At 36.4% G+C, this 72,089-nt stretch overlaps 4 protein-coding genes across 4 annotated transcripts; all 4 read right to left on the reverse strand.

Annotated features, from left to right (window-relative positions):
* Positions 1-6,199: 6,199 nt before the first annotated feature.
* LOC104907197 (hypothetical protein) lies at positions 6,200-11,015 on the reverse strand. Its single transcript, XM_010696091.4, has 4 exons — positions 10,177-11,015; positions 9,009-9,164; positions 8,201-8,872; positions 6,200-7,756 (listed from the first exon to the last, which is right to left on the reverse strand). Exons 1-4 carry the CDS (start codon positions 10,552-10,554, stop codon positions 6,494-6,496), a joined length of 2,469 nt encoding a protein of 822 aa, XP_010694393.1. The 5' UTR covers positions 10,555-11,015; the 3' UTR covers positions 6,200-6,493.
* A 6,808-nt stretch (positions 11,016-17,823) lies between these two features.
* LOC125496380 (uncharacterized) lies at positions 17,824-19,855 on the reverse strand. The gene is made up of 2 exons (XM_048641844.2): positions 18,916-19,855; positions 17,824-18,433 (listed from the first exon to the last, which is right to left on the reverse strand). The coding sequence occupies exons 1-2, from the start codon at positions 18,994-18,996 to the stop codon at positions 18,011-18,013; spliced, it is 504 nt and encodes a 167-aa protein (XP_048497801.1). The 5' UTR covers positions 18,997-19,855; the 3' UTR covers positions 17,824-18,010.
* Positions 19,856-40,689: 20,834 nt separating this feature from the next.
* Positions 40,690-50,689, reverse strand: LOC104907196 (mitochondrial acidic protein MAM33). Its single transcript, XM_010696090.3, has 3 exons — positions 50,335-50,689; positions 49,847-50,184; positions 40,690-41,307 (listed from the first exon to the last, which is right to left on the reverse strand). The coding sequence occupies exons 1-3, from the start codon at positions 50,497-50,499 to the stop codon at positions 41,079-41,081; spliced, it is 732 nt and encodes a 243-aa protein (XP_010694392.1). The 5' UTR covers positions 50,500-50,689; the 3' UTR covers positions 40,690-41,078.
* Positions 50,690-55,576: 4,887 nt separating this feature from the next.
* LOC104900856 (nifU-like protein 2, chloroplastic) lies at positions 55,577-56,991 on the reverse strand. The gene is made up of 3 exons (XM_048642103.1): positions 56,963-56,991; positions 56,560-56,863; positions 55,577-55,609 (listed from the first exon to the last, which is right to left on the reverse strand). The coding sequence occupies exons 1-3, from the start codon at positions 56,989-56,991 to the stop codon at positions 55,577-55,579; spliced, it is 366 nt and encodes a 121-aa protein (XP_048498060.1).
* Between the last annotated feature and the right edge of the window lie 15,098 nt (positions 56,992-72,089).

Below are 72,089 nucleotides of genomic sequence, written 5' to 3' on the forward strand. Positions count from 1 at the left end.
TCAGTTCCTCTTGCATGGCGTTTATCCAGTCAGACTCCAGTAGGGCATCATTGTGATCTCGTGGTTCTGTCATAGACAAAAAGGCATGGAAAGCACAGAAATTTTTAGTTGGGATCTCGTTTGAGTTCCCTTTTCAATATCACTTACTATTAAATCCAATGGATGGGATTTTAAGTGTTTCCAAGGTCTTGGTTCAAATCTTCTTGTCTCTGCTCCTCCAGATTGAGGAGCTTCATTTGTCTCTCTACGGATGAATTTCTGGTGCCTGTTCCTCCTGTATAACAGGATCAGGAACATTATCTCTTCTTCAGAAATATGCTTTTTGTCGTTCCTGCAGGTGTTAGTTCCTCATCAATGTTTACTGACTCCTCAATACGAGTCAGTCCTATTTCAAAGTCATTTTCATGACTTGGTTCCTGCAGAGAGTTAGTTTCATCGAAAATAACATGGATACTTTCCTCAACACACATTGTTCGTTTGTTGTAAACTCTATATGCCTTACTACTTAAAGCATATCCAATAAAAACAGCCTCATCGCTTCTAGCATCAAACTTTCCTAAATTGTCTTTACCATTGTTATGTACAAAGCATTTACAACCAAAGATTCTAAAGTATGAGATATTGGGTTTTCTTCCTTTAGTAGCTCATAAGGGGTCTTCAAGACAATAGGTCTTAGCATGACTCTATTGATTATGTAGCATGTCGTATTCACTGCTTCAGCCCAGAAGTTTTTCGGAAGATTACTTGTTATCATCATCGTTCTTGCCATGTCCTCCAAAGTGCGATTCTTCCGTTCTACACGCCATTTTGTTGTGGGTTCTAGGAGCTGAGAAGTTGTGATCAAGACCTTCATGCCTGCAAAACTCATCAAATTTTGAGTTTTCAAACTCCTTACCATGATCAGAACGCAAGTGCTTAATCTTAAAACCACTTATTCTTTGAGTTCTTTTAGCAAAGTTAACAAATTCATCAAATGTCTCATCTTTGCTATGGAGAAAAATAACCCAAGTGTATCTTGAAAAATCATCAACTATTACAAGACATATCTCTTACCAGATCGACTTTGGATTCGAACAGGGCCACACAAGTCCATATGAATCAATTCAAGGGGACTTTGTGTGCTTACCATTTTCTTTGATTTGAACGAGGATCTAACTTGTTTACCTTTTGCACAGGGTCCACAAACTTCATGGTTTGAGACTTTGATAGTTGGTAATCCAACTCCAAGTCCTTACCACTTAGCTTCTGGAGTAATGTCATACTTGCGTGACCACATCTTATGCCAAAGAAGTGGTTCATTATCACGGACTTAAACACGTTAGATTGTTCCTAGGAACAAGGTTGAGATCAACACATAGGTGTTCCCTTTCCTTGTTCCTTCTAGAATTTTGGTACCTGTTCCTGCATTACTTACTATAAATGTTCATCAGTAAAATTTACATGTTCCCTTTGTCGCAAAATTGAGAAATACTAAGCAGATTATGTTTTAAACCCTCGACCAAAAATACATTGTCTATGGAATGTGACTTAGACTTTCCTACCTTCCCAAGCAACTATGTTACCGGTAAGATTGTCTCCGAAGGTCACAGTTCCTCCATCATAGGCTGAAAGCGAGAGAAATTTTTCTTTATCTCCTGTCATGTGTTTAGAACAACCCTATCGAGGTACCACAGGTTGTTCCCCCTCACTTTAGCCTGCATCAAAGCAATTAGTCAGTGGTAGGAACCCAGTTTGACTTGGGTTCCTCTGTGGGGCTTGTATTTCTCTTGACTTTCCAAACTTGTTTAATTAAGTGGGTGTTCATTTCAATATGTTCTTCTCTGGAGGAACAGTCAGACACTAAGTGTCCACTGTTCCCACAGTAAGACATATTCGGCTGCTTGGAAGATCAACATATTTTTTCATTTTGTTTTTCTTCTTGTGATTGAAACCTAGCCCACTTCTTCCTTCATTTTTATATTTTTGTATCCAGCTTACTGGATCAGGAAGAGTCGTTCTTGAAGATTCCATTTTCTCTTTAAGTACCAGATATTTACTCAAAACTTTTTCATGTTCGAATTTTAACTTTTCGAACTCGGATCTGGTATTTATAGAGGAACTGGTTCCTTCAGGAACGAATAGTTTCAATTCAGCCATTTCCATATTCAAGAAGTAGTTTTCATTTTTAGCATTTTCAAAAGCTTCTCGAATACGTCGGTTTTCATCAAAGACTTCAAAGAATCTTTCCTCAATGTTTGCATTCACTGTTTTAAACCAATTTGAATGACCTTTGGTGACTTCTAAGGCTTTTTCTAAATTTTCTTCTCTAAAGCAAATGCCTTGTAGTCATCTAAGGTTTCCAAAAGTAGTTTTATTAATTGATTCTTTGAAAGTTCTTTTAACTCTTCTTCAATAACATTTATGCGTACCTTGTTGTTTGGCAAGTCTTCTTCTTCGTCTGTTTTTGCCATGAGACATAAGTGAGATGTCTCCTCTTCTGGTTGTTCCTGCTCCTCGTCTGAATCGGATTCTCCCCATGCAGCTACCATGGCCCTTCTCATATCAACTTTTGAGAAAGGTTTTTGTTGTTCCTTTCCCTTCTCCTTGTACTTTCCTTTGCTCTTTTCATTTTCCCAGAGAGGGCATTCCTTTATGAAGTGATCCGGACTTCCACACTTGTGACAGCTTAGCTTTCCTGCTTTTTCATATTCTTCCCTTTGTAGTTCTTGTTGAAGAACTTTTTGAATCTTTTCACGATCAGTGCTGCCTCTTCATCATCAGTTTTGAATCCTCCAGATCATCGGACTTGAGAGCCAAGGCCTTAGGTCTACTAGAGTCAACTTCATGAGTTCCTAGATGGATTTCATGAGTTACAAGGAACCGGAAAGTTGCTCGATATTGAATGTGGTGAAATCTTTAGTTTCGAGCAAGGAGACCTTTGCCATCCATTTTTCATCCTGAGGAAGACTTCGTAGAACTTTACGTACTTGTTCCTCGGGAGTGATGATCTTTCCTAGAGATTCAAGTTCATTTATGATGTTGGAGAATCTTGTGAGCATCTCTTGAACAGACTCCTTAGGCTTCATTTGAAATAGCTCATATTTGTGCATGAGCATGTCAATCTTTGATCGCTTGACTTCGTTTGTTCCTTCGTGAGTAACTTGAAGAAGTTCCCACATTTGCTTGGCTGACTTGCATCCCATGATTCGATTGTGTTCATGGGGACCAAGACCACAGTGAAGAATTTTCTTGGCCAAGTTGTTCATCTCCATCTTGTCGAAGTCATCTTTATCAAATTTGAGAAAGGCTTGGGATGTCTTCACCTTTTTCATTTTTTCTGTGACTTCGAAGTCACCAATCTCTATTACTCTCCAAACTTGATAATTTTCAGCCTTAATAAAATTTCCATACGATTCTTCCAGTATGGATAATACTTGCCATTAAACATGGGTGGACGCTGAGTTGAGTAACCTTCTTCCAATCTTTCTCCTGATGTGTTCATCGTTTCCAGGAACTAGCTCCTCAGTGTTAACTGATTTTGGAGGAACTAGGCTCTGATACCAATTGTTAGTCTTGGACGAACACTTAAGCAACTACAAGAGGGGGGGTGAATTGTAGTTGGAGAGATTTTCAAACTTTTTGCGGAAATAAAAAATGATTAAGTAAGAAAGAAATAATTGCATGAATTAAGAAAGAACTAGGAACACCAATAGGAAGAAAAACCTTGACCACGAGGGATTTTGACTCAATTCTCTTTAATAACTTTTAGGCCAAAAGACTCTCTTTTGTACAACCTAAACTCGGACCAACTCTGTTCCTCTAGGAACTGGTTCCCTGTCAGCCTGTTCCCCTGAACAGTTGACTTCTCCTTGACTTCACTCAAAGTCTTTTCTCTTTCTCTTCTCTTTCTCTTTCTCTTTTTCTCTCAAATGATTACAGACTTGATTCACTCAACCCAATCTATAATACATCAATTTCTAAGAAGAAGAAAACCGAATGTACTTTCTCTAAGAATATTACATAAAATTCTGAAAGTATTACTAAAAGATCCGTTACAAATGCTATTTGTAGAGACCTATTTCTCAAGCACTTCTCCACGATTTTCTCCAAAACTTCTCCATGATCACACGTAGCTTCAGCTACTTCTCCATAATCTTCCGTTGCATTTTACCGTTGGCAGTTTGTTCGTTGGCTTCCACGATCTCAGCCACTTCTCCAGTTCACACGCCTCACAAATAGTTAGGTTGTTGCGGTTCCTAAATTATAGGAACTACCTCAACGTTCTTTTTGTAAGCGCCTCCTTAGGTTAGTGTTTTGCGGCTCCTAGATTGTAGGTAACAATAGATGATGCTGCACATACACTAACTAAAAACAATATTATGGAATCTATGTATGATATAGTATATCTATTTTTGATATAGTGTATCTATTTTTGATATAGTATATGTTTCTGTAATGCGTTTAAGTAAATATTTTCTATATCTGCTATTGTGTTTCTATAGGATATAGTGTACCTATGTATGATATAGTGTACCTATGTGTGATATAGTATATCTATTTTTGATATAGTGTATCTATTTTTGATATAGTGTATGTTTCTGTAATGCGTTTAAGTAAATATTTTATATATCTGTTATTGTGCTCCTATAGGATATAGTGTACCTATTTATGATATAGTGTACCTGTGTATGATATAGTGTATTTATTTTTAATATAGTGTATCTATTTATGATATAGTATATGTATATGATAGCGTAACTATTTACCTGGAATGACAGCTGAATTAGATTCATCAATTGAGAGTAAAGCATATTGCTCGCCAAATTGATTTTCTAGCTCATCATGAAACAAAACCACATTATCTACATAAAACTATAGTGTTTGTCTTTTGCTTAATGAAACAAATGAAATTATTGACTTCGATGTTGTTACCTTCAAAACTTGGTGTATTATTGAGATCTATTATGAGTGAATCTTGATGCTCATTTTGGATTGAATTGTGATGTTGTTCGTCGTCGAGTGCTTCAATGCACGGATTTAGGTTGTTTATATTATATGCTACAATACTCTGATTCATATCTATTTGATCAATTAAACTCGAATTTTCCATGAATTTTTCGTAGTTGTATGTTCAATTGAATAGGAAATTGTCGAAGAATCATTTTAGTTTGCAGAAATAATTTGAATGGAGAGAAACAATAATTTGCAGAAATTTTATAGCGATAGAATCTTTGATTTTTGGAAATATTGAAGACAGGATAAATCGCGGATTTTGGAAGTATTGAAGAGAGAGAAAATCGCGCATTTTTGGTAATTAAAAGTGAGTACTTATTACCGGGTCACGTGCCTGGGCCTGGTCCAAATAATTTTAATGTGAACCGGGTCCATGCAAGACGGATTGATTAAAAAATTAATTCTGCTGAGTTGGACTCCACTTATTATTAATGTCTATCTCTAATGGGTAGATTACCCAGTGGGTAGATAAAGTTTTTCTTGTTTTCCTAGTTAGCTACCACTTCGCCAAAGTCACTGAACAGTAAACACCTCGTCAAAAGTGCCACTTTTTTAGGTACAGTTATAAAGATGTTCAACAACTACTTCCTCCGTTTCTTTTTAAGTGACACATTTGCATAGTGTTTACTATTCACAGTTTAAACTTTAATTAGCTTTGGTGATTACATTTTAGGAAAAACATAGTCATGTAGGATCTTGTTAGATTCATCTGAATGTGAATTTTTTCAATATCAACTTTTTATAATTTTTACTATTAATAATTGAAGATATTAATGGTTAAAATAATGCATTGGCAAACGTGAAAACAAAAAATGTGTCACTTAAAAAGAAACGGAGGAAGTATTTATGAGGATTAGAACTTAGGAGAGACTAGAGAGATCCCACTATATCAATATATACATAAAAGGAAGGATTTTTTTTGTCAAAAGCAGCACTTTTTCTTAATAGACAACGGTTTGTTAATGAAATTTTAAAAAACAAGGTAACACAATTTACTTCTGTTTGCGGGAAACACAATTTACTTTAGTCACCATCCAGATTCTTAAAAAAAATTCTCCATCTTAAATGTTACAAAACACAAGGTCATATAGCAGTTACCTTTAATTTATTTATTTTGAGTTCCAACATTTGAAGAAAAACCCTATTCAAACAAGATAAAAGGTCATTAAAAGTGATACTAAAACAAGAAAATAGAATTAAAAGTAAATTAAGACAAAAACATATACACCTTATTATCATGTTATAAGTTGGCATAACATTTCAACTCTGTACTTCTAAGTGAAAAAAATCGCCCTTGCTCTTCAGAGGGCGAAGACACTTAGAACTCAGACACAGGAGAGGGGCTTTCATTTATGCCTCCTCAACTTGGTAAGAATAATTACACTCTGGAATCATTTACTAGAAGTCTGTCCAGAAAAAAAAAAAGAGAATAAACCCCCAAAAAAAATTAAGAAGAAATAGTTAGAATGAACATGTATAAGCCCTTCCACAAAGTTTTATTCTATGCAACAGCAACTGTCATCATTGACACTGGTACATCAGCCGACCTTGGAGCCAATTTATCAGCTACCATTATTGGTTCGGCTGGTTTATCAACTGCCATTGATACCTCTACATCAGCCGCTCTTGTAGCCAGTTTATCGGCCACCATTATTGCTTCTGCTGGTACATCAACTGCCATTGATGCCTGTACATCAGCCGCTGTGAATCCCAGTATATCATCCACCTTTTCTGGAGCTATATACTCGGCAGGTACTTGGGAAAACTGTTTAGTCAAGTTAAACTCTATTTGTAGCCGGTGGTGAAGTGGGGTTGAAGACATCAATCCCTTCTTCAGGTCAATCTGCAATTCCCTTATTGGAATGGCAGCCAAGAAACTCTTTATGTACTCCTTACAAGATTCTTTACCTCTGCAGACCATCACTTCTTCCTCGTTTTTTTCTAATTCTTGTACATTGGATTCTAATTCTTCATCAGCTGAAGCTAGCTGTTGTTTTGATGAGGAAGACTCCAGTTTTGTAGATTTGCAGTCTCTGGTGGTTTTTCCATCCTTTGATGGAGTTTTCTTACAAGGTATCCTTTCAATGGTTGTGTCACAGTTAAATTTTAGAGCATAAGCTTGGTTGCATCCCTCATAAAGCCTTTCGCCCAAAGTGTCGATGATGTAATAAGCATCCCAATCAACCCTGAGGATGAAAAAATGGTCATTCCAGCTGACAGCATACACCAGAGGTTCACTGTTGCTGTTCTGTTCTGATGCCACCCGGGAAATCTCATCCCATATATTATCAAATGACATGGCACCCTGAAGGAAGCCAAAACACTCCTCTTCCAATCCATCAGGATGAAAGAAACCAATAAAAGATCTCTCTGGGATGACAGAGAGGGGACGGATTTTGGCCTGAACGATAGTCTCGAGATCAAAGTGCTTGTCAGGGAATTTCTCCCGGTAGTCCTCATTCTCACAGAGATTTCTCCATTGAAGGGAACCTTCTCGAATGAGGCCATCAAATTCACATTTTATAGGCATTTCCCCTTTGTTGGAGTGGAGCCAATCAGCAATAACAGCAACCAAAGCAGTGCAGGCACTCTCACCAGCTGCCCTTTCGCTTCTTTGGTCTATTGAAGCAAAAAAAGTTTGAGTTTGAAGCTTCATGCTCCCATCACGGCTCAGTATTTCCTTTTGCTCCCAACTACCGACAGCGAAGTTGTCATCCCCAAATTCGGAGATGAATGATCCACTTCCCAATGAACCTCCAAATTGCTGCAAGACATTGAAATTAATCAGGGTTCTTAGACCAATTCTAGTTTATGCATGGCATCAATAACTTGGAACGATGACATGGGAGGAAAGCCTTCTTTCAGGAATCACCTTCCGTATCCGCACTTAACAGTTTCTAAAGAATAAAGCGGAAAAAAAAAGCATTTGTTCACTTCTTCTTCAAAAATCAGTTCTAATTAGCAACCATCAGTTTTAATCAGCATACATCAGTTTCAGTCAGTAAAATTCAGTAAACTACATAAGAGGAATAAACTACATATCAGCATAATTCACTTTTATTCAGCAAAAATCAATAAAAAACAGTTTTGATCAGTTTTAATGAGTAAAAAATAATTTTAATTCAGTAAAATGAGGTGAAGTGAACAGAGCCTAACACAGAAAGGTAGAATATAAAAACCATATGACAAGTTTAAGTTGAATGGATACCGTTGAAGATTCATTAGAAGAGAGCTGTCGGCGATAAAAGTCTATATCATCTCCACCTTCTTCACCGTTATCTTTCTTTAGCAATGGCTCCCCTTTAACCCTGCGAGATTTGAAGCTCAGCTTTCCTTTCGTCCATGAAAACCCAAACTTAGGACTCTGCATCGGCACTTGCTCAGAGACCGATGTGCCAAAATCTTGAGTAGGTGAACTGTCTACATGTTCTTTATGTCTACTGTAATAAACCAAATCATCGACCTCTGAATTGACTTTGAGGTCAAGTGCTCCTCCAGCTAAGTTGGCATGGACTAAAGTACCATAACTGCAAGAGTTTTGAACTTCAACATCCTCTTTAGTTTCCTCTGATTCACCCTCATCAGTATCGTCTAATGAGTCTGTGTCAAATGGGTAATTATATTCTGAACCGTCGCTTCCAGAAGAGAACTTACTGTCAGTACTACCTTCTCCACTGGATGCCTTCTTCAATTTTCTAGATGAAACAAAATCTGTCAAGCTTTTGACTTTTCTCAGACTTGATTTTAAAGCAGAAGCTTCATCTTTCTTTATAAGAGGAGAAGCACCAAAACAAGGCGATAATGGAGCAAACATTATTGGTCTCTGCACTTCAACTGAAAGTTCTTGAGTAGTTTTCAGCTCCCTCAAGCTAAGAGAAACCTACACAATACATAAATATTGTGAGGAATGATGCACAAGTATACCACGAACACCCAACTGCAATCATATGACCGTAAAACCATATAGAGACCGATGAAGCGTAAAGTAAAGGGGAGAACTGAGCAGGGGAGCTTACACAAAGAGAAGGACTGCACTTGAAACCACAATGGAGGATCGACAGAGGAACTTTGATGTCAAGCTCCTTCACGTCTTCCAGAGAAACAAACTCAGCAAGGTTCAATACTGCAGGTACTGTCAAAGGAGCCATCTTCTTTGTTCGCTTCTCCAAACCCTAAATAATAAGAAACAGATCAGTCTAACTTCAGATCAACCAAGTATCTGCAAACCCAGACCCTTCCCAAAACTGAAAGAGCAATGAGGTAACAGCATTTATAGTGAAGAGACAAAAGAAAATATCAGCATTTCAAGCAACAAAACTAACTCTGTACTACAACGGCATAAAGCCAAGAAAATCAATTAATCAATGACCATTGAGCCAAAATATCAAATGAAAATCGCCATGCTAAAATCTTATAAAGCTTTGATATGGTATAAGCACCCTTAGTTCAAATGTATCAATAAGCAAATATACCTTAGATTCACTCAAATCATAGCATAAAACAATATTGTGCATCTTTCCCCAAATCGTCCAATTCAAGGATAAAGTCATAAATCAATAACAAGAAGGTTCACTATAAGCGAACTTCATCCAATTTTAAAGATAAGGCATGTTAATCACTTTTACGCATATTAAGAATTTTGTCAGCTCTACATAAATTTGCATTCATCAGCCGAAATCCGAAATCTAACGCAATAAAAACATGAAGAGTCCTTAGTACTTAAGGTTACAATGAAAATACAATCCAGTGATCATCTCCTCAAGGTCAAAACCTGATTAAAAACAAATCCAATAACAAGAAAAAGGACATGATCATGTATTCATGTACCCAAAACAAAAACAAAAACAAAAACAAAAAACGCATGCAACAATAGCTGTCACTCAAACAGAATCAAAGCATTTATGAAACCCAGGTGTCACATAATTGATCGAAAAGTCAACTCTAATTCAAGATCAACTCAAAGCACTTATCTTTACTATCCATAACTTCAAATAATTAATTAATTATATATATATATATATATATATATATATATATATATATATATATTATATATATATATATATATATATATAATATATATATATAATATAAATATATATATCAACAAATACCTAATACCTTCCAAAAAAACAAAAACCCAATTAAAAAATATATAAATAATTTAGAAAAAAAAACACTCACATAGAAGATGAGAAATTCGACTTCCCATGGAAGAAAAACGCCCTCCATCTTATTATCTTTCGACCCACGAAATTCACAAACTCTCATAAATTCTTCATCCCATCGAACGACACCGTTTTGACCCAACGCCAGTTTACTTGTACTATTTTTCCTCACACTCTTCTTCTTCAATGATCTAAACCCATTTGTTTTACAACCTTTCCACTTAAAATCCACCTTCAATTTACTCAATCCATCAAAAACAACACCTTTAATTTTTTCATCATCATCTTCAACATCTACTTGTAAACCATTTATAGAACGAATTACAATTTTAACCTCAAATTTCTTCAACTCAAGAGGAGGCCATGGCCTCCACTTAATCATGTTCACAACCATTACAAAAAATTTCCCACCAAAAGAAAAAGAAACTGTTTTTAGAGAAGAAAAAAACTCAAAATTTCTCAATTGTGCTTGATTTTCTTACATGGGTAATTACAAATTATATGATCATATGAAAATTGGAAATTTGGGTTATCTTTTTGGAGTAGAGTGGGGTTTTTTTGGTGGGTTATGGAGAAGAATATATAAAGGGGGTGGGAGTTGACTTAAAGGGGATTAAGATTGAAGAGTGGGTAAATTGTAAAATAAAATAAAAGGTGTTGGATTTTGTGTTCCAGCGAAGAGAGAGAAAGAGACAGGGGAAGAAAGTGAGGGGAGGGTGATGTATGCAGGGGATGGGAAGCAGGAATGTTTCGTTGTTGTATTCATATACAAATTCCACCAAGAATAGGAATTAATTTAGATAGGAGAGAGAACAGAGAAGAACAAGAACAAGGACGAGGAGTCGAGGACGGCAGTATTTTACTTTGAGTTATAACGTCTCTTTCTTTTATAAATAAAGATAAAGTGTAAACTTTTAAGAAAGACGGTCTAACGCGATGTCATGACTATTCGCCTATTCGTCAGGGTTGAGGACCTTCATGTGGTTAATTATACGAGTGAAAAGTAATAAAAATAGGAGTTTTTATTTTAGAGGAATATATCAGGGTATTAGAGCATTTTATGGGGATATATTTTACTAATTTTTTTTGTGGAAATATATCAACCTAAACTTAAGTTTTTTTAAAAGATACCAAAATCACTATTTATGACGAAAAGGTCAAATTTTCGGTCTTTGACTTGCTCAATTACTCTTTGGATAGTGCGTGATATTCGATTGCTTCTATTACATTCATTTTCCTCCAACTTCATCATTGTCAATTTGTGGCTCACTCGCGAGTTACTACCAAGTCAAAGGCTAGAAATTTGTCTTTCTCGCCAGAAATTTTGGTACCATTTAACAAAACATATATTTAGGTTAGTATATCCTCACAAAAAAATGTAGCGAGGTATATCCCCAAAAAAACCCTATTACCCTAGTATATCCCCATAAAAAACTCTAAAAATAGCACAAATTCTTAAAAAAGACGGTATCACGTTAGACCTGATCATCCCAAGAAATATATTTTTAGAAAACAGACAGCGTCTTACAAATTCTCACGATAATATTTTGGCGAATTAGTTAACTATTTGAGCACAATAGTTTAGAGCTGGTAATCTTTATGTAGACTTACATTGTTGTTTGGTTAACATATTCAATATATTAATTAGTGTTGTTCTATAATTAGTTAAGATTAATTGAGCATTATTTAGTTTCTAATATAAACGAAGAAACAACTTTTTTACAAATCTAAAATGTCAAAACAAAAGACAACCTGAAAAAATAACTTAAAACAACCTAGCATTTCGAGTAATTATTGTACCAATTTTTAGTTTGGTTCTTGAAATTTGTTTTTTTTTTAGTTTTCTCAAAATGACTTTTCTTTCTTGCACTTCCTCTCTTTGTTTTTGAACCATCTGGGTATAAAATAACTAATGTAGTTGTGCTTGATGGGCATTGTTCTTCTACGATTGATTTTGTAGTTACGACTTTAATTTGTTTATAATGGTATAAGTATTTTCGTAAACTTCTTGGAGTGCCTTTCTTGCATCTTCATTATCTTGACTTTTGAAAATGAGATTGTAGAATTAATTTTCTTGCTGTTTCGTATCATCATGGGGTTACATTGGTTTATCTATTCATTTCTCTTTTCCACACTTCGGTCTTTACATATCTAATCCATCTTTTGCACATGTACCTATGTAGTATTTTTTGTGATTAATTGAACGCATGTGCATGATTATCAAGCCATGAAAATACAACAATCCTAGCAGCATAAAAAAAAATTTTGTTTCGGTTTTATTAAATTTGTTTGGAATGTGATATTCTAGTGGAGGTTTGTTTGTTTATGTATTTACAGAAATATTTGTAAGTATACTACGATCTATATATATTTAGATTCTCTATATATATCTATATATATTCTATATAAAATCCGACTTGCGTGGATTCGATTCACATTAAAAATAATATGCACCAAGCTCAGGCACGTGACCCGCTACAAACTACTCACTCCCACTTTCCAAAAACCTGCAATTTTCTCTTTCAATAATACAAAAATAATTGTTCAAAACATACATTATATCATGCCAAAACACACTATATCATGTCCATATACACTATATCATGCAACACTATCATGCCAAAAAAACACAACAAAATACTATATCATTTCAAAATATATTATATCATGTCAAAACACATTATATCATGTCCACATACATTATATCATGCAACACTATCATGCCAAAAAAACAGCAAAACACTATCATGTCAAAACACACTATATCATTTCAAAATACACTATATCATGTCGATATACACTATATCATGCAAAACACACGCCAAAAAACTCAGCAAAACACTATCATGTCAAAGTACACTATATCATTTCAAAATACACTATAGTATTTCAAAATACACTAAATTATTTCAAAATTAAATAGAAATGAATGAAAAAGCTGAAAGATATAGTACGAACTTGAACAGAGAGAAAATAAAAAAGTTACGAGAGAGAAAATGAAGAACTTAATTTATGAGAGAGAAAATGCAGAAGTTATAAGAGAACGAAGTTGGAAGAAGCTATCAGAGGAAAGAGAAGTTATTAGAGGCGAGAGAAGTTATCAGAGGAGAGAAGTTATCAGAGGAGAGAGAAGAAAGAGTGGAAGACTGAATGCGGTAAAAACTGAGAGTTGTAGTCATAACAACTAATGTGAGATGGGTCGGGTGCAGGTTCATATTAGTTTTTTTTTTATTTTGTATATACTAAATTGATTCTTTTTGAAGCACAGGGCATCAGCCAGCCCGAGCATTGACAACGCCAACGACACTGCACAACAAGAACAACGACAGAGGAGAGAGAAAATGCAAGGTAACAGCAACTTATAACCCAAAATAAAGAGACATTTGAGGCTCCCATTGTGGAGTTCCCAAAAGCTTTGAAAGATATTAATCAATGGAGTTTTAGGTGAGCAAAGATTTAATCTTTGATGAGGGATTCTTGATTTTATAAGAGAGAAAACATAAGAATCATTATTTGCCAAAAAAAAAAAAGGAAAATGAGGGGAACACGGGGATGAAGACGAGTGGGAGAGGAAGCTTGGTAATTCTTCATAATGATGGTCAATGTCATTAATCTTCTTATATGATGAAGCATGAATTCTTGACAAATGAAGCCACAACAGAGAAATACAGATAATGAATAAGTTTTGTAAATTCATTTTATTTCAATAAAGTATATTATGATTATGTTCATCATCAGATGTAATTGTCTTTATGTTTTTAAACAAGTTCTACAATAATAGTTTTTTATTATTTCGATTTTATTATATATGATTGGCATATGATATTCTAAGAGAGGTTTGTTTCTTTATAAATATTTGTAAATATAGTACAATCTATATATATCTAAATTCTATTTATATATCTATCTATATTTTATATATATACTAATAAACCTTGATAATTTAACCTATGTGTCATTCATCCGTATGCTTTCGCCATTTAGCAAACTAAAAATCGTCCTAAGTATTACCAATGTCGCATGTCGAATTTTTTATCATATCATAATTGCCACCAAGATTTCTATTTAATTGACCCCCCTTCAATCAGACATGTGGATGCTTAATCATGAATAAGGTGATCAACAAATTAATCTAAATCATTCCCAATTTTAAAAATATGATTTAAGGAATAAAAATCAATTGCATTTGAATATGGATTATTTTCCTAAAGAAAAAAATCGATTGAACATTTTTTAAACCCTAATTCTATCACTATAGATACTCTAATCATACTTATATTGCATTGCTACATCAGACTAACAACAAGACAAATTCGGCAAACTCGAAGTTCTTTCTAATGCTTCGGGGTCTGAAGATCATGCCCAAATGGAAACACTTTCTCTGGAAGATATGACATAATAGACTTTATATCACTCCTAGGGGTGTTAATGAGCCATGGTGGCTCGCAAACTATTTGAGCTCGACTAGGTCAAAGCTCAATTTGAGTCTGAGATCGGATCGAGACCCTAACGAGCCGAGCCTGAGTTACGTTAAGTCCAGCTTCAAAGCTCCCAAACAAGCTCGATAAGATTTATATTACTAAAAATATTTCATTAATGTTAATAATAAATAATAAATATAGGGAAAAAAAGTGGTAGTCATAGGTTGTAAGGCCCGAGTACATTTTTGATAAATTAGAGAAACACTTAAAAAAAAGAAGGAAAACAAACCGTCAAAACAAAGACAATACTAGAAAATACGATGAGAGAGATTACTCACTAGTAGAATAAATGTTTATTGTTGCGGTGATATTGCTGCGGTTTTACTCATATGCAGCAACATATCACGTAAAAAGAAAATATAAAATAACCATATTGCTGCGGTTTCGGCCAAAAACCACGGCAATATGGTTTTGACGAAATTTTTTTTGAAAAAATTTCGACTATTTGAGCAAACATATTGCCGCGGTTCTCGAAAAAACGCAGCAATATATTAAAATGATATAAAAAGATATTATTTTAGAATATTGCTGCGGTTCTTATAAAAACCGCAGCAATAGGGCTATTTTAAGTATAAATAAAAGATGCAGCCTAACTAGGGTTTTGTTCCCCCTCTCTCCCTCATTAGCTCAGCCGTTTTCTTCACTCTCCTTTCTCTCCCCACTATCCTCTCTCCTCTCTCTCTCCCCTCACTAGGGTTTTCGCTCTCTCTCTCATTAACCGTCGGTCGTGGCTCCTCTCTCCTCTTCGGCTGTGATTTCACCCTCTCTCTCCTCTTCGGCGCTGCAATTTTTCCCTTTCTCTCTAGTCTTAGGCGTTGTGATTTCGCCCTCTCTCTCATTAATCGTCGCTCGTGGCTCGCCTTTTCTCATGACTCGCAATCTCTCGTCGCTCGCCGTCCTTCGTGGCTCGTGACTCGCCATTCTTCGTCGCTCGTGAATCTCACCACCACCATGGATGGTGGCGTCTCACTTACACTAGGGTTTTGTTCCCCCTCTCTCCCTCATTAGCTCAGTCGTTTTCTTCACTCTCCTTTCTCTCCCCACTATCCTTTCTCCTCTCTCTTCTCTCTCTCCTCACTAGGGTTTTCGCTCTCTCTCTCATTAACCATCGGTCGTGGCTCCTCTCTCCTCTTCGGCTGGGATTTTGCCCTCTCTCTCTCCTCTTCGGCTGTGATTTCGCCCTCTCTCTCCTCTTCGGCGCTACAATTTCGCCCTTTCTCTCTCCTCTTAGGCGTTGTGATTTCGCCCTCTCTCTCATTAACCGTCGCTTGTGGCTCGCCTTTTCTCATTACTCGCGATCTCTCATCGCTCGCCGTCCTTCATGGCTCGTGACTCGCCATTCTTCGTCGCTCGTGAATCTCACCACCACCATGGATGGTGACGTCTCACTTACACTGCATAAAGAAGTGGCATGTGCAGAAAAACTCTTGCCTTGTCTGTAAAGCGGAAGCATCTTCTCTCTAGGATCTCAAGTGGGTTGTGTTATGTGATTATGGATGGTGGCGTCTCGATTAGAATTTTTTCATCGCTGTTTTTGTTTTTATTGTTTTAAGTTTTTTAATTGTTTTAAGTTTTTTTTTGTTTCAGTGTAGTAATTCTCATTTTTTTTGGAATCTCATTTATCATTTAAGTTATTTTTATTCAGTTTTCTTATTGTTTTTTTTTTTTTGTTTGTCCAGTTTTCTTATTGTTTTTTTTTTTGTTAGTTTCATTTCATTTTATGGTGGAAGTTTTTTGATTTTTTGCTATTTTTCTGATTTATTTTTATGTTACGAATTTAATGGCAAAATGCAAAAAAAAAAAAAATTTTTTTGCTTAGACTTGTACCTATTGCTGCGGTTTTTTATATGCCTATTTTTTAATATTAAATATAGCATATTGCTGCCGTTTTCCCTAAAAGCCGCGGCAATATACTTTACGAATCTGATATAAAATACATATATTGCTGCGATTTTACCCAGAAATCGGAGCAATATGTTCAAATATTGTTGCGATTTAAAACCGCAACAATATATTAATTACCTATTATTGCCCCCTTAATTGTTGCGCGGCCAAAACCGCCGCAATAGGCCATTTAATGACCGCATCAATAAGCATTTATTCTACTAGTGACTTGAACTGAACAAACATAAACAACATTTAATATGAAGCATGTCATTGTCGGTAGATTTCAGTATCAAACATTGTGAGTCCTTAAAAGCACAATAACAAGTTGTACCTATTCCACATCGGTGATTTAACAAGAGTGTGTGTCAAATGCTTCTATGAAACAAGTAAGCTTGGAATTGAACGGTCCCAACAGCTTGCCTATCAGTTCTTTGGGCTATGCAAGTAACAATAGTTTGTATACTGGCCTTCAAATAAACAACTAAATCTTTGGGCCTTATGAGATATGACCTTGGAGTACTTACTTTCGTTGAACTTGACTTTAAGCTATTTGAGCCTAACAATCTCGAGTCGATCTGCATCACAGAGGTATATCTCCTACAAATCAATGTCCTATTCTATATATATATATATATATATATATATATATATATATAATATATATATATATATATATATATATATATATATATATATATTGTATTATCAATGTAGAAGACACTCAACATCTTTTCCGCGACTGCGCTCTCGTGGCATGCGCATAGCGCACCAACCAATTAGGAATTCTTTCTAATATTAACGTGCAAGTTCCGCTAAAAATTGGTTAATAGCTTGGCTCAATTACTTCTGCATGGATGACAGAAAAGATGGCACCCGACTACCAATATTTATAGGCACACTATGAAACATCTAGGCTCCGTTTGGTAGAGCGTAAAACACTTTCAACTGAAAATGAGTATACAAGGAAAACCTTTTACATAGGAAAACTCAATTTCATAAGCATTTTCCTTTGTTTGGTTGCATGGTAAATGGTCTTCCCCTATAAGCATTTTCCATTATTTGGTTCAATGGAAAATCAGTTTCAACTATTAATCTAGTTATTACCTCTTGAGTGTTAGTTATTGTTCTTTTATTACTATTGTTTTTAAAACTCTTATATAAATATATATCTATTGGCTTCCTTAAATTACTATGGGGAGATGATTATAACATTTTTGCAGAAAAATTATTATTGGCTTCCTTTAAAATTTTGAGCAAACTAATTTAACATTTTTGCTAGAAAAAAAGTCATTCTTATAACATTCCCAAAGTTTCTAACATGTCATAGCACAATACTATTGAGACTATTAGGCATAACAATAGTCCGCATCAAAACCTTCAAAATAGTAGATAGTTCACAACACAAAATTAGCCACTAAAAAAATTAGAGTAGAGTCTTGACATATTTTTGGAGCCAAAGCTTGCGAAGAGATTCACTTTTAGTCAAGAAAGCTTTAGCAAGCATCTCACCCTCAACCATGTGGTCAAAAGCAGCAACGCGGATAGCTCTTCAAAGTCATCCAGCTTCATGATTTCCTTGTAAAGTTTCCCCACATCAAGTTGGTTGTCCGAAATTTTTTTCAGAGCACTAACAACTTCACCTAGTTGAGTAGAGATGTGTTGCAAATCACCCCCTTCGTCTTCAAGTCGAGGCATCTTCCTATAAGATCTAGGCTCAGAAGAAGTTCCACTGTCTGACTTGGTAGACTCAATTTCGGTAGTACTAGGCTGCCCACTTGAAGTATTTTGAATGTCGCCGAATGTCTTTGAGAAATTACCTCGTGCCATGTCTTTACTCGCTACTATTGCTACCTCCTCAAACATATCAATTTTCTTGTTCAAATATTTGTCATGAGATGGATATTGCTATTAAATAATGAAGAAAATTAACAAATTTCAGATTGTTGTTTGGCAGGATCTTAAAGTAGTCATTTAAGCTCTAAAACTACAATTGTTATTTCCATTTCACTTACCATAAGAAGGTTATATTTGGAAGTATAAAATAATCCTAATCCTTAGTATATACTTAATGTCCCTATTCTATCAATGAACTCAACATTTCTCTGTAGTCCTCAAAATCAGAAAGTTCATTCATTTAGCAAATATTCAAACCTTGAATATACCAATCCACCATAAGTATCAGCCATCATGTAATTTGTGTCACATAAAGCATAAAGATGTCCTGTAAAATAACTAAGATAACCATTCCCCATAAACAACCATGTCAGTGTTTCACTACCACAGTCGTAAACTCCCAAATATAGCATTCCTTAATTTCAACAGAAGTTTGATTCCTATTGATTGAACATAAGACAAGATTGTAAGAGAGAGAGAAAACAAAAACATACCTGAACATAAGCAAGATATGTTTTAGGAGGGTTGTTGGTATACTCTTTCAAATGATAACGCACTCGCCTATATGGAGGCATAAATCCTTTACGATCACCATACCCTCCGTCGGCAAGATAATACTTCCCTACATTGATATCACCAATTTTCCAATCAATTTAAGTACACTACACCATAATTAGCAACAAAAGAAAAAGGTTAAAAAATTGCTTTCGGGAACCTTAAACCCCCTTTTAAGTGCATCACTTAAAACCCTTGAATCATGGGCAGAACCCTCCAAACCAGCAAGTACAAAAGTGAATTTCAGGTCATAATCAGCTACTGCTAGTACATTCTGTGTAGTCTTAACCTTTCTTCCCCGAAATCGATCTTGGATCTCAATAGGAACAGATGCACGTACATGGGTACCATCTATAGCTCCTATAAAATCTTCAAACTAAGGAAAAACCTTGAATTGTTATGAATTTCAGGTTGCACAAAAGTTTCTAGTGGTTCTATAACATATGGGTACAAGTGAAGGATTGCTTGGAGCACAATATGGAAGTAGTAATGTATAGTCCAAGTAGATCGAAAGAATCTTCCCCCGGCTGCCCGAAATCTTACATTACGATGAATTAAACACCGCATCATGATCATTTCTCAAAGAAGAACCCAAATCCTTTTAAAATACTACAACCCAACTAATAATATAATTTGAACTTATATTTATGTTAGGTTAATGATATGGATGCAAAGGCACTTGTTAACCATGAGCCTATTGACTTGACCATGGAAACTTTAGGGTTTCAAATCAAGAACAAGAACCAAGTCTTAGCTTGTGTGCTAACATGGGACCTAGAGGATGGCGTGGAAAGGAGTGAAGAGGAGTCCTAGTCCTATTAGGATTACTCCTAGCTTACTACATAGAATCCTAGTTCTGTTAGGATTGCTATGTTTATCTTTATGTTTTTATGTTTTATGTTTTAAAGCTCTTAAAGAGATAAACATGTGACTTGTACATGTTATCTTTAGGAGTCTAATTAGGAGTCTAAAGTAAAGTAGGAGTAGGATAAGTTTATGTTTTCCTAGTTAGAGTAGAATAAGTTGTACCCTATATAAAGGGACCGATTTCTTTCAATAAAACTTAGAGTGATTTTAGTTATTTTCTTTCTTCTTGATTGTGTGCTTATTTGCTTACAATTGAAACCATTAATTATTCTTCAGGAGTGTTGAATACTTAGTGTTAAACATCTTAATTCCAGGAGTGGTTTAAGAGTGTTTAAGAGTTTTTATTCAAGGTTCAGGAGTGTTCTTGAATAAATCCATATCCCTTGTTCGAGTGTTTACATGTTAAGTTCGAAGTTCTTGGAGTTCATACCTTCAAGATTCATATTCATCTTTGATTATTAGACTTCTTGGTTTAGTAATCATATCAAGTGGTATCAAGAGCATAGGTAACATCCATTGAAGGGGGTCCGAAATTTTTTGCTAGTAGGGGGAGTATTAGATCTTCAAGAAAGTCTTAAAGATCCAATCTTTTTTTCAAGATTCTTGATTTTTCATAAAGTTTCATCAAAGTACTACAATATTATTATTGATTGGTGAAAGAAAAACATCCAAGATCCATAAAAACATCCAAGATTGCATCAAGATCCAATCTTTAGGATCAAGAAAGGTGTAGGAGGTACTTGGAGACAACGAAAACATGATGTCCGAGATGGACAAGTTGTCGATGGCTATGAGTGAATTATCAAGGGCTCAAGCTGAGTTAGCCTAAACACAAACTGAGGCAAGCAACCATTCCAAGAGGATAGATGCACGCCTAGATGCTATGGCCGACATACTCAACAAGAGACTCAATCCAAATAGTGCGTCCTATGTAGGTATACATTCGGAGGATGAAGGGGATGAAGGTGACTCAAGACCACCCAAGAACACCTATCCAGATGATAAAGGATTGAAGCTTGAGGATTACACTGGTGAAGGCAAGCCTGAGGACTTGTTGGAGTGGATTCGACAACTAGAGAAAGTAAGTGAGTATAGGGGCTTTGATGATCGAAAAAAGTTCAAAGTTGCTGCCATAAGACTCATGAAATATGCTGGGATTTGGCTTGAAGGATTGCAGCACAAAGAGCCAAGAAAAACAAACCAAGCTATGTAGTTGGGAGAAGTTGAAGGGGAAGCTTAAAGATAAGTTTTTGCCGGATGATTATGAACAAAGGCAATTCATAAGGCTTACATCAATAAGCCAAGGTAGCCTAAGTGTACATGAATACACTATGGAGTTTGAGAAGCTAGGCCTCATCTGTGATATAGAGGAGAAAGAGAAGCACAAAACAGCAAGGTACATTAAAGGGTTGAATAGAAACATAGCTAAGAGAGTTGAATTCTTCTTACCATACTTTCGGGGATGTGACTAAGCTAGCTATGAAGTTTGAAGAGCATGACAAGGAAGAGAAACCTAAGGGAACATACACACCTAGGTATGACCCTAATTTAAAAGGAAAAGCTACTACTTCCTACACAAGTGGTCCGAAAACCCTAAACCTAGCTTTACACCTAAGGAAGACACTACTATGGAAAAACTAAGTGGCCGTACCTAAGGAGAAGTTTGAGGAATTGAGAAAATGCTTCAAGTGTCAAGGAAGAGGACACATAGCAAGCAATTGTCCTACCAAGAAAGCCCTTACCATGAGGCAATACTTAGCCTTGCAAGAAGAAGAAGGAGGTATGAATTCATCCCTGAAGAGAGCAAAGCATGGGGAGAATGATGAAGAAGAGGATGCTTTTGCAGAAGATGATTCAAGGCTTATTGGAGTGTTAGGCGCACCTTACATGTGGATCACACACCTAACATGGCACAAAGGAGATCTTTTCCATACTAGATGCAAGGTAGGTGAGTATACTTGTAATGTAATAATAGATAGTGGTTCTTGCACTAATGTTATTGCAGTTGAAGTGGTGTCTAAACTCAATCTCATCACAAGGGCACACCCTAAACCCTACAAGTTGAGTTGGTTAGATGATAGCACTGGCATGAGAGTGAAGAAACAAGCACTTATTTCATTCTCTATTGGAAGCTACAAAGATGAGCTATGGTGTGATATCTTACCTATGAGTGCATGCCATCTTCTACTTGGAAGACCATGGCAATTTGATAGGAAGGTTATTCATGAGGGGGACACCAATGTCTATTCTGTATTGGTTGGTTCAAAAAGGGTTAGATTACATCCTCTAAACCCTACTCAAGTGGCGCCTAAACAACAACCTAAGACACCAAGTTACTTTCTAAATGCAAAAGAGTTCGAGCATGAAGTAGAGAAAGGAGGTTGTGCTTATGCTTTGGTTGTGAAGCAAGTGAATACAAGTATCAAGGTACATAACAATGATCAACTAGAAACTTTGATGCATGAATTCAAAGATGTTTTTCCAGAGGAGTTACCACAAGGCCTTCCACCTTTAAGAGGATATGAACATGCTACTGATCTTGTTCCTGGCGCACCATTACCTAACAAACCCGCTTATAGATGTGATCCAGTGGCTTCTAAGGAGTTGCAACGCCAAATTGAAGAGCTAATTGAAAGAGGTTATGTAAGGGAAAGTATGAGTCCATGTGCAGCGCCAGCTTTATTAGTTCCTAAGAAAGATGGAACATGGAGGATGTGCATAGATAGTAGAGCAGTAAACAACATAACAGTGAAATATAGGTTTCCTATGCCTAGATTGGAGGATATGTTGGATGAATTACATGGTGCTTCAATCTTTTCTAAGATTGATCTTCGAAGTGGTTATCATCAAATGAGGATTAGGGAAGGAGATGAGTGGAAAACAACCTTCAAGACTAAGCAAGGGTTGTATGAGTGGATGGTCATGCCCTTTGGCTTATGCAATGCGCCTAGTTCCTTTATGAGGCTAATGAATGAGGTACTTCGTCCTTTCCTTAATAAATTTGTGGTTGTTTATTTGGATGATATACTAATCTATAGCAAGAGTTTGGAGAACATTTGGCTCACTTGCGCCAACTATTCATAAAATAAGGGAACAAAAACTTTATGGAAACTAGAGAAGTGTGAGTTCTTGTAAACAAGGTGGCTTTTTAGGGTACATTGTGTCACAAGAAGGAGTACATGTTGATCCTGATAAAGTGAAAGCAATTTCAACTTGGATAGCACCTAAGAATGTATCTGAATGTCGAAGCTTTCATGGTTTGGCATCCTTTTATAGAAGGTTCATTAGAAACTTTTCTTCTATCATGGTACCTATCACAGAATTGATGAAGAAAGGAGAGTTTACTTGGACTTCCTTAGCACAACAAGCATTTGAAGATATAAAAGGTAAACTATGTTGTGCACTTGTTTTAGCTTTACCTAATTTCCATAAACTATTTGAGGTGGAATGTGATGCAAGTGGAGTAGGGATTGGAGTTGTTCTATTGCAAGAGAAGAGGCCAATTTCATACTTTAGTGAGAAATTGAGTGGAGCTAAACTCAATTATTCTAACTATGATAGAGAATTTTATGCCATTGTTCGGCATTAGATCATTGGTCACATTATCTTAGACCAAAACCTTTCATACTTCATTCTGATCATGAAGCATTAAAGTACATTCATGGACAAAAAAACTCAATCATAGACATGCTAAGTGGGTGGAGTTTCTCAATCATTCACATTTTCTTCAAAGTATAAAGAAGGTAAGACAAACATAGTAGCAGATGCATTGTCTAGGCGTTCCTATTTGTTAACTATTGTGGACGCACAAGTCTTAGGGTTCGAGCATTTAAAGGAGTTATACACTGAAGATGTGGATTTCAAGGACAAAATGGTTCGACAAGATGGTTCTTATGTGTTACATGAAGGTTTTCTTTTCAAAGGAAACAAGTTATGTGTGCCTAAGTGTGGTGTGAGAAGACTTCTAGTAAGGGAGGTTCATAGTGGAGGAGTTGCTGGACATTTTGGAGTGAAAAAGACTCTTGATACATTACAAGAAAACTTCTATTGGCCACACATGGTAAAAGATGTTCACGTTATCAATGCTACTTGCCAAAAGTCTAAGAGTACTTTCCATAAAGGACTCTATACACCTTTGCCAGTTCCTCATCAACCATGGGATAGTGTGAGCATGGATTTTATAGTAGGGTTGCCTCTAACTCAAAGAGGGAAAGATGCTATTATGGTGGTAGTGGATCGTTTCTCTAAGATGGCTCACTATGCATAAAACTGATGATGCATCACATGTAGCTGATTTATACTTTAGAGAGATCATTAAACTACATGGAATACCAAGGAGCATTGTATCTGATAGGGATTCTAAATTCCTAAGTCATTTTTGGAGGTGTTTGTGGCGCATGCTAGGTACTAAGTTACTCTTTAGTACAAGTCATCATCCTCAAACAGATGGCCAAACTGAGGTCACAAATCGCACCTTGGGAACTTTGCTAAGGGGATTGGTGAGTAAGACTCAAAAGGATTGGGATATCAAGCTTGCTCATGCAGAATTTGCTTATAATAGAGCACATTCTTCTACTACATCTCATTCACCATTTGAGGTAGTGTATGGTATTAATCCTTTATTCCTATTGATTTTGTTGCAATCCTAAACATGAGATACACATGGATGCAAAGAAAAGGTTAGAAGCATTCAACAAAACTTGTGAACAAGTGAGGGCAAGGATTGAAAAGATGAACATCCAATACAAGACAAGGGCTAACAAGGGGCACAAACAACCTAGGTTCAAAGTTGGTGATCTTGTATGGATACATTTGAGGAAAGAGAGGTTTCCTAGCAAAAGGAAGAACAAGCTTATGCCTCGAGCTGATGGACCATTTGAGGTTGTTGGAGTCATTGGAGATAGTGCTTACAAAATTGATTTACCAGATGAGTATGGGAATGTAAGTGCTACTTTCAATGTGGGTGATCTATCTCCTTACTATGATGATGAGAATTTGAGGGCAAATTCTATTGTGGAGGGGGAGAATGATATGGATGCAAAGGCACTTGTTAACCATGAGCCTATTGACTTGACCATGGAAACTTTAGGGTTTCAAATCAAGAACAAGAACCAAGTCTTAGCTTTAGCACATGGGACTTAGAGGATGGTGTGGAAAGGAGTGAAGAGGAGTCCTAGTCCTATTAGGATTACTCCTAGCTTACTACATAGAATCCTAGTTCTGTTAGGATTGCTATGTTTATCTTTATGTTTTATGTTTTATGTTTTAAAGTTCTTAAAGAGATAAACATGTGACTTGTACATGTTATCTTTAGGAGTCTAATTAGGAGTCTAAAGTAAAGTAGGAGTAGGATAAGTTTATGTTTTCCTAGTTAGAGTAGAATAAGTTGTACCCTATATAAAGGGACCGATTTTCTTTCAATAAAACTTAGAGTGATTTTAGTTATTTTCTTTCTTCTTGATTGTGTGCTTATTGCTTAAAATTGAAACCATTAATTATTCTTCAGGAGTGTTGAATACTTAGTGTTAAACATCTTAATTCCAGGAGTGGTTTAAGAGTGTTTAAGAGTTTTTATTCAAGGTTCAGGAGTGTTCTTGAATAAATCCATATCCCTTGTTCGAGTATTTACTTGTTAAGTTCGAAGTTCTTGGAGTTCATACCTTCAAGATTCATATTCTCTTTGATTATTAGACTTCTTGGTTTAGAAATCATATCAGTTAATGATTCAAACTTTATATTGTTATCTTTAATGATCCCCAAAATCCTTGATCTTTTTATCATGATAGATCATAGGTCAGTATGCAATATGTCATTTGCAACTGTCCTCTTTCCCTTTCCTCAAATATACTCCATATAACTTCAACAAGTTGATGGAATGGAAACAAGTATGTAGTATAATATAACTGTTTTACAAATTTTATGTCCATCTAATAATCAATTTACACAGCTGGTTCAACAGGCTTCCGACGATATCCTACCAAGTTTATCACATAACTCAGAGTAACACCCAAGTAAATTTATGCTTGTTCAATTTCCATTTCCAAAACCACCATTAGAGAAGTATTCATAGACATAATTTTATCAAGAGATTATAAAGTGTTGATTTTCAATTTAAAATATATGTATAGCTCTCAAATAACTAATTTTTATTGAGACAATAAATCAAACACCTTGTGTGCATGACATCAAATATTATTATTCAAACTAAAAAAACAAAAAAAAAAAAAACTCTAAAATAACAAAACATAAGCTTCTAATTCACAAAAATATGCACAAAATGAATCTGTAAATTCGAATGAAAAAAAAAACAAGTTGCTAATCAAGCAAATATAGAGTTAGACAATAATCGAATATCAAATGAAACCCTAAATTTAAGACAATAAAATCGATCGAAATTGCAGCAAAACAACCCTAAAATCATTCGAAATTCCAGCAAAAAAAATTTAAAATCATTCGAATTTGCACAATAACAAATTAACAATGAAAATAATATAGATTAGAATAACGAGGTTTACCGGATTTCCGTGAGATTGCGAAGATCAGTTGAGAGAAGATTGACTAGAGTGAAGATGAGTTTTGTTGTAGCGTGAAACATAGGTTTGAGAGAGAGAAAGGAAAACGTGGTTTCCTTTCAGATTTTAGGGAAAATGTTTTCAATTGGGTTGAAAACAACTTTTCAGCCCAAGTTTTCCATTTTATTGTCGGCCCATACCAAACAATGTAAAATAGGAAAATTGTTTTCCTGGAAAACATTTTCAGGCCTACCAAACAAGGCCCTAGTCCACAAAGTCAAGGAAAAGTATTCGGTTTTTTTATGCAACTTGAAATTGCCAGGAAATGAGAACCATGCAAAGCAACCACATTATGAAGAGCATACATAGGCAGTCAGGCAGATCATATCTTGCATCAGATGTAAGATGTTACATATGGCTAGCGAATTTTGCATTATTATTGAATTATTATCAATAATCTTATTTTTTTAATTTAGAATGCTCATTGTTGTACTATAAAATATTCTTCTTTTTTCAATAATGGGATTAATATATAAAGATTTATGAGAGATGTAAAAAAATATACATTATATGTACAAATCATTGTGCTAATCATGTTTTTTTGTGTTTCGCATGATTTTTTTTTTTGCTATTGTCATGATATACAAAAGGAAGAGGAGATAATCAATACAAAAGTTGTCGATAATGTTGTATAAGCTTGATTGATTACTTTCCGCGATAGAAATTTCTATCTATATTCTATATTATCATTCTATTATATAAAGCTAGATAAATTTGCTTATGTATTATGTAGGGAAGTTAAGCCCATGACATCCTATGTTTCAATTAACCAGGCATAATAAAATCCCATGAAATCCTATGTGTCAATTAACCATGCATAACAAAACCCATGAAATCCTATGTGTCAATTAACCATGGAAGCTAAGCCCATAAAATCCCATGATAGGAGACCCTATTGCAACGTGCTATGAGTTTAGCTCTTTATTCTTTGTTAACACTGTTTAATTTAAGATTTATAAATAAACGGTGTTTGTATATGCTTGCATACTTAAGCTCATAAATAGGAACCACTGAGTTTTTGGTGTTTATATAATAGAATGATTAACATTTTTTGCTACCCATTCAAAATTAAAATCATGAATATACATGCCTAGACAATTTTCTCTCTCTCTCTCTCTCTCTCTCTCTCTCTCTCTCTCTCTCTCTCTCTCTCTCTCTCTCTCTCTCTCACACACACACACACACACACACACACATTGAATTATAGTCATTGTTTTATGTCCAGAAATTATGTGTGTTAAGGTTCGCTGATTAGGTATCACTCCAGATATCGTTGTCCTGAGTAAATTGTCTGTACACCGGAATCCTGCAAAAAGCAAGGTTAGATTGCACCGGGGGTTGTTCCAGAATCGCCTCTCTAACGCTCAAGTTAGTTGATTATCAAGGTAGAGAGAGAAATTATAAAGAGAGACACTCTAGTTTGTTAGGTAAGAATTCAATACCTACTCATTTACGAGACAACTGGTATTTATAGTGCTTTGAAACATCCAACTAGAAACCACTCATGTGGATGGGCTTCCTGAGACCAGGTGACTAGATCACTTTTTTGGGCTTCCCACCTTATGATTGGGCCCCCCTTGATGATAGGACCCACCATTGATGCTTGAGCAAGACATTGGGTAGAGGATCCTCCTTACCTTAATTGGGCTATGGCGAAATTGAGCCCAAACAATTAACCCCACCCACGCCAAGGGTGGGGGATCATGGAGGTCAGGTTAAATGTCGCCCACCCGTGGCGGAACACCAATCAACTTAAATCCTTTAAACTCAAAAGATGAAGGGCTAGGTGACCTAAGGGTGGCCGACCCAGTCCTTCCCTGGGCCTCAAGAGGTGTCGACCAAGTCGCTTAGGCGGGTTCAGGAGGTGCTGACCGAGTTGCTCAGGAGTGCCGACCCGGTCGTTAGAGATAAGGAGTGTCGACCCGGTCACTGGAGGTAAGGAGTGCTGACTCAGTCACGGAGGTCAGGAGTGCCGACCGGGTCACTCTTATCGTTGGAAGAAGGGGTGACCGACCGACTGACTTGAGGGACCGACTCAGTCTTACGAGGTAATGGGTATAGGTGCCGACCGGGTCACTCTTCTCGTTGGGAGGAGAAGTGAACGACCTGGGTGGCATGCGAGGCTGACCCGGGTGGCATGCGAGGCTGACCCGGTCCTCCGAGGTGAGAGGCAGAGGTGACGACCGGGTCATTCTACTTGTTAGGAGGAGAGGTGACCGACCCGGGTGACATTAGGGACCGACCCGGTCCTCCAAGGTGATGGGTGGAGGTACTGACCTGGTCACCCTTCTCGTTGCCGGAGCAGGACGCCACTCGGATGAGGGGCTCATGAGCCTCAAGCTGCCCGAGTGGGTGCCTTGGGTAATTAGTTATTTCTTGACTAAGAAAGCGGCTCGGCAATGGAGAGCAAGGTCTCCCGTGACCGAGTGGGTAGGACACCACTCGGATGAGGGGCTAATGATCCCCAAGATGTCCGAGTGGGTGCCTTAGTTACTTAGCCATTTCCTGACTAAGAAAGCGGCTCGGCAAAGGAGAGGAAGGTCTCCCTTGGCCGAGTGGGTAGGACGCCACTCGGATGAGGGGATAATGAGCCCTAAGCTGTTCGAGTGGGTGTCTCAGTTACTTAGCCATTTTTTGACTAAGAAAGTGGCTCGACAATGGATATGAGGATCTCCCTGGGCCGAGTGGGTAAGACGCCACTCGGATGAGGGGCTAATGATCCCCAAGCTGTCCGAGTGGGTACCTTAGTTACTTAGCCATTTCCTGACCAAGAAAGTGGATCGGCAAAGGAGAGGAAGGTCTCCCTTGGCCGAGTGGGTAGGACGCCACTCAGATGAGAGGCTAATGAACCTCAAGCTGTCCGAGTGGGTGCCTCAGTTACTTAGCCATTTTCTGACTAAGAAAGCGGCTCGCCAAATGAGAGGAAGGTATCCCTTGGCCGAGTGGATAGAATGCCCCTCGGATGAGGGGCTAATGATCCCCAAGCTGTCCGAGTGGGTGCCTTTGATGCCAGTCTTGAGTTGATGAGCTGGGTAGGCTTTTGTACTTCCATAGGTGTCACTTGGCAGATGTGAATTCTATGATATGGGGCCCCTTTGGGACGTTTCAACTTCTGGGACGTTTCGACTTCTTTGAACCTTGGCCTTTGGGCCAACAAGCCTATTTGGGCCGCTTAGGGAAGGCCCATTAAGGGACGTGCCCAGGTCCATTAAAGGATGCATCCAAGTCCATTATCGAACACGGGGGAGGTTTGTTTTTGCACATTTCCTGAGGCCACCTATAAATATGAGGGGAGGAGAGGATTTTGAGATCATTTCCTTCAGAGCTTCTCTCTCTAAAATCTCTAAAATCTTCTCTTTCTCTCTCTACTCTCAAGCCTCCTTCTCTCTCTAGTTCTGATTCCAATCTTCGTCCGACCAGGTATGCCCTTCTTTTGATTTTTGTTTAATTTCTTTTCTTTCCTTTTAATAAGTTCGGCCGACCCCCTCTGTTTATAATTAATGGGGTGCTCGTCCAAGTCAATGACTCCCCCAGCTTCGCCTCCTTACAATTTGTTCGAGGAGGTAAAGGGGATGGGAATGGTGCTGGTGTCAACTTTAATAAGTTGCCCAGATCCCTCGGTCGTGCCCGATGCGGTCTCTCTCCCGAGTTCTCCTTTGCAGGTAGAAGAGGAGGCCGAGGGCATCATTCCCTTTCCTTAGGAGGTGTCCCTAACCTATCCATCTTCGAGGAGTACTTAGACCGATATCTGTCTGATGGTGTAGTTAGGATAATTATGCTGGGAGATGAAGGTGAAGCGTCCACATCTGACTGATTAGAGTACCCTAACTTGGATCCGAAGGGGGGTTCGGGCTCCAAATTTCCCCTCCCTTCCTTAATAAAAGCACTTCTAGAGGACCCTCGAGGCCAAGCTGCGAGGTTTCAAATAAAGGATCCCTATCTCTTGGTCCGACCCGAGGCGTTCCACATAATTTTATCTCCTCCTCCGGGTTGTGCGACTTTTTACTATAAGGCATGGAGATGGGTCTCAGATTCCCCCTCACTCAGTTCGAGAAGGACTTGATGAGCATCTAAAATTTCTCGCTGGGATAGATATATCCTAACTCCTGGGGAGGTATTTTGGTCGTCCATGTTATTTGTGAAATCATCGGGGTCAAGCCGACCGTGACGTTGTGGCGTTATATGTATAAACTAGTGGAAATGATCACTTGTAGAATAAATGCTATTTGATGCGGTTAAAAAGTGTCATATTGCTGCGGTTTTGGGCGCGCAGCAATTGAGAGGGCAGCAATAGGTACTAATAATATTGCTGCGGTTTTAAACCGCAACAATATCTACAAATATTGCTGCGGTTTTTAGGCCAAACCGCAGCAATATTTTTATGTATTACATATTTAACAGAGAGTATTGCTGCGGTTTTGGGCCAAAATCGCAGCAATATGTCAAACTATTGCTGCGGTTTTGGGCCCAAAACCGCAGCAATATGTCCTGGTAACCAAAAAAAAAATTTATTTTTTTTTCATTTTGGAATCACATTTGAAAAATAAAAATCCGGCAACAAATAAATCTAGTATCCACAAAATTTGCATATGAATTGAAAATGAAATGACGTATGAATATTATTAATATATAACGATAAAAAAACTAGTTACATAAATAATACAATAAACTAAAAAGTAAAATGAAAAAAAAAACACTTACAACTAAAACTGAAAAATTGACAAACTGTACATGATAACAGTAGAAATTCGAAAACAACGAACACAACCAACAAATTGGAGGAACACAACCAACGGCGACCCAAAACGAGTACTTGAATCTGGCGAACTGGTGAGCAACGAACGAAAACCGAACCCTATGAATCTGGCGACGGCGACCTTATGAATCTGGCGAGCAAATAGCAATGAACGGTCGACCTTGCGAATCTTATGAAATCAAATAGCAAATAGCAATCTGGCGACCTTATGAACGAAAACCGAACGAAAACAACGAACGGTCGACCTCGTTGAAAGACCTTGCGAGTTTGGCGAGGGACTTGCGAATTCGTCGAAATCAACATCGACCTTGTCGAAATCATCATCGACCTCGTCGAAAGACCTTGCGATTTTGGCGAGGGACTTTTCGAAATCAACGTCGACCTTGCGAGTTTTGCGATTTCGAAAGACGACGTTGAGTTCGAAGGACGTCCGGCGTGACTGAGAGGGATAGAGGAGAGAGAGAAGATGAGGGGGAGAAGAGAGAGAAGATGAGATCGAGGAGGCGTGACTGAGAGGGTTAGAGGAGAGAGGGAAGATGAGGAGAGAAGTGAGAGAAGATGAGAGGAGGCGTGAAAAAGATGGGAGGAAGAGAGGAGGAGAGAGAGGGGGAAAACCCTACTTGGGCCGTTTTATTATAATTTTAAAAAGATATTGCTGCGATTTTCTTTAGGAACCGCTGCAATAGTTTAAAATAATATTTTTTAATATTATTTTAATATATTACTGCGGTTCTTTCTAGAAACCGCATCAATATATTTGGTCAAATAGTCAAAAAGTTTCAAAAAAATTCCGTTGAAAATATATTGTTGCGGTTTTCGGCCGAAACCGCAGCAATATGGTTATTTTTTGTTTTTTCTTTTCTTTTTACGTGATATATTGCTGCGTATGGGTAAAACCGCAGCAATACCACCGCAGCAAATAGCATTTATTCTACTAGTGGATGGCCGACGAGCATGGACCGGGTTGGTGGTGTTTCCAGGCCAGCTATCGATCGGTGCTCGACCTCCCCTCTTCCCATAAAGGATTTCGACGAGGCTTCACCTTTGTTTTCTTCGGCGGAGAGTGGGGTGTGCCAACCGTGCCTCCATCGGTTGAATCGAACCATGAGCTAAACTTCAAGGTGCTCGAGTTAAGTGACGATGAGGATGTGGCTGCTTGTTATATGCAGCTTGAAGCCAAGATAGTCAACGACGGAGAAATCTTTGTGGCTGGCAATTGGCTACCTAGATGTCGCCTCTTCAAAAACGAAAACTTTTTGGCAGCAATGGATTGAGTCCGGCTTTCCCCAAGGGTAATTTGGCCGAGGGGTTCTGGTTTGCCTATTTTGGACTTTATTTCATTTTATAATTTTTCTAACTCTTATTCCTCTTGCAGAGCCTTCCCTCGACTTCATCAAAGAAACCAACCCATAAATGGCTGAGCGATCGACTTCCGCGGCTTTGAAAGCGGCTCAGATTAGGGCCGAGCTGAACGTGAAGACAATGAAGAAGCCCGCCGCACATAATGTAATTTTGTCCGACTGAGTATTCATCGTCCGCTGATTTCTCTTTGATTAATGACTAACACTCCCTGAACATAGGATCCGGCCAACCTGAAGCCCAAGAAGCACAAAGAGCGCGCCGATAGCAAGGTGGCGAAAACAGAGAAAGCCTTGGCTAAGGCTCGGGCTGAGAGGGAGTCGGCCAAGAAGGCGAAGACCGATGTTTCGGTCGAAGTGAGCATCCCCAGGGTAGGTTCCGGGGCAGGAGAGACTGACATCTCTCTTCATTCATCTGATTTCGTCCCTCGGGGTGACCAGGGCTATGCTCCCCGGTCTCCCACTCCATATCGAGAGGCAGCCGAGCAAGGTACTGTCGAGACACGCGTTCCTTTTATGGCGTTGTCCAAGTTGGACAAGAACAACAGGGTGAACGAGGCGATGAAGATAGTGCGCACCGAAGCTGACCGAGCGCAAATAAATAACGTCTGCGGCCAGAACGAGACAAATGAGCTTTATCGCTCATGGCTTGATGTGACTTCCTTGTCCGAACGCCTTCTTACCTTTAATTTCTTGCTTTTCTGCTTAACTCTTCTTTGTTTTCACAGTTCTCCATCAGCATGTCCAACGTTGCGGAGAATCGCATAGCTCTGTACGAGGAGGTCAACGAGCTGAAGGCGAAAGAGGATAAGCATTTTGTCGACCTGAGGAAGGTCAAGGAGGAGAAGCGACTCGTCGAGGGAAAATTGGACGATGCCAACCAAGCCATCAAGGCTGGCGAGGAGGCTTAGAAGAAAGAGAGTGAGGGCTGGGACAAGAAGAAGGCCGAAGTGACTATGACCAAGACCGGGGTTGAGCTGGCCAAGGCTGATGTTGAAGCCAAAGTCACTCGGATACAAGCTAATCTGGATCGGATTACGTTCAAGTTGAATACAACCGAGGCGAAGCTGAAACAGGCCAAGGAGCAGGCTACTTGGTCCAAGGACCAATGGTTTACTCACTGGCAAGTGTCCGAAGCCTGTGACGAGTACAATGCCGAGATTGGGCAGGTGTCTCACTGGTTGGGCGAGGACAAGGCACTCGAACGACTAAAAGTTATTTTGGACGAGACTTGTCCTTTGTTGGAGTGGAACACTGTCTGGTCTCGGTACCACTAGATCTACGAGGTTGAGGCTGATGAGATCTTTGCTCAGATGGCAAAGGAGGAGGCCGAGGAGGAAACCAAGGCTGAGGCGGCCGAGGGCGAAAGTGATGAGACCTCCAAGTTGTCGGCGTGTCCAAGGCTGATCTTGTAAATGTCCCCCCTAGCTCTTAGATTGTTTTATTTTCTTTTTCTTGTTTTTGCCATATACTACTGCCGATGAGTCGGCTACTTTTGTAATTCTAAACTTTTCGATCAATGAATACAACTTTTTGTCATTTGTAATGTTGTCGATTTCTCTTTTTAACTTTCTCGACTAACTCCTTGTAATCCGACTAACTGTCCAATTAACGCTCCGCTCGCCTTTCATTTGTCGGACAGATTGGTTAAGTGTTAGCGATTTTAGTTAGCCCTTGACTGGTTAAGTCTTTTGCATTGTTTTATATGATGACATGACTGGTTAAGTCCTCAAGCCAATTTATTTGGCAAAAAATGTAATAAGTTTGACCAAGTAATAAGTTATGCTGAATGGACTAGTTAAGTCTGATTTATTATTGAAAAGCCGAATGGACTAGTTAAGTCTGATTCATTACAAAAAAAGTCGAATGGATAGGTTAAGTCCGACTTGTTACAAAATAAAAAGGTTGAATGGCTACATATCTTGTCGGCATTCCATGGTTGGGCCAAGGGTACTCCTTCAGGGGGATTCCAGTCGGAATGTGTCGGGCTTAATAACTTCTGTTACTCTACAAGGACCATCCCAATTTGGCCCCATCTTCACTTTTAGGTGCGAAAGTCCTGCGGCCTCGACTTTCGAACGACCCAGTCGCCCAGTTGGATCGGTCTGACCTTTACTCGACGGTTGAACTACCGAGTGATTTTTTCCTTGTACCAAATGGATTGCAACAAGTCCAAACTGATGGGCTTTTCTTTCTCGTTCTTTTCAAACTCGTAAAAAGTCATTTGAGGGGAAGGTATGCTGACTTCAACCGAGGGTACCGCCTCGGTCCCATAAACCAGGCCAGATGGGGAATGTCCCGTTGCTTCTTTCGTTGTAGTTCGGGCCCACAAGAGTACCCCGGGCAGGTCATCAACCGATGCTCCTTTAGCTGCTTCTAAGGACTTCTTGATTCCTTTCAAAACTATTTTGTAAGCCGACTCGGCTTGGCCACTTGTTTGTGGTCTTGAAACGGCCGAAAACTTGGTTTGTATGCCGAATCGAGCGCAATAGTCTCGTGTAGGGCCGCTGTTAAACTGTCGCCCATTATCTGATACCAAGGCCCAAGGTACCCCGAACCTGGTGATGATGTTCCTCCATATGAAAGCTTGGACCTGCCTGTCTGTTATGGAGGCCAGTGGCTCGACTTCCGTCCACTTGCTGAAGTAATCGATCGCTACGATCAAGAATTTGTGCTGGCCGGACGCTGGGGGGAACATTATCTGATACCAAGGCCCGAGGTCCATGCCCCATTTGTCGAATGGTAGCACAACTGAGTTGTAGTGAGGGGCGTGGCTGGAGCCTTAGGAATGTCCGAGTGAATCTGACATGAGGGGCATCTTCGGACCAGCTCCTGAGCATTGGACTTGAGTGTGGGCCAGTAGTAGCCTGCCCTTAGTGCCTTTCCGGCTACGGTTCTTTCCCCTTTGTGACTCCCGCAAACCCCTGGTGAATTTCGCGTAGGATGTAATAACCTTCTTTGGGAGTTACACACTTTAGGAGAGGGTGGGTGAAAATTTTTTTGTAGAGTTGGTCATGCCATAAAAACCAAACCCGACTTGTGCTTGATCCGTTCGGCTTCTTTTGGATTATCTAGTAATATTCCAACCCGCAAATATCCGACTACCTCCTCCATCCATGTGGAGGTTCGGTTTAAGGTCAACTGCTCTTTGGCATTTATGCTTGGTATTCCGAGCTCTTCCCATATTATGGTCCGGGGGCCTATCCTTATTCCGAACTAGCCATTCGGGCAAGGGTGTCCGCTTGTTGATTTTCCGACCGTGGTATATGGCTGATGCGGAAATTGGGGAGCTTGTTGATGATCTCCTGAGTTTTGGCTAACTACATCCTCATGTTGTCTTCCTTGACTTCATATTCTCCCGAGACCTGACCCACTATGAGTTGTGAGTCAGACTTGGCGTTGACTAATGATGCCCCGGCCGATGCATAGCTGGAGTCCCACGATGAGTGCTTCGTACTCGGCTTCACTATTGGATCCCAAGAATTCGAACTTGACAGCGTACTCCATTTTATCTCCGACCGGGGGTTTGATGACCAAACCGACTCCACACCCGGATTTAGTAGAGGAGTCGTCTACCTATAGTTCCCATTCCTCTCGCTCGCCGACCGAGGGTCGGGTTGTGCATTCGGTGATAAAGTCTGCCAAGGCCTGGGCCTTGATTGCTCTCCTTGGTTCATATTCCAGACCGAAGTCGGCGAGTTGGTCGGCCCAGTCAATCATCCGACTGGAGTGGTTTCTGCTTTCAAGTACCTTCCGAAGTGGTTGTCCGGTGAGGACTTTAATCTGATGCGCTTGGAAGTAAGGTTTGAGCTTCCTACTAGCCATTACGAGGGCGAAGACCATTTTTTCCACTTTGTTGTGTTTGGCCTCAGCTCCTCTAAAGGTGTGGCTGATGAAGTAGACCATATGTTGCTTTCCCTCCCTTTCAGCTACTAGTACCGCGCTGAGCGCATACTCTGAAACAGTCAGGTAAATGAACAATGCTTCCCTCGACAAGGGGGATATAAGCTTTGGGAGGGTTGAGAGGTGCTTTTTGAGGGAGGCGAATGCCTGCTCGGCTTCGTCGTCTCAAGTGAACTCATTTCTCTTTAGAGCTTTGAAGAAGAATAAGCTCTTATCGACCAACCGAGAGAGGAAGCGTCTGAGTGCAGCCAAGCAGCTGGTTAGGCGATGCACCTCTCGCACGTTCCGAGGGGATTTCATTTCAATCACTGTTGTGATCTTGTCGGGGTTGGCCTCGATTCCCCTTTCATCTACTAAAAATTCGAGGCACTTTCCCCCTTTGACCCCGAAAACGCACTTCTTGGGATTTAACATCATGCATAATCGCCTTAGCATACCTAATGTCTCCCTTAAACCTGATGGATGATCCGATTGAGCCTTACTTTTGACTATCATATCATCGACGTACACCTCAATGTTCCGACTCAGCTGGTCACTAAAGATCTTGTTGACCGTTCGTTGATATGTAGCCCAGACATTTTTAAGACTGAATGGCATCATCTAATATCAGTAAACCCCTTGAGGAGTGACAAAGGCAGTATGGACTTTGTCCTGTTCGGCCATTGGTATTTGATGGTAGCAGACATTTGCGTTCATAAAGCTGAGGAGGGCGTGGCCAGCCGTGGAGTCGACCAGCCTATCGATATTGGGCAAGGGGTGGTTGTCTTTTGGGCAGGCTTTATTCAAGTCTGTGAAGTCCACGCACATTCGCCATAACCCGCTGGACTTTTTGACCAATGCCACGTTGGCCAACCATTCCGAGTATTGGCACTCTTCTATGAAGCCTGCCTCGAGCAATTTCTTGACTTCGGCTGCCGCGGAAGCATTTCTCTCGGACCCTAGTGCCTTAGCTTTTGTTTGATCGGTCTGAACCCTTCTTTGATGTTTAGTTCATGGCATATGACTTTGGGATCGAGGCCATGCATCTCTGAGGCCTCATAAGCGAACACGTCTTGGTACACGGTGAGTACTTGGACGATTTCCTCGCTTTGCCTACCCTCACTGTCCGACCGAGCTCTTTGTCGATCACTACTTCTTCATCTTCATCGGCCAATTGAGGGCGCTCATTCTGCTTGGGATTCTCTGTGATGTAGACCCCGAGGCCGCTTGAGGGTCGATCTTCTTGTCGCTTTCTCTTTTTCGAGTCGTCTTGGGCGTCGGTTTTATTCTTCAAGCTATTAACATAACATTCTCTTGTTGCTTATAGATCCTCTTAGATCTTTCCTATCTTAACGTCATCAGTTTCGAACTACATGAGGAGCTGGTAGGTAAAGATGGCAGTCTTGGCTTTGTTTAAAGTGGGTCTACCCATTATTATGTTGTATGGCAAGGGGATGTCCACGACCAAGAATTTAATCGGTAGGCTTCTTCCTTTGCCTTTTTCACCCATCCGAGTGGGCAGCTTTATAGATTCAACCGGATGTACAGAATTTCCCTCGAAGCCTATGAGTGGCTGATTGAGTGGGGTGACATCCTTCTAACTATATTTCGATTTCTGAAGTTACTCCAGTGTGATGATGTCGGCCGACGACCCACTGTCCACCAGCACCCTCTTGACCCTTGTGTTGGCCACTTTGAGTTCGATTACCAAGGGGTCATCATGCGGTGTATGCAGCGTCCGACTGGATTCCTCGAAGGTCATTATAAGGCAGTCGGGCCGTGGTTGTTGGACGTCGAGCACTTGGTGCTTGAGACTCTGGAGATGAGCCTTCGGTGTCGCCGCTATTCGTCTGGCCGACCTTCTGCTTGCCTTTCTCCTCACTGGTATGTTTGAGGTAGCGGTTCAGCTTACCTTGGTCGGAGAGGTTGTCTAAGGACTTTTTGAGCTCTTGACAGTCCTTGATTGTGTGCCCACACTCCTTATGGTACTCACATCATTGAATTTTATCTCGCCGAGCGGAGGATATCCTGATGGGAGTTGGACGGGGGATCATGGACTTATCCTTGATGTCCAAGTAGATCTCTTTCGGTTCTTACTGAATTGGGGCTCGTGGCCATGGTCATTGAATCGGTCTGACCGACCCCCTGTATTTTGCTGCTTTGTTTGATCCTTGTGGTTACCTTCTTCTTTTCTCTTTTTGCTCCCATCATCCGAGTGGTGACATATGTCAGTCGCCTGGATGAACCTTTGGGCCTTCGTCATGGCCTCCGAGAAGGTCTTTACTTCGCTTTCCGCGAAGGACCATCTGAGCCGACTAGGTTGAAATCCGGACATTAGGGCAGCGAAGGCCACCGCATCCTATAAGTCCGAGACCTTCAATGATTTTTCATTGAATCGTTTGATGTAGTCGGCCAGACTTTCAGTCTTTTCTTGTCTGACCCCCATGAGGTGGAAGCTTGTCTTCTTCTGCCTTTTCCCTGCCACGAATTGATGAGGTGGAGACTAGACAACGGTCAAATTTCTCATATACTTCTTCCGTAACGAAATAGATGTTTGACTTTTCAAAACACATTTTTCTAGGCAATTTTTTGAATATGAGAGAGAAAAAATGAGACCTATATGATAGGAGAGAGATTGTTGCCCAAAAAGGAAGTATAACATCTATTTTGTTACAACCATATTTAGAAAGTGTAAAATCTATTTGTTACTGAGGAAGTATATATTGATCGTTATGTCCCTTTTTCCAAGAGAAAGAGTTTGGAGAGCTAAAAACATTTTGTGCCTGACAAGAGAACATGAAGTTCGAAAGAATTTGACAACGAGGGGTGGCATAAATCCCCCTTTTTTTGTCACTAATGTATAAGAGTTCATTCAATTCTCCAGTGAGGCACCAAGGTAGGTGAAGATTGGAGAAGAATTCATTTACCTTGATCTAAATTGACCTTTATCAATAGTTTGGACAGGAGCATAAATACCATTAAGCCAAAATGAAAAGTACGAGCATTTTTCTTGAATTGTGAAGTAGGCCAAACAAGACGATGATGTTTGTAGTGTAATAGAATAAGAGTCATTTTTTCATAGTACCCAGATTTGATCACTATGTCCAATTAGACCTATATTGAGTATGTCATCAAAACCCAAGGTAATAATAATCTTTTGTCGGTTTATTTGAACTCATGGTTTCAATTATAATTAAAACATCAGGTTTGTATTTTCACGTAATAAAAAAAGTTCACTAAGGACATTATTTTTTCAGAATGTTTCAACTAATAATTTTCATAGATTACTTATATTTAAATTACTATTCAATTGTCAACATAAAACATAAGTTTTGAGTAGGTATCACAAAAAACTGGACAAGGTTGCGAGTCAATCGCGCATAATTATTACAAGGAAAGTAGAAAGTTCCAATAAATAAACATAAAGGTGATGGAGTTACAGTTAAATTATGTTTCATATGAAATATATATATCCATCGTATGAATTGTTTGCTATCTCTATTATATAAGGCAATACATGAGGGACACCAAAAAATTAAAAAAAAAGAATAAAAGAAAAAAAAAAAGGAGATAACTAAGTGTTTCATTTGAATGAAAAAAGGGAAAAAAGTAGGACATTTAAACTAATCATCTATTTTTTGAGAAAACAAAATTTAAAGACAATTTTTCTATACCCAATTAATTTTATTTTCTACTTCATATGCTATCACACATTATCGCACGCATTGCGTGCATGTAAGGCTAGTTTCTTGATAGTTGTACAGTGTGGTAATGTCTTGAGTATGCTCAACAGCTAAGAGTATAAAATTTATAAAACTGCTGTAGATGCCAAAATTTTATCATAAATAGGTGTTTCATATTTAGACGTGCAAAATATGTAAAATATAGCATCTCAAGATCTAAGATTTATCTTTTTTTAATCTTATCCTCCAAACCCCTCTACAGCTGTAAATTAAAATTTTCCTCTTGGGTTGGAAAAGTTTTGATTGTATAAGCTGCAAACAGGCCCGTCACTCCTTGCTACCAAATTTTCGAAAGTTGTAACTCCAATCAAATTCAGAATTATTTGCTGCATGTTTCTTTTATGACTATATTTTTCTACTGATTTAAATATTTGGTGGTTCACACCTACAACTAGAAAGATTTTGCTTGTTACTAAGCCTGCAAAACTGGAGTCATTTTCCTCATTTACTAACCGTGCAAAACCGAAGAGTATAAATGTGCACGTACATGGACAAACAATGCATTTTTTTTTTAACCTCACTAAAGACCCCATGGTAAGATGAAGGACCCTACTAAATTGGCACATCTAGCAAGTTAATCTGAGCTGAATTTGCAAGCAGACACTTTGAGATTGAGGGGAAAGGTAAGGGAAAACCTTCTACAAAAGTGCCCCACTGCCCCTAGTAGGATTGAACACCCAACCTTGAGGTTGGTAAATTCTTTCCTTACCACTAGGCCAAGCTTAGCTTGGTAAAACATACAATAACTGCAACACGCCACACACTCAAGCTTGACCCATCCAACGCGTGACATGTGTGATGACTAGTTCCTTTACTCTAAACCTTCAACCAAACAATGCATTAGAAACTGGTAAACTAAGCTAAAACAGGTACATGTTCCTCAAATTGATATCAAATACAAAACCCTAAATGTTGCTACGACTATCAAGCACCTTTAGCTACCTTGGATTCACTAGAACCAGCAACTGCCGCATCTGTTGCTTTGGCAATCTCACGTCCATTAACAAACTTGCCAACTGATTGAAACCAGCGCATGAGATTCCGATGATCCTTTACATAAAGCCATGCTTGAAGGAAGGGAAAAAGGCTATCGTTTATGCCACGTTCCTCAATATAATTGTGAAAGGCATCTCTTGTAGTTTCATCAAGAACTCTGTCAAGTGTACAAAGGCCAACATTGTGAAAGGCATAACTTAATCACTTCAAAAATTTGCTAATAAGAAACAGCCAGATACTATAATTTTCCTAGTAGTTTCAAAAAGAAAATCTTCAAATGCAGTAGGGAAAACATATAATCTAGATCAAGAGCAGCCATAAATTCTGGAGCCTGAAGATCACTCTTAATACCCACTTCTGCTTCACAAAAATTACCTTTCATAACTAGGAAACAAATAACACATTCTGTGCTCTACACCAAGTTGGAACAAATTTATCTGCTTAAAGGAGCGAAAAAGGAATCATCTATCCAACAAAATCTCAAATGCTAGCATATCTAGGCACAAAACATAATAGCTATATTGAGAGTAAGGTAGATGAAAACAGAACTTCCAAGCTGTGATGAACTATCTAAACCAGATTAGAGATTACCATCTTTCAAAGAACTCCTTATCAAAGATTAAAACTATATATCCACTATTATCGATAGGAGATTACTTTCAGGTGTCTATGAGATATAAGCCACAAGCTCTATGTCAATAATTCTTGTCAGCACTTTGACCCTAGCTAGCATTAAGGTTCTGTCACTTAAAGATGCACTTGTCAGCAAGGTGAGCATGACACAACTTCTAGCAAGCAAAAACAAAAGTATAAGAGAGGTACATAAAATCCTGTCTGTTCAAGTGTTCAAGCAAAAAAAAATTAAAGGTACAAATGATCCAACATTCCTCAGCTCCAAATTTTAAGTATACCTGCTCTATGCATTTAAGAACTATATTTTTCTTCCAAATCAATTCAGCATATACTCGAAAACATTAATGATTAAACAATCTTCCTCTACGTTGATATATAGCCGATAATTTATTCTAAACATTTACAAGGTCATTGTATACAGAATCATAGTCACAGGGAGTATGATACATAAATTACAGAACGGCTAAGAATAAATCTCAGAGGCAATCCCATGAAGCTTATTGGGAACCATAGTGAGCAATTGAGCATTAATCAGACTGAATCTCCCTTTAAACCACTCCTCATTGCATATTCACCCCTCCATATATTTAAATCGTAAGACTGGGGCTTTCAGCATATATATTATTCATACAGCCTGATCTCAGATTTTTCCACAGATTATAAGTTCTTCAGAGAATAAGCAGAACACCAAGAAGCATAGATAAGGACAGACCTTAAGCTCGAGTATGTGATGTTAATGTATGTCAACATATGAACTATCTCTGATTATATAAACGACTAATCTATGTGATTTGCAGGTTCACCTACATATCATAAATGCAGGTCGATGGACATACATTGACATGTATTTTTGCTCTTTCTATGCAATATAGATTATAGAGCTCAGTATGAATCTAGAAGGTAGTGATTTCAGCACTTTGATTTGAGAGTGAATAGAATAGTGATTCTTCTAATAATTCTCCAGCACATCTTTCTATTATATTTCTTTAACCTCTCAACTTACAAACTTAAAATTTCAAATCCCATTTGACTACAATATTCCAAAGTGGATGAAGGCTCATGTTTTAGAGCTAGATATCATATGATTGTTAGCGAGTTTTTGGAGGGAAGATACTTCACTCGATAATGTCGAAAACGATCAATCATAATCACCTCCATTATGGGTGTTGGAGATGCAGAAAAACTTGCTCAAAAGGGTGCTGTACACTTGACTTCATAGTGAAAAATGAAATTCAAAGCTTCAAAATTATCCAAGTTTTCTCACAAATAAGACCAAGGAAGTTTCTAAATGCGCGTTATTCCGGCATTGTATAAGCTTAAATGTGACCAAGAATTGGGTTCCTGAGTTAAGAGAAGGTTTGTGTCCAAATATCAACTATTGCCATATTATGAAAAGTTTCCATATATTTGGTCCACAACAAAGTGCTAAATGTCCATACTTATAACAGTATCAAGGTTCGGTACGCATATATAAGATGAGATTAGATGACAAATTTGGGCAACATACCATGCTATGCACTAAGACATACCAAGTAACATAAAGAAATAGATGGACATAAGCTCTTTGAATGGGGATTAAAAAAAGTAGCTTCTCTTTCTTTTAAGCTTGCTGCGTGGCATTATCTAACCCCACCAGCAACGGCCAGGATCATCTTTTAACTAGCCATACTTAAAGATCAGATAGGCTGCTATTGTCAACAAAGACCATCCTAAAGATCGTGTTTCAACAGTCCTATTCCAGTATTATCTATCCTAAATGGTAGATCCTTTCCAAACTCTTCTCTACCAAGAAACAGCACTGCATATAACTATCAGCAATATTATAATCTAAGAAAGTTCTCTTTCAAATATCTAGCTTCAAGGACGAGTGCCAATATTTCGGACCAATTAATTTTAAAGCAATTAAGAAGATGGAGACTGGAAAGGAGGTTAGAGCATCTACAATGGGTGGGTTGGTCTTAGTTGGTCTTGGAGTTTTTTTCTTTCTCTCTCCTTTCCTCCTTCTTACACCTCACATCCCACTAAAACTCCCACCAACTCATAGTTTTTTCCTCACAATGGTTTGGTTAGTCTTACTTGATTTTTCTATTTCTCTCTCCTACTTTTACCGTACCCCACCATATACTCTCTCTCCTACTCAATGTTTATTTTTATATGAAATAGATGATCTAAATTAATAAAAACTAATTAAATTACGTTAAATCAATTTACGGTTAAAGCTAGTTAGCTTACGTTAAATTAAATTAGCGTTAACTTGAAATTATAGTAACTACGTATTAATTAGCTTATGTTAAATTAAATTATTTTAACTTGACATTATAAATTAAAAACAACGAACACATTATATAAGATAAATAATTTAAAAAACACAGATACATAATAATATTGACTTAGTTTATAGATAAAAATATTTTCTAAAAGAGGAGTAGGTAGGAGAGAGTAATTAGAAAAAATATATTAGGAAGAGGTGTGGTAAAATATATTGTAATTTGGGCTCAATTTATAGATAAAAATATTTTATAGTCGTTATTGTAATTTTTTTTTTTATTTTAACCTGGTTTTTTTATTAACGTTACAAAATTTTGTAATGTTAATAAAATTACCGTTGAAAAGAGGGAGGAAGAAATTAAATCTGGCAAGAAAACCACGCGTACGTGGCAGCACCTACTCAGTGGGGTCTGACGCGCGTCAGACGCACTGACAGCAAACCAGCTGCTGTGGGCCTAAATCACCGTGCTACTTTCCGCGTGGCGCCATCTCCAGCCTTTCCTTTCTGAAACAACCGCGTGGAATCATCTCACGCCTCCTCCTTTAATCCAACTCAGCGTTTCCTTTTTAAAAAAAAAAAATTGGGCCCAGCTTTTTTGCCACTTGTCATCTTCTCCCTCACCCCAAGCACGCCATCGTAGGTGTTGTTGGTCTGGAATTCTAGACCAACCAGCTCCAAGGACCAATTTCTCCAATGGTAAAACCAATCAAAACTAGTTTTACTATTTGATAGACCAATTAAAACTAGACCATTATAAATGTTCTTACCAGCAAGATAAAGAAAAGTTCATGCGTCTTTCACGAGCACACAAAGAGTACTATAAGTCAACTACATTTTTAAAACATAACTTAACCTAATGTTGCACAGTTGTTGCTAACGAATTTGTATACACAAAAAATTCAAAACTAGGAGAGTACGTCATGCTCCTAAATTCCATCCTACTTGAGACTAATATTCTTAAGCTTTTTTAGGAGGACTATATCTGGCATACCTGTGTCTAGTAGACCTCAATTGTGTTACACTAACAATTAAGGTTTGTTTGATGAGAGCTACAAGATATTGGCTACTGCAAAAATATTTTGAATTAGATCCCTAGATGGCATAAAAAGCACATCTGTTCACCTTTATTATTTCTCTGGCAGGAGCATAAATTGTTGGCTCCTTCGGTAAAAAATTAGAGTAGATAGAGGCTGAATTAGTCGGTAACAAATTAAGAACTTTGATATAAAAGAATCATAGGTGCGTGAGAAAATCAAAAGTTTGACGAGTCAGCCACTACCGATTGTCATTACCATCACCATTAATCCAACTTAACAATAATAATAAAAAGAACTAACATATCAAACTAAGGTCCATTTTGTACATGAAGCACAAGCAGAAAAAGTCAGTTGAAGTTATTTTAGTAGCCTGTGGACCGAAAATTCAGAACAGAAATTTTTTCACAGAGGTCTTCATAAAAGATACTACTTTATCTCTCGTAACATAATATCGCACCAAGTCCTATCACATCTAACATTAAAAAAAATTACAATGGATAACTACCCAACAAGTTATTATATAAATTATGTATGTTCCATGTAAGTGTTTGAACTAATTTGGAATGTATCTAGATTTAAGTCTCTGTTAGTTATCCAAACATGTAGGAATATAAGTGTAGGTATTAGAGGGTGGGATAAGGAATTAGAAATGGTTATAGGTAACTTATTAAATTATTGGGATTACCTTGTTAAGCAAGTGATGAGAAGAGATGATATGATAGAATAATAATATTATGTAGTATTCTAGTTCTGTTAGAATTCTATGTAATTTAGGGTGTTATTTACGTAAATGTTTAAATGATAAAGGAATCCTATTATGAGTAGGAGTCTAATTCCTTATCATTGAGTCTTAATACTTAGTCTTTATCTTATATTAGGCGTGTGATTAGTTAGAATTTATCTTATGTTAGGCGTGTGATTAGGGAGTTATCTTTAGGAAGATATCTTTTATCTTTAAGCTTTCCTAGTCCTAGTAGATTTAGGAAAATCTTGTAATATAAATAGGATTTTCGGCCATTTGAATAAAGTAGAGTTGTTTTTGAGTTTAACCTATTCCTTGTGGAATTAACGTTTTAGGAATGAATCCAAGTTTAAGCAGTGAATGCAAATCCAGTTATTATCACCCTTGGTTAGGAGTTGATAATTTCATATCATTGAACTTCTTGTGCGTGAGGCATAGGATTTTCGAACCTACTTCTTGAATTAACATTCAAGATTCAGTAAAGAAAACATAAAGAACTACTCTTTTCATTCAAGAACCTAAGTATAGCCTTCAATTTCACATCAATTGGTGTGGCTGCTGGGATCTTAAAGGTGTTTCATTGGAATTGGAAGGTTATAGTTTGCGCAAGATGACTGAACCTACGATCACTCTTGCGTCCCTAGCCAAGCAAATTGCGGACCTTATGGAGATGAATGCCATGGTGCACGCAGATGTGGCTGAGGTGAGGCGTGATGTGGTAGACTTAAGGAGTAATAGAAGGGATGCCTCTCCACCTAGCATAGGAAATCGAAGGAGGGAGGATGAGCTCAAGCTTTCGGACTTGCCTTCCTTTGATGGTGATGAAGATGCCGAGGCTTATTTGGATTGGGAAAGGAGGCTGGAACGTCTCTTCAACCACAAACAATTGGAGGAACACTCTCGTTTCTCATATGCCACGTTAAAGCTTACAAAATATGCCTCACTATGGTTTGATTCACTTCAAGCTAGGCGTGAATCTGAAGGAAAGGAACCACTTGACTCATGGGCCGAATTGAAGAATAAGATGAAGAAAAGGTTTGTGCCACGAAACCACAAACAAGATTTGTTCTTAAGGCTAAATTCACTCACACAAGGAACCATGACTGTCGAAAAATACATCAAGGAATTTGAGCGTCTTTACATAGCTTGTGATTGTAGGGATCAAGAAGAACAAAAAATCGCCAAATTTGTGCTTGGATTGAATAGAATTTACGCAACTATGTGGAGTTGCAACCACTCACAACGTTTGATGAAGTATGTTCCTTGGCATGTAAGCTTGAGAGACAACATAAAGGCTCGGCCTTTGGGATGTTCAAGCAAGGTAAAGGTGAGATGGAGATGAGTAGTGCAGCTAAGGAGGCCGTGAGTGCCAAGATAACTACACAAGAGGTTGTGGAGGCTATGAAGGGAACTCTTCCTCTTGGTGCATCTAAGGAGTCGGCGTGAAGAAGATGGTGTGCTTTAAGTGTCAAGGGTTGGGACATGTAGCTAGAAACTGCCCTAATCGTACCATGGTACAAGGGAGGATTACTATAGTTTCCTTATCCAAAGTAGGATGGAAGAAAGTGAGCCACAACATGAGGAACCACACGACATAGGGGACATGACTAGTGAAGAGTTTTGGACCAAGCAAGCCAAGTGTAGTCCAGAAGAGGCGCATGAAGTGTTGGTAGTAAGGAGATCTTTGTTGGCTGAATTGCAAGATGAACAAGAAGATGAGCAAAGACAAAGTCTTTTCTTTCGACATGCTTAATAAAGGATCAAGCTTGCTCTTTTATCATTGATAGTGGATCATGTACTAATGCTTGTTCTCTAACTATGGTGGAAAAGCTACAATTACTTACAAGAAAACACCCTAACTCTTATAAACTTAGCTGGTTGAATGATGAAGGTGGTGTGTGGGTAAGAAAACAAGCATTGGTTAGCTTCAAAGTAGGGGAATATCATGATGAGTTATGGTGTGATGCTATTCCTATGACAGCTTGTTCATTGTTCTTGGTAGGCCATGGCAAAGTGATAGGTTTGTTCTTCACAATGGCAAAACAAATGAGTATTCGGTTCTTATGGGTAATAGGCGTTACTACTTGAGCCTTTGCCTCCAAAGAAGCATGCTGCCACGCAAGGAAAGGAGAAAGGAAGCAAGAGGAGCTCATATGTGCGTGAGTTTGTGCCATAAAGAAGTCTTGAAAACCGCAAGCAATAGAAGGAAAAGGGCAACAAGTGCTACAATTGCGTCAAGGCTCTAAGTTGGAGTTAGGAGATAAGGTGTGGTTGTCCCTTGCAGCTCAAAGACTCCATATGAATCACAAAAATGCGAGCCTATGGATGAAGGCCATTTGAAATTGTGTGAGAAAGTAGGCTATGAAACATTCAAGGTGTTACTAGGAGGTGGCATATGTGCAACATTGCCTTCATGTGACTTGGTACCATGCTTTCCAGATTAAAACTTGAGACAAGTTTTTTTCTAAGGGGGAGTATGATATATAGAATAATAATATTATGTAGTATTCTAGTTCTGTTAGAATTCTATGTAATTTAGGTGTTATTTTAAGTAAATGTTTAAATGATAAAGGAATCCTATTATGAGTAGGAGTCTAATTCCTTATCATTGAGTCTTAATACTTAGTTTTATTTATATTAGGCGTGTGATTAGTTAGTAATTATCTTAGTTTAGGCGTGTGTTAGAGTTATCTTTAGGAAGATATCTTTTATCTTTAAGCTTTCCTAGTTCTAGTAGGTTTAGGAAAATCTTGTATATATAAATAGATTTTCGGCCATTTAATAAAGTAGAGTTGTTTTTGAGTTTAACCTATTCCTTGTGGAATTAAAGTTTTAGGAGTGAATCCAAAGTTTAAGCAGTGAATGCAAACCCCGGTTATTATCACCCTTGGTTAGGAGTTGATAATTTCATATCATTGAACTTCTTGTGCGTGAGGCATAGGATTTTCGAACCTACTTCTTGAATTAACATTCAAGATTCAGTAAAGAAAACATAAAGAACTAATCTTTTCATTCAAGAACCTAAGTATAGCCTTCAATTTCACATCAAGAGATTGAGAATAACCCAAATACCCTGCTAATACTCATTTCCTTTCTCTTTATAAACAGCATTGTAGTCATTTTATACTCCTTTCCAATTCTTATATACTTCCTCCGTTTCACAATAAGTGAAACATAGAGAAAGTGGGGAGTTAGCAAGGAATTTAGAGAGAGAAAGTTGGGACCACAATAAAGTAGAGTGGAGAAGTATTGAAGTTGTAGTCCCCTCTTACTTGTGGTGGTATATTTGTAATAAAAGTGAACTTTTTTTACCATTTGGAGCTTAGTTTCACTTATTGTGATTATTCCAAATAAGGAAAGTGTGAAGTATAATCTCTATGTGCTATTTTCACCAAGTGTTCTTGCATCATGCTATAATCTTTGCAACTTATAATGTTATCTCATCACTTCATTTAGCTAATAATTTCAAGAACATTCACCTGCATTATATCAAACCATCATCTAGAGTTTACAATTTTACACTACAGCCATCTTCATCAATCACGCATCCTTCATGAATCCAAGGATCAAGTTTTATGAAACCAAATTATTAACCTCCCGACAGTATCACAAATTCTATTCCACTTCACTAAAGATTAAACAATCATGAAAACGTACAAATTATGTCTACTTGTAACTTCGCACAATAGTGCACACCTACCCATAGTCCCATATCAGAAAATTTTCTTCATTTCAAGCTTCCTACCTACACATAAAACATCTTCTTTTGTCAAAAAGAACCGGCATGTCTTTTACCTCTTGCTGGGATCAACAAAAACATAGTCTCATGGAACTACATTCGTAAAAACACAACCTCACCACAACTGACCAAGCTTCCTATCCCGGACAACATAACCCTCTAAACTCTATCAACTACACGAAACTAACAACATTGTCAAGTAACCAACATTAGAAAAGATAAATAAACGAACAAACAAACATAAAATCATATGTAAGAGAGAGAAAAAGAACTAACTCAAAAAGAGGGCCGGTATATTTGTTGGGAACGATGACAAACCCGTCCGTAGAGGACTTAGGTCTAAGAGCAACCGAGTGAATCCCCAAGGCATCCGGATACAACCCACAAAGAAAATGCATAGAATCATCCATCCCAGGCTTTGATACATCAATATGAACAAACAACTGATTAATACCACCATCATCATTATCATTATCACCCTCATCCGAAACAATATTCGCTAAACGCATAACAGAAATGCTAATTTCCTCGTTTTTATAACACCTTGTCAAAACTGGACCATTAGAATCTAATGCTCCCTTAACAATTGTGAACTCCGCAGGTGGATTCACCTTCTGCATTTTCAACAAATGACGAACACAATTCAGGGTTTTTTCCGGGTGTAACTAAATATTACAAGCAAATGCAAATTGAAAAGAAAATATTGATTAGAATAATCTCAACTATGAGTTACTAGTTGGAACTATTGCAATAGAAAAAGGTACCGGAGGTGGGGCCATCTTGGAAACTTCAAGGTAGTGTTCTTTGAGAGAGCGGAGTAACATGGAGTTGACGGCGGAGGATACGACGGAAGAATGGCGCTGAGATATCCTGGACCATGGCTGGTGTGCGCAACCGCCGGCGATGGCTGCTATTGTTTTCCTCAACATTTGATGTGCTACTGCTTCTGCTCAAATTTTACCACCTTTTTATGTTTTAAACAGATATTAGCTCTTGCCAGGGTCGGGCCTGTGGTGGGTGACCGAATTCCGACGGAGGGAGCAGCAAGAGTTTTGTAGGTTTTTTGAGTTTGGAGGAGAGAGATGGGGGAGAAAGTGGCTTGTCTAATGGCTTGTATCTAACGGTTAATATTAATGATAAGTTGTTTTTTTTTTATGTCTTTGATTATGATGATCTAACGGTTTAAATTTTGTTCACTAGATAATTTTTTATTTTGCCTTGAAAAAACACATAATCCGATCAAATTATTATTCATAACAAGTAAACTCCATGTTCTACATTCCTAAACGGATAAATCCCAAATCTCATACCCTATAATCCCATTTTCAAATAATGATATAATTATTTATAGTAGTAGTTAATTAAAATTTCATAATTTATATCATTTGTTTAATTGAAATCAGTTTGTATCAATTATCTCATTGTCTCATTTGTCGGTGAAATAATTAGGGAATAACAAAGATTCATATCATAAAATAGATACCAATCATATAAATATATACTTGAACTTTTTCCTTTAATCTTTTATCGGGTAATGAACATAAACACTAATAGATTATATACTTATAATTATACCAGTTACGTTGTTCTAAGGTCATTACTTATGAAACTAAACTGCTTGAAAAATTACTTATACAACTGTTACTTGCTCAAATTAATGTTTTGATTATAGTCATTTACGTGACATATAGTATAGCAGTATGCTTCATATCAAGATCTTGTGAACAAGCAATATGATTTAATCGATAAGATATTGTTAAACTGCAAAAAGATATAGTAATTTAACAAACCCCTTTATATGTTATAACAAACTATGTTACTGAAATAATTAGATTCAATATCTCCTAATAAGTTATCACTACAACTCTATGGTTATTTACTTCTTAAGCTAGTCTTCTTATAGTGTTACGTATACAAATATCACTCAATTATATATGTAATTGTTTGATTATAATATCTATTTAGCGAACTTATAATGTTACGATGATATAACTTATATATATGAACATCATTGACTTGATAGTGACTATTTGATGAACTTAAATGGAGTATTGTTATCTTGAATTATCGACTTACTAGAACGTATCAAGAGTCGTTCTACTCATTCATATATTAGAGTGGTTTTACGCAGTTCACTAAGAGAATATACGAAACATTACGGAGTTGACTAGTCCAAACATGTAAGCGCTTGACTAAGAGAATACACTAGCTAGATATAAATCCAGTAATCGATCGTATATTCGTAGTTAATATATAATACTTATCATTATTATCGTTAGTTATACTATTAGAGCATATTAAGAGTCGATACTCATTAATAATCAACCGCGTATTAGCTAGAATGATTCCAATATTATTATATCTTACTAAAATATTTAAGCTACTGATAAAATAGTTTGTTAATATAGTCACATATATACAAAGTTAAGAGAAGGCCATAAACACTATACTAGTATTAAAATATAGTGTAATATAAAGACAATTAACTTAAATAATCTTATAAGTAGTTCAGATTAATTATATGCACCCCAGGACTGGACGGGTTATGGATCGTCTCGGACGTAGTTCAGATTAATTATATAGCGAAAGGGGAACTGTTTGGTAGGTAATTAATCTCGTCAAACGATTAATAAAAACTTTGAAAATAAAAGTTTTCAAATTTATTTTTGATTTTGAAAAGAAGGTTTTTTATTGAATTAATAACGGAATGAAATCAATTTTGAGAATTTTGAACAGATGTTGAAAGCAATTAAAAGAGACACAAATATGAATAATAACTTACTTTGATTGAACTTTGAATGAACTTACACAAGGATTGAGTAACAACTAATTTTGAGCGAGAGGCTTTTGTAACTGATTCGTAAATTTTTCTCTCTATTTTTTGTACTGAAGAAAAACACTTAATCCCTACGGAGATACAATACAGGCTATTTATAGTACATGGATTCTGTTTGTTTGTGGAATGTATTTGATAAGTTTTGCCGCTTTGCCGTATGCAGACAGAGGCAGCCTTCCCTTTGAGTTGATCTGGTAGCTTTGAGTTGATATGATAGCTTTGTATTTTGTAAGTATTCTTTTATTGATAACTTTGATTGTGATTTTTGGATTGTGCTTCAATGGAACTTTTGGATTCATGTGGCTTTATGTGGAGTGGTAGTTTGTGCATGCCCGTGGCTTCCTTTGTACACTTTGTAGAATAATCCATTTGTCTTGTTGCGATATTGTTCTTCTGTGCCTTTGGGTGATGGATGTACAATTCATCAGATAGTCAGGTGGCATACCGGATATTTGATGAGTCGTCATAGGACTACCTGAATTGAAAATGTTAGTAAAATATGTCCCTTATTTTTGCCTAAGTGATATTCACTTAGCGGGATCTTTTTTATTTTTTAATGTCCTAATTTTTGCCAAGAAGATCCTGCGGACAATTTTCTAATAATTTGAATAAGAGTATTTTGCCTTCTTGAGAGAGAAATTTGCCAGCTCTGAGTTGAGATAAATATGGAGTTAATGGTTCAGAGTGGTTAACACCATTAATGAAATACTCTTGTAGCCATGTAGGAAAAACAACTGATGTATTTCCGCAATGGATAAAAGTAACAGGGTCTTTGTCGTTTTTTCGGATTAATTCTTCAATTTTGCGGATGATGTAGAAAAACCCATATGCTCTTGCTTGAGTTGGATGTAAGACAGCGGGATCTTTGCAATAAAGATCACACTTTATTATATTAATGAGTGTGAAGTAGTAGGCTGGTTTGATTTTGCCGTCCACCATTTCTATGTTGGCGCAAATGACTTCTTCATAAATCCACTCTTTCCTTTGAAGAAAACATACTGTTGAAAATATATATTGCTAGAATTTTGTGAACTCTTGGAAAAATTCTGTGTCTGGTTCCGGTACTTCGTAAAATTTCCTGACCAATTCATATTTTCATAATTGAAAATATGGATCAGTTTTTTGAATGTCTCTTATGTATATAAAGAATCCTCCAGTTTGGTAATATGAAAATATTAATATAGACCGTCCCCATGTCCGCCAAATGCTATAGGGGGATATTTTTTCGGATGTTAGGAAATTGATATACCAGTTGTTGAAGTTTTCTTGCTTTACTTTGTTGATGATGATTTCCTGCATATCGGTTGGAAGCTGGTATATTTGGATGATTAGTTCATATATGAAAAGTTTGGAAATTGTTTTATGTATTGTAGGTAAAGCATGGGTTTTGGCTGTTTGAGTGAGGTTATTTGATAAGTCTTTTGTGGTGGGGGAATGTTTTTTGAGTAAATCTTGAATACCTTGGGTATGAATTCTTCTTTTTTGTGTGAGGTATAGGTTTTTGGTTTTGGAACTGGAAGATGGTTGAGTTTTCTGCATCTGAAATAATTAAATGAGTAAATATGAATAAAAATTAATTTTGATTAATGAAAAATAATTTTTATGAGAATAAATCTTTTGAAATTCAACAATTATTACAACATCCTTTTTCACAAAATGGGGCTGACTCTTTTGAGCAACAAGAGGTTGACTCATTATCTGATTTTATTTGCAGTAGATTATCTTCACTATGGCCAGTAAGATTATGTTCTGAGGAAGTTTCCAGTGAATATAAGGCTAAAATTTTTTGTTGAAGGTCTAGATCATGACCACATAATTCATTAATCTTTTGTTTTAAGTGACATTCGTTAGCCTTATGACCTACTCGTCCACATTTATAACAATAAATCGGTCTTTTGGAATCTATAATTTTCTTTGGTGGTCTGGTGGATGCCTTAAAGGTCTTTTTATAATATGGATCGTTATTAATAATTTTTCTAGTTGATCGAAAATTTTCCCTATATCTGTTTTTATTGATGGTAGAGGGAGGTTGAATTTTGGGTAAACCAAAAGCAACACAAAAACTTCCTAATTCTCTACGTCTTTCCCTTTTTTCAGATGAATATTTACTTTGAATTGCTAATTCCTGACATAAAGCAATTGCTTCTTTTTTAACAAAGGAAAATATTTCACTACAAAAAAAACTACATATAGAGGCAATCCAAAATTGCATCTAAATATATATTTGTAGCCTCTAATGGTGTTTAGAAACAATTTTTTGGTTGCCTCTAATTAGTCCGTCGCTGATTATAGGTTGCCCTAATGCCACGTTTTAGAGGCAGACAAGTTATGGTGCTGCTAAAGACTCTTATGTTTAGAGACAACCATATGCCTGTCGCTAATTATAGGTTGTCCCTAATGCCACGTTTTAGAGGCAGACAAATTATGGTATCTGCTAAAGACTTTTAAGTTTAGAGGCAAACATATGACTGTCGCTAATTATAGGTTGCCCCTAATGCGTCAGTTAGAGGCAGACAAGTTATGGTGCGGCTAAAGACTGATATGTTTAGAGGCAACCATGTGTCTGTCGCTAATAATAGGTTGCCCCTAATGCCACCTTTTGAGGCACACAAGTTACAATTCTGCTAAAGCCTCTTACGTTTAGAGGCAACCATATGTCTGTCGCTAATTATAGGTTGCCCCTAATGCCACCTTTTTGGGGCACACAAGTTATATTGCTGATAAGACCACTTATATTTAGAGGCACCATAAATCCATCTCTAATTATATGTTGCCTCTAATGCAACCATAAGTTAGTCGCTAAAGGATGTTTTTAGGTGCAGCTTTTGACATTTTTATTAAAACTATTAGGGGCAACTACACATTTTACAGTTTAAGATTTATGAATTAATACATATATATGCTATAGTAATACTAAAAGTAAACAAACAAAACAATTTAATGAATCAATAAAAAGCTACTATATAGATAAAAATAATTGTCATTTATATAAACACCTTAATCAACTAACATGTCTAGTTGGTTGTTCACAATTGTTACAGTAAAAAGAAATTGGAAACTACAAGAGAGAAAAAAAAAAAAGATATCTAATAGTTTGAATAGTGTCATTCCATTTTTCAATTGCCTCAGTCTTTGTTAGTGTCATGATATTTTCTTCCTCATATTATTCTTCAATTGTTTGAATAGTTGGATTCCGCAAGCACCTGCAACACATGCATATAGTAAATATTAGTTTAATAACAAATATTAGTTTAACAAAGTTGTAATAACTTGTACAATAATTGGCTTAGCCGGTAGTAGTAGCACGCAGTGGCACGACAACTTGCACCGGAAACAACTAAAAAGCATAGCAACCGCTGCAATAACACAAGATTAAGTACATGAACAACAATGATCATGCAAAAACAAACATGAGCAAGTCAGCAGCACAAACCTTTCCAGATTGACCAAAAATACTTATTTAACAGCATCAAAGCCACAACTAGAAGGATTCAGGTAGCAATTTTATTCACCATTATTTACAACTGTTATAGTAAAAAGAGCAGTGATTTTTACTTTTTCTCTCCTGGCCAAAATCAGTGATTTTTAGGCTTGAACAAGATAACCTCAAAACTATATATCAGTAAAAAGAGCAAATTCATTCTGTTCTCATACATGACCGGAACAAACTCTAGAAAACCTCACACAGAACTGAACCTTATAAGTCCATATTCTAGTCAATAGGTGCTATCACTGGTATCCAAGGCTCAAGGAAACAGAAGAAGTGCACCATTCAAAGCCATAGCTCTCCATCGAACTCACTATGCATTTAATGTTCTCTTGACAGTTTCCACATACTCCCATCTCATTAAACCAATTAAAGTTCCTTATAGCCATTGGTTATTTTCTTAAGTCTATAGATAAACCCCTGGGAAGGATGTTGGAGTGAACATTGTAAAAGAGGACGAAAGACAAGCTGTCGACCCCTATGAAACATTGTAAGAGAGGAACAAGCACAACCTCCAGTCTGGGGGTGTATCTTAAACCAATTACAAGTTACAACCATTATCTTAATTCTGTTGATTTGATTAAATAACAGACAAAATATCGAGGAAATTAAGTACCAATATATGATCCAATTTTTTGAAAATAATGACTTGGGATCAAGACATACGTTTTCTATGTTTTCTTTGTTTAGCTCAAGGCCAGTTTCTTCATCAGGAACTGCTTCAACTGCAACTATCTCAGGAATCTTTTCCATAAGCCGGCGCTCGATACCCAATTTCATGGTCGTTACAGAACTCAGACAGGATCCACATGCTCCTTGTAACTTCAAACGAACAACATTACCATCAATTTCGTGTATGGCAACGTTACCCCCATCAGCCATTAAGTATGGCCGCACTTCATCTAGTACAGTTTCAACATTTTCCTCAGTTAGGGGCAGCTCCAGAGCTGAATTAGGAGTGGTAACAGCTCTAACCACTTAACAAAGATAAACATTCAGTTATTGGACAAGAACTTTGACTACAAAAGAACACAAATAAAAGGAAAATTAACATAAGAAAATGTAGTACTTTGAGGCTGATATACTGGGTGTACACATTATACTACTAAGGACTAATGATTTAAGATGATTTTGAAGCGAGGGCTACCTAAAGAACAACGATACCACATAGCCATAAGACCCAAACCACTAAAAGTAGCATAAACTTACGCCTAACCAGAGAAAGACCCAACATAACTTGAGTAAAAATCTAGAAATTCCACTAAAAGGTTAATACAGAATAACAGAATAATACTTGAAACCCAAAAATATTTGATTGACTGACCTGAACCGAGCCTAGTCGACTCATTTGACACATCTAGGCTCTTGCATCACCTCTACATCAAAAAAAAGTAGTTGTTATTGCAGATGCTTATGATTTTGAGTTGCAGACTTGCAGTAGAAGCTTGGGGTTTGAAAAACTGCACACAAAAAGAAGAATGGTTCAGTGACACCGTGACTGCTGTGGTTGACCTGGTTGTTCCTCCCCACATTGACAGCAATGAGGTTGTAAAGAGGGCATGGAGGAGATATACAACCAATCACATATACAACCAATCGAATAACACCGAATCATATAATAATCAAATTCAACCACACAAACAACCTACAAAACCTCAATCCAAATAAGTCACTGAAAAAACATATGATCCAGACAAAACCAATCTATATTAAACTGAGAAACAGGCGTCATTACATCATAAGTTCATCACCAACAAAACTGTATAATCCAGATAAAAATTTCCGCTAAAATTCTTGAAAATTAACAACAGATTCATAATATTATCAAAAACGAATCCAGAATTGAAAAAATGACGAAATCGACGAAAAGATAGAAATTCAATGGAGTGAAAAATACCTTCGAAACGTTCCTCGAAGAATTCTAAGACTCAGAAAGACAATATTCCTAATCTTAAATGCCATAACCATCCATTGAAGAACCACATAAAGGCAATATTCCTAATCTTAAATGCCATAACGCTCCAATGAAGAACCACAGAAAGGCAAAATTCTGCCGAAAAATCAAGGAAACATTAGAGCAACTATCCCTCAGAAAATAACAGAATGAACCTAAAAACAAACTATGGGAAATTGTTGACTAAGAAAACTGAGTTTGACTGTGGAACTGGAAAGAAGAATAACAACTGTAAAGAAAAGAACCTACATGTTTAAAAACATCAATTTATCCAGGAAACAATAAGCTCTATCAAATTGCTCCGTCTTTCATGGAATCTAGTTTGTCAATACTTGTGCAATAAACAGTTGTGTCCCTTCTGCATATATAACCAGATGCTGCAATTTTTTGGAGGGATAGGTTAAGTAATAACCACATTTTCACACTTGCAGGAACATAAATGAGGGAGAGAAAGAAATTCAAACCGAGTAAAAACCTTGCAACACCCCAATACTTCGCATGCTGGTGCCAACATATACTTGAGGTTGCAACCATAACCTCCTGTAAATGGTTTTCAAACACAAGGAATTCAGACTTTGGCTAGCAGCCTAGTAAGATAAGAAAATCAACCCATTTGGTGGAGGAAGCAAAAAAACTGTTCCTAAGAGGATATATGATCCTTTCTAGTAAGAGCCGAGGTAACTCTAACACCAAGCACTAACATCCACAACAAAGTTATAATATCTCTGTCCGAAAATGCCAATCACTATATTTATCAAGGTTGGACCTTCACCTAAAATATTAATCATACAATATTGGTAAGATTATTTGAAATATAGTGAGGAAGTTTTTTTTTCTTACAAAAATAAATACTATAATTGTTTCATATTGTGACTCAAGCTTTTTATTCAATATATTAAACATATGACACACTAGCTGAAAAAACACCACCACCACAGAACAACCCAACTACACCACTAAAACAACGCATCGTCACCACCACAACCTCAACAACAACTAAACAACGACAACCCAATAACAATAATACTACAGCGACATAATAGCAGTAACAATAAACAGCAACAACCCAACACCACCACCACCAACTCCACGACTACAACAACAAACAACAACAGCCCAGCAACAACAAACAACAACAACTTGGCTTAATTTACAAATATAAGGGTCTAAAAAGAAATAAATTTACCTCTGCTCACAAGAGCATCAACGCGAAGAACAGAGAGGAGGAGTTTCGAGGCTTCGACCGCGACAACAACTAGCACCACCAACAACAAGGTGATGGTAGCAGCAGCCCACAGCGGCGCTAACAACCAGCAAGACCAACGGCAACACCGCTAAAGACAACAACAGCGACGAAACAGAGGAGGAGAGAGAAAACGAGAACATCAATGGCGCCGACAAGGGGAAACTCCGACGAGCCTGGAAGAATTGCCGGCGACGCGCAGGCGAAGGTGAGCGATAGAGTTTTACGGGGTTTAGGTTTTCGGGTTTTCATCAATTTCGGTTTGGGAGAAATTAGTTTTCAAGGTGAAGGAGAAATGAAATGAGATTGGAAATCTTTGGGTTTGGGTTTTGTTTCACTAAATCGACAAAACAACAAGGTCTAATGGTTCGAGAATGAAACCGGTTTTGGTTTTCTATTTGGGCCAAATATCACTCAACTTAAACTTAGAATCCTTAATATACATTAATAATAATAATAACTATATAAAATTAATATAACAAATATACTACAACAAGATAAATTAAAATAATACTCCACAACTTAAATAAAATAAGAATTTTCGTAACATAATTAACTTAATAAATATATTTAACGTTTAAATAGTTGCGCTTAAAAATAGGGCTATTACAGAGGAACGGTGCGAGTGAGGGTTCTATTGAGAGAGTCCAATTGAGGGAAGTAATTGGGAGGGAGGGAGAAGTGGGCTTAATTAGAGAGAGTCGAAAATTAATTACTTCTTATTGGGAGGGAAAATCAGAGTCCAATCAAGTGCTTGGGTTGATTAATCAACCGGAGCACTTATTTCACAAGTGCTTGGGTTGATTAGTCAACCGGAGCACTTGTGAATAAGTGCTCCGGTTGATTAATCAACCCAAGCACTTGATAAGTAGCACAAGGAGTTTTTTCCACTAGTGTGAAAATTGTCTTTTATGAAAATCCAGTTTATCAGTTCTCAATTTTCTGTTCTCATAAACAATTATTTTCAACTCAATTTAGTTCAATTCAATTTAATTGATCAGTTCAGATATTTTAATCTGAAACCAATCTGATTCAACTTGATATAATTCGAATAGTACCTACACCCGACATCTGATATAATCCGAATCCGCCACAATCCGATATTGAAAGATCCGAAATCCGAGTTGCCAGAAAAAGACTATCCGAAATCAAAATAATATCAACCCGTAACAATTGTCTATACAATAAGATCCGTCAATGTAAATGGGTGAATTTAACATGTTTTTTTTTAACCTTACATTATTAAATTTTTAATAAAAAAATAGTAGATTATTATTGGAATTTTAATATCTAGAATAAACTATTGTTCATTTGTGGACCTTGTGAGTGTGTCGCTATGAAATATTATATGACACTAAATACATGGCTTTAGAGACAACTAACTAAATTTGATGCTAAAAAAATTGGCTTTAGAGACAACTAAATTCATGTGATGTTAAATACATCGCTTTAGAGACAACTAACTACAGTTGATGCTGAAAAAATGGCTTTAGAGACAACTAAATTCATGTGACGCTAAATACATGGCTTTAGAGACAACTAACTACAGTTGATGCTGAAAAAAATGGTTTTAGAGACAACTAAAGTCATGTGACGCTAAATACATAGCTTTAGAGACAACTAACTATAGTTGATGCTAAAAAAAATGGTTTTGGAGACAATTAAATTCATGTGATGCTAAAAATATGAATTTAGAGACAACCAATATTCATGTGATGCTAAAAACATGGTTTCAGAGGCAACCAACATTCGTTTGATGCTGAAATGTATCTTTAGAGGCACCAGAATATACTTGACACTAAAAACCATATAATTAGAGGCAACCATGTTTATGTGATGGTAAAAGGGGGTTTTAGAGGCAAGTCGGCCAAATGACGTGCCTCTATAGCCAATTTTTTTTGTAGTGTTTGCCCATAAGTCATACTATCATATGGAATTTCGTCTTGACCCGCACTTTCTCTTAATTTTAGGAATATTCTTTGAGAAAATAGGGATGGAGACCAGATATAAACCTTTCTTTCCAAAAAGATTGATTGCAATCACCTCGTCTAAAAATATTACTAAGGAATACATCTTTATACCATCGATAATAATCTAGTGTAGGACACCTAAGATTAGTAAGGACTACTTGGTTTGTTGACATTTCCTCCTTTGAATTACCAATAAAATGCATAGCAATCATATTAATAAGAATCAAGCTTCCATCTAAGGCTTGTTGTTCATTTTCTATTTTAACGTGATTAAAAATTTGAACTTTAGTTTCCATATAATACTATTGTCCCACCAATTTCTTAATTGACCAGTAAAACAGTTGTGAGAAAATCTATAATAGATGTTCTTGAGCATTTCTTGACCTATAAGTAGTTATGGCCATGGTCATTTCAGAAAGAACATTTAATATTTCATATTCTGATTTTCCATCGATATTCCATTCATAAACTGCAGTTCCATCATATTGTGAGTCTCTGAATTTATGTCGTTCTTCATATTGAATATCTGGTGGAGTAGGTCTAGTATAATAATTTCTACTAGAGACATTTTTCAAGAACTATTATTTATTTTATTGATTTTATTTTCATCGTCATCATCTGAATTGATTGATTTATTTGAACTATATTTATCCAAAACATTAATATTATTAGTTGACTTGGAAGTACTTAAATTAGATAATTTTTCTTCAATCTTACTAATTAAAGGAGTTTTTTTTCAGGTAAATTAAGAGATTTTTGACGATGTATAGGAATTCTTGAAGTATTAATATACGGAGCAGCTATGTCGAAGGGAAATTTTGTTTCCTTTTTATTTATAGATAAAGTTTCTAATTTAGATGTAATGTCATCAATATCAGGAGATTTTTTTGACTCTAGTTGCATAGATAATTTTCTATTTGTTTTGAAATGGTAGTGAGAAGTTGGTTTGAATAATTATTTTGGTGATATATTTTTTTATGTCAGCTAAATTGACAGAGGAGGAGTTGTCATCTTCTCTTCCTTTTTTAAAAGGAGCCATAACAAAAGATCCTTCATTATTATTAACTTGAACTTCAGTTAACGGAGGATGAATGCACTTAATTATACTTCCATCTTTTAAAGTCCAGCTTTGAATTAAACTACCTGTCATGTTTATTTGATTTTTATTAAAAGATAAAATATATTATTTTTTATGGTGTAAGTTGAGAACCAGATGAAAAAAGGAATATTAATTTCTAATTTTTTCATATCAGAAATCCATTCTAGTCTGACTGATTTCTAGAATTTGATCAAAACATCCAAAGAACCAACTTTTTATCATTATTTTGTTTTGAATAAAAGTCATTATGAATATATTCTAAGTCTATTTGAAATTCCTTTTTAATAACATTAATAGAGGAAAAGGTAGGAGGTTTCATGGCTGAAGAAGTAGGTGAATTAGAATTAGTAGAAGATTCTCCTACTGGTTCAGGTATTGAGTTTTATAGCGGAATTTTGAAGATTCTTCAAAATGTAAATTTTTTGAAGCAGACTTTTGAGGATTATTATAAGAATTATCTTCATACGAAGGTCGAGCATTTTCATAGGAGGTTGATGGTCTAGCTCTTTCATAATTAGTACCTAACTTTATTATTACTTGACCACAGGTTCTTCTAAATTTGATCAATTTTCTTTTGAGTAATATTTCTAGGAGGAGGATTATAATGAATTAAAATTGTTTAGGAATAGTAATTTCATTCCATTTTAATTTTTTAGGAGTAAAAGTAGCCGCACTTTCAGTTTCAACTTTTAAGAGTATAGTTTCATTATAGTGGGATGAAGTAAACATTTTGGATTAAGTTGAGAAGATAAAAGTCTAAAATAGACACGGTAAATTAATGCGAAATTTTTAACATATTCCCTAAATTGTACTGTTGAATTATTTGAAAGATGGACATATCTAGAATAAAGTGTCTAGTATCATGGATCGGTTAAGTCTACTGTAAAATTTTGACAACAATTAAAGTAGATTGGGCCATTACAAATATTAGTTTGAATCATAGCTAAAAGGGAATCTTCATAGCCAACTAAGCGATTATCTCTAAGAGCTATATATTGGACAATCAAGACCTTCTCTAGACAGTGATTTTAAGGCTATTTGGACCATACCAAAATGAATATACCTATTTGTTTTCAAGTATTTATCTATAGATGTCTTTTAAAGTAATTTAATACTTTGAAATTCCTGATTTAAACTCGTAGTTTCCTCATGATGCTTAATAGAAAAAGCAGTCTTAAAATCAAGTTTTCCTATTTGATAAATTGTATCGATATGTTTCCTAGGTATAGTCCAGTTTTTGAAAATTAATCGGAAAAGATATTTCCTTACTTTGTACTATGTTTGAGTTATCACTATCATGTGAAAATAACTTTATAACAAAAGTAGCCATGATCATATAATAATAAAATTTAGAGCACGTAGCAGATAAGCAAATGCATATAAATGGGACCAATGGGACCACCCTTACCGGGACCACCTTTTCTCCTCTTAACGGCTGACCAACGGATTTAACAAGGGATGACTAACGTCTGACCAACACTTAGTGCAAGTTCTTAACTACTAAACTCACAAAATTATATTTTATATGATGTAGGTAGCTTTTAGTGAAAAGTACTAACACTAGATAGTCAAACTAAACTTAGTACATATAATGATAATAGATTTTCTTTTTAAATAAACAAAATTTAACTATTCTAATAAAATAAAGTAGAAGTTATCAAGCAATTGTGGTGAAGTGCAAATTCACGTATGAAGTGAAGATGTACATCATGGTTACTAAAAAACAAAACCACAAAAGGACGGAATAGCCACCCATCCTAATTTTAACACTATTAGTAGTACTAGTATGAGTAATTAGACTGTTTTAGGCTTAATATCGGCAGATCCTACCCCCCGACGATTTTTTGGCTCGGATACCAAGATGCACCCCAGGACTGGACGAGTTATGTGGACTGGACAGGATTGTGCTTAAATGGAACTTTTGGATTCATGTGGCTTTATGTGGAGTGGTAGTTTGTGCATGCCTGTGGCTTCCTTTGTACACTTTGTAGAATAATCCATTTGTCTTCTTGCGATATTGTCCTTTTGTGCCTTTGAGTGATGGATGTACAATTCATCAGATAGTCAGGTGGCATACCGGATATTTGACGAGTCATCATAGGAGTACCTGCATTGAAAATGTTAGTAAAATATGTCCTTATTTTTCCTAAGTGATATTCACTTAGCGGGATCTTTTTATTTTTAATGTCCTAATTTTTGCCAGGAAGATCCTGCGGACAATTTTATTTTTAAAGAGAACTTTTTCCTTTATTGTAAATAAGATCTTAGCACAAGGTCCTCCGAATGGGTCATCAGGTGAGGAATGGACAGATGATCCGGATGAATCGTCTGAATTTCGGATTAAGAGTTGAGTTTGTCTTTTGAGAAGCTTGATTTCTTTTTTGAGTAATTCAATTTCAGATTCTTGAATTTCTGGCTTCCTTGTTTCTTTCTCTTTTTGTGGAGTAGAAGGATTAGGAATTTCTTCGATTGCTTTGATAAGTTGATTATCTGCAATCATTTGATCTTGGACAGTCTTTAATGAGCAAAATTTGTCAATGACAAATTTTTCCCACCATTTGATCTTGAATTCAAGTACTAGAGACATGGGGAGTGGTGTTGGATACCATTGAATGATGTTATAAGACTAGCACATTATCCATGGAACGTTAAATTCTCGATGAAATAAGAGCTCTGTGGAATATGGAGTGTTGGTTTATACATGAGTGGAGAAGAAATCATAAGATTTTTGTACCTCTATCGGCCATATTTGTTGAGAACTTCCAAAGTGGAGCCACCATTCGTAAAACCATATGGGAAAATTATTTGGACATTGAGGACAAATAGTGAAGAACCATGAATGATTAAATGCCCTGAGTAAGAATGCTCAAAACCACGCCATCTGATAATAAATGTAATTATATTCTTATGGCTGGAAAGGGACCGATAATTCTTTTGGAACATAAGCAGATATCCATTCAGTCTGTGGAATAATCTTCTTGATTTTGCATTTTGAATAAGCTATGTAATTTCCTTTTTCACTATGCTCAATTTCAACGGATTTGGTATCAACAAGTATGAATTCATAAAACCTTTGTGTTTTATAAGATGTTTCAGGTCGGTATTGACAGTACATTGGGAAAAGAGAACTAGTAAATTTGATAAGTTCGGTAATTTGAGGAGTTTCTTTGAAACGTGTAAGGAGTAGGTGTTCTTTATGTGGTTTGGTGATATATTTGTGGGTTTCGGAATTTGTAGATTGGGATTTTTGAGTAGTTGATTTTGAGTTTGAAGTTTGAGTAGGATACTTGACTGTTTGGGAATAAGATAAAGGTGGAAAATCAGAAAATGCTCAAGCTTATCTGATGAAGATGTTTCTTCACTTGATGGGCGGAGCTTGTGAAATCTCATCACATAATCTTCTGGTTTTTGAATACCTTTGCCTTTATTAGAATCTTGATTCATTTTTCCTCCTGTAATAATTGAACTTTAAATATTATTACTATTGCCTTTTCCTTGTAAGAATTCTCTAGTTAAAAAATCAGGAAGAGAGTTATTTTCTCCTTTTATATATTCTATTTGAAAATCAAAAACTGATAATTTAGCTTGCCATCTGGCGAAAATTTGTTTTGAAATAATATTTTGAACATCCTTTTGTATTATTTCTTTAGCAGATTTACAATCTATTCGTAATAAAAAAGTTTTATTATAGAGACCATCTTGAAATTTTGAAATACAAAGAACAATAGATAAAATCTCCTTTTTAATAGTTGAATAATTTTTTTGAGAACCTATCCATAGGCTGGAATGAAATCTAATTATTTGTTCATTTTTATTTTCAGGTAATTTTTGTTTAAGAATGCCTCCATAACCTATGTCGGATGCATCTGTTTCTACTATCATGAATGCATTGGGGTTTGGTAGACCTAAACATGGAAGGGACTTGACTTTTTCTTTTAATGTTTGTATTATATGTGTATGTTTAGGTGACCAAGCTGGAGAATTTTTTCGTAATCTCTGATAAATACATGAACAATTTTGTCTTAAATTAGGAAAAAATTCTGAAATATAATTAAGACATCCTAAAAATCTTTGTAATTGATTTTTGTCTTTGATTTCGTCTGGAAATTTATCAGTAAATTCTATAGCTCTATTAATCGGTTTTATAGTACCTTGAAAAATATCATGTCCTAAAAACCGTATTTCAGTTTGAAATATTTTCATCTTAGGGAAAGAGACGACTAAACCATTCTTTTTAATAATATGTAAAAAAGTATCAAGGTGTTAGAAATGTTGATCTAAGGAATCTGAAAATATTAGGTTATCATCAATATAGACTATAATATTTTGAGTATAAGGATTAGAAAATATCATTCATAATATTTTGAAACTCAGATGGAGCATTTTTTAATCCAAAAGGCATTACATTCCATTCATAATGTCCAAAAGGAACATTGAAGGCAGTATTGTATCTATCTTTTTCCTCTATTTGAATTTGCCAAAATCCACTTTTCATATCAAACTTTGAGAAGATTTTTGCATTAAAAAGACGACTCAATAAATCTTTTTTATTAGGGATTGGGTACCTAACCCATTGTAAGACTTTATTAAGAGGTTTATAATTAATTACCAATCTAGGAACCACTCTTTCTTTTTTCGCTTGATTCATAACATAAAAAGCAGCACAACTCCAAGGAGATATTTAGATGGTCTAATTAATTTTTTTATCTAATAAGGTTTGAATTTCTTTTTTGCAAAATTCTAACATTTCTTGATTCATTTGAATAGGTCTTGCTTTAGTAGGAATAGATTTTTCTGAAAATTCTTTTTCATAGGGGAGTGAAACCATATGTTTTTTCCTTTCCCAAAAAGCATTAGGAATATCAGCACAAACTTTTTCTTTAAATTTTTGTTCTAAATCACTTATTTTCTTTTGAATATAAGGGCTTTTTAATCTCTCTCTTCTATTTTTAAGTATGATATTTCTTGTTGTAAAAGAGAAATTTGAGATTCTTTATTAGTTATTGTATTTACTTGTTGAAATATAGACGAAGATTGTAATATAGCCAAATCCTTTTGGTAAACTGGTGCAAAAATTGAAAAGATATTTTCTTTCCCATAATATTAGTATGAACACCCATACAATCAATTGAAAAAGGATAAATTTGAGTAATAAAAGGAGTACCAAGTATTATTTCATTATTTATATCCTTTACTAAATTAATGTATTTTTAAAGCAATAACCTTGATTACAAATATATGCATTAGGGAGCTTATATTTTATTTTTAAAGGTTCACCATTAGCACTATGTAACTTTTCTGTTGTTTTTTCATAAAAGATGTTAGGAATTAGTCCTTCTCTTGTACAATTTTGATCAGCTCCACTATCCAGTAATGCTATAGTATTTAAATGAAAGTCATTACCTATTTTAAGTGAAATGAGAATATACCATTTTTGAAAATTTATTCTATCTATAATATTTATTTGATCTTCTTTAGGTTCTTGAGACGAAATTTGAATAGGAGTTGAATTTGAAGTAGATAGTTGATCCTTCAGACTATTATTTGGTTCTAACAAGGCTATTCTAGTTTGAAGTTCTAAGTCTTTAGTTTTGAATTCTAACAATTATTCTTTAATTTCTTTTATTTGAGTTTTAAGAGTGCTAACTTCAGTTTGTAAATCCTTAGTTGTAATTTGTTTGAAAATATTAGGAGTCGAATATTGATCAAATATTTTAGATAAAGTAACTGGTTCAGTTCTAGTAGGATTTTCTTTTTTGCAAACAATATCTTTTAACTTTAAAAGATATTCCTTTTTTATATCTGGATCGTTAATTTTGTCTATTAGTTCAAATAAAAATTCTTTTTCATTATTATCTTTCGTAATAACATTAACGGAAGAAACGAGGATAAAGTCTACATATTCTTTAGGTATAGTCCAGTTTTGAAAATTAATCGGAAAAGATATTTCCTTACTTTGTACTATGTTTGAGTTATCACTATCATGTGAAAATAACTTTCTAACAAAAGTAGCCATGATCATATAATAATAAAATTTAGTGCACGTAGCAGATAAGCAAATGCATATAAATGGGATCAACGGGACCACCCTTACCGGGACCACCTTTTCTCCTCTTAACGGCTGACCAACAGATTTAACAAGGGCTGACCAACGTTTGACCAACACTTAGTGCAAGTTCTTAACTACTAAACTCACAAAATTATATTGTATATGATGTAGGTAGCTTTTAGTGAAAAGTACTAACACTAGATAGTTAAACTAAACTTAGTACATATAATGATAATAAATTTTCTTTTTAAATAAACAAAACTTAACTATTCTAATAAAATAAAGTAGAAGTTATCAAGCAATTGTGGTGAAGTGCAAATTCACGTATGAAGTGAAGAAGTACATCATGGTTACTAAAAAACAAAACCACAAAAGGACAGAATAGCAACCCATCCTAATTTTAACACTATTAGTAGTACTAGTATGAGTAATTAGACTGTTTTAGGCTTAATATCGGCAGATCCTACCCCCTGGCGATTTTTTGGCTCGGATACTAAGATGCACCCCAGGACTGGACGAGTTATGTGGACTGGACAGGATTGTGCTTAAATGGAACTTTTGGATTCATGTGGCTTTATGTGGAGTGGTAGTTTGTGCATGCCTGTGGCTTCCTTTGTACACTTTGTAGAATAATCCATTTGTCTTCTTGCGATATTGTCCTTTTGTGCCTTTGAGTGATGGATGTACAATTCATCAGATAGTCAGGTGGCATACCGGATATTTGACGAGTCATCATAGGAGTACCTGCATTGAAAATGTTAGTAAAATATGTCCCTTGTTTTTTCCTAAGTGATATTCACTTAGCGGGATCTTTTTATTTTTAATGTCCTAATTTTTGCCAGGAAGATCCTGCGGACAATTTTATTTTTAAAGAGAACTTTTTCCTTTATTGTAAATAAGATCTTGAGCACAAGGTCCTCCGAATGGGTCATCAGGTGAGGAATGGACAGATGATCCGGATGAATCGTCTGAATTTCGGATTAAGAGTTGAGTTTGTCTTTTGAGAAGCTTGATTTCTTTTTTGAGTAATTCAATTTCAGATTCTTGAATTTCTGCCTTCCTTGTTTCTTTCTCTTTTTGTGGAGTAGAAGGATTAGGAATTTCTTCGATTGCTTTGATAAGTTGATTATCTGCAATCATTTGATCTTGGACAGTCTTTAATGAGCAAAATTTGTCAATGATAAATTTTTCCCACCATTTGATCTTGAATTCACGTACTAGAGACATGGGGAGTGGTGTTGGATACCATTGAATGATGTTATAAGACCTGCACATTATCCATGGAACGTTAAATTCTCGATGAAATAAGAGCTCTATGGAATATGGAGTGTTGGTTTGTACATGGGTGGAGAAGAAATCATAAGATTTTTGTACCTCTATCGGCCATATTTGTTGAGAACTTCCAAAGTGAAGCCACCATTCGTAAAACCATATGGGAAAATTATTTGGACATTGAGGACAAATAGTGAAGAACCATGAATGATTAAATGCCCTGAGTAAGAATGCTCAAAACCACGCCATCTGATAATAAATGTAATTATATTCTTATGGCTGGAAAGGGACCGAGAATTCTTTCGGAACATAAGCAGATATCCATTCAGTCTGTGGAATAATCTTCTTGATTTTGCATTTTGAATAAGCTATGTAATTTCCTTTTTCACTATGCTCAATTTCAACGGATTTGGTATCAACAAGTATGAATTCATAAAACCTTTGTGTTTTATAAGATATTTCAGGTCGGTATTGACAGTACATTGGGAAAAGAGAACTAGTAAATTTGATAAGTTCGGGAATTTGAGGAGTTTCTTTGAAACGTGTAAGGAGTAGGTGTTCTTTATGTGGTTTGGTGATGTATTTGTGGGTTTCGGAATTTGTAGATTGGGATTTTTGAGTAGTTGATTTTGAGTTTGAAGTTTGAGTAGGATGCTTGACTGCTTGGGAATAAGATAAAGGTGGAAAATCAGAAAATGCTCAAGCTTATCTGATGAAGATGTTTTTTCACTTGATGGGCGGAGCTTGTGAAATCTCATCACATAATCTTCTGGTTTTTGAATACCTTTGCCTTTATTAGAATCTTGATTCATTTTTCCTCCTGTAATAATTGAACTTTAAATATTATTACTATTGCCTTTTCCTTGTAAGAATTCTCTAGTTAAAAAATCAGGAAGAGAGTTATTTTCTCCTTTTATATATTCTATTTGAAAATCAAAAACTGATAATATAGCTTGCCATCTGGCGAAAATTTGTTTTGAAACAATATTTTGAACATCCTTTTGTATTATTTCTTTAGCAGATTTACAATCTATTCGTAATAAAAAAGTTTTATTATAGAGATCATCTTGAAATTTTGAAATACAAAGAACAATAGATAAAATCTCCTTTTTAATAGTTGAATAATTTTTTTGAGAACCTATCCATACGCCGGAATGAAATCTAATTATTTGTTCATTTTTATTTTCAGGTAATTTTTGTTTAAGAATGCCTCCATAACCTATGTCGGATGCATCTGTTTCTACTATCATGAATGCATTGGGATTTGGTAGACCTAAACATGGAAGGGACTTGACTTTTTCTTTTAATGTTTGTATTATATGTGTATGTTTAGGTGACCAAGCTGGAGGATTTTTTCGTAATCTCTGATAAATACATGAACAATATTGTCTTAAATTAGGAAAAAATACTGAAATATAATTAAGACATCCTAAAAATCTTTGTAATTGATTTTTGTCTTTGATTTCCTCTGGAAATTTATCAGTAAATTCTATAGCTCTATTAATCGGTTTTATAGTATCTTGAAAAATATCATGTCCTAAAAACCGTATTTCAATTTGAAATATTTTCATCTTAGGGAAAGAGACGACTAAACCATTCTTTTTAATAACATGTAAAAAAGTATTAAGGTGTTTGAAATGTTGATCTAAGGAATCTGAAAATATTAGGACATCATCAATATAGACTATAATATTTTGAGTATAAGGATTAAAAATATCATTCATAATATTTTGAAACTCAGATGGAGCATTTTTTAATCCAAAAGGTATTACATTCCATTCATAATGTCCAAAAGGAACATTGAAGGCAGTATTGTATCTATCTTTTTCCTCTATTTGAATTTGCCAAAATCCACTTTTCATATCAAACTTTGAGAAGATTTTTGCATTAAAAAGACGACTCAATAAATCTTTTTTATTAGGGATTGGGTACCTAATCCATTGTAAGACCTTATTAAGAGGTTTATAATTAATTACCAATCTAGGAACCCCTCTTTCTTTTTTCGCTTGATTCATAACATAAAAAGCAGCACAACTCCAAGGAGATTTAGATGGTCTAATTAATTGTTTTATCAAATAAGGTTTGAATTTATTTTTTGCAAAATTCTAACATTTTTTGATTCATTTGAATAGGTCTTGCTTTAGTAGGAATAGCTTTTTCTAAAAATTCTTTTTCATAGGGGAGTGAAACCATATGTTTTTTCTTTTCCCAAAAAGCATTAGGAACATCAGCACAAACATCTTCTTTAAATTATTGTGCTAACTCACATATTTTCTTTTGAATATAAGGGCTTTTTAATCTCTCTTCTATTTTTAAGTATGATATTTCTTGTTGTAAAAGAGAAATTTGAGATTCTTTATTAGTTATTGTATTTACTTGTTGAAATATAGATGAAGATTGTAATATAGCCAAATCCTTTTGGTAAACTGGTGCAAGATATTGAAAAGATATTTTCTTTCCCATAATATTAGTATGAACACCCATACGATCAACTGAAAAAGGATAAATTTGAGTAATAAAAGGAGTACCAAGTATTATTTCATTATTTATATCCTTTACTAAAATTAATGTATTTTTAAAGCAATAACCTTGATTACAAATATATGCAT

Source organism: Beta vulgaris, chromosome 4 (genome assembly GCF_026745355.1).
Source record: "Beta vulgaris subsp. vulgaris cultivar EL10 chromosome 4, EL10.2, whole genome shotgun sequence".
NCBI lineage: Eukaryota > Viridiplantae > Streptophyta > Magnoliopsida > Caryophyllales > Amaranthaceae > Beta > Beta vulgaris.

Bases quoted from the DNA above. Each gene is read 5' to 3' on its own strand.
- LOC104907197 (XM_010696091.4), bottom strand. From the start codon at position 10,554: ATGGTTGTGAACATGATTAAGTGGAGGCCATGGCCTCCTCTTGAGTTG. The intron at 9,165-10,176 runs GTGAGTGTTTTT...CTTATTATTTAG, and splicing joins TCGAATTTCTCATCTTCTAT to GGTTTGGAGAAGCGAACAAA. The intron at 8,873-9,008 runs GTAAGCTCCCCT...TGTATTGTGTAG, and splicing joins AGTGCAGTCCTTCTCTTTGT to GTTTCTCTTAGCTTGAGGGA.
- LOC125496380 (XM_048641844.2), bottom strand. From the start codon at position 18,996: ATGCCTCCATATAGGCGAGTGCGTTATCATTTGAAAGAGTATACCAAC. The intron at 18,434-18,915 runs GTATGTTTTTGT...ATTATTTAATAG, and splicing joins CATATCTTGCTTATGTTCAG to CAATATCCATCTCATGACAA.
- LOC104907196 (XM_010696090.3), bottom strand. From the start codon at position 50,499: ATGTTGAGGAAAACAATAGCAGCCATCGCCGGCGGTTGCGCACACCAG. The intron at 50,185-50,334 runs GTACCTTTTTCT...TTGAAAATGCAG, and splicing joins CCAAGATGGCCCCACCTCCG to AAGGTGAATCCACCTGCGGA. The intron at 41,308-49,846 runs GTTAGTTCTTTT...TACACTTGACAG, and splicing joins TATACCGGCCCTCTTTTTGA to AGTTCTTGATGAAACTACAA.
- LOC104900856 (XM_048642103.1), bottom strand. From the start codon at position 56,991: ATGTGTACACCCAGTATATCAGCCTCAAA. The intron at 56,864-56,962 runs GTACTACATTTT...TTAAGTGGTTAG, and splicing joins CCCAGTATATCAGCCTCAAA to AGCTGTTACCACTCCTAATT. The intron at 55,610-56,559 runs GTATGTCTTGAT...CATGTGTTGCAG, and splicing joins ACAAAGAAAACATAGAAAAC to GTGCTTGCGGAATCCAACTA.